Source organism: Danaus plexippus, chromosome 6, assembly GCF_018135715.1.
Source record: "Danaus plexippus chromosome 6, MEX_DaPlex, whole genome shotgun sequence".
NCBI lineage: Eukaryota > Metazoa > Arthropoda > Insecta > Lepidoptera > Nymphalidae > Danaus > Danaus plexippus.
The window spans coordinates 2,333,387-2,405,475 of NC_083540.1; the positions used below are offsets into that span (position 1 = coordinate 2,333,387).

The 72,089-nt window shown below is 32.5% G+C and overlaps 1 protein-coding gene across 1 annotated transcript; it reads left to right on the forward strand.

The window, feature by feature from the left end:
* The first annotated feature begins 14,623 nt into the window (after positions 1-14,623).
* Positions 14,624-42,525, forward strand: LOC116779057 (tyrosine-protein kinase Dnt-like). The gene is made up of 13 exons (XM_061529575.1): positions 14,624-14,844; positions 26,564-26,691; positions 27,948-28,054; positions 28,377-28,507; positions 31,629-31,815; positions 33,255-33,382; positions 34,119-34,258; positions 37,181-37,358; positions 37,429-37,621; positions 38,821-38,964; positions 39,326-39,485; positions 39,626-39,762; positions 40,127-42,525. The coding sequence occupies exons 1-13, from the start codon at positions 14,736-14,738 to the stop codon at positions 40,236-40,238; spliced, it is 1,854 nt and encodes a 617-aa protein (XP_061385559.1). The 5' UTR covers positions 14,624-14,735; the 3' UTR covers positions 40,239-42,525.
* The last annotated feature ends 29,564 nt before the right edge of the window (positions 42,526-72,089 follow it).

The following is a 72,089-nucleotide window of genomic DNA, read 5'->3' on the forward strand; positions in this document are numbered from 1 at the left end:
GATATTTTGTTGTTAGCGTTTTATAAAATTTAAAAAGAGTCTCCGAAAAGCTCATTAAAAGGAGGTTTTAACCTTGGCTATAAAATTAAATGCACCACCGCATTTAGAAGCTAATCTCGTTCAAGACATTAAAACGAGGAATTAAAAATACTGGAATAACATGTAAAGTTTCGTTTTAGAAGAAATAAAAATAAATAAATGCTTTATTCTAATTTCATTTTCATAAATCTTTATATCTTTATGTAAAAAAAATATATAATAATCAGCGTCCGCAATAAATGAAGCTATTTATAAAATACATAAAATAGTCTTTAAATTATATTTAGTATAAATAAATAAATAAATATAGTCATATTCATATGTTGTGATATAACGTCTCTTCAAGTATTATTTATAAATACAGATACTAGCGATTACTTATTCATAAAACGTAAAGTTAAATCCCCTGGGAATCCAGTTAGCGGTACTGAGTTGAGGAGATTTATGCATTTTAAATTACACATGATACATACATCCGGTTCTAAGAAGGCGATACGACAACGATACGATATTAACTTAAACATACTATGAATACAAAAACTTACACCCTAAAGAAAATATATGTTTTTTATTTAAAGTGTATCATTAACCAAACCAAAGGAAAAAAAAATATGGATATCATTTACAAATATTCGATTTTAATTTATGCCGTTTTAAATATTATTAAATTGAATATATATATATTTTAATTCAATCATAACAAACGCTTATATCTTGTTAACCACAGACCACAGAACCAATAATCTAATAAAGCCACTTGCAATAACCAGATGCGGATCTTGATTGATGAGTTCGTGAGACGGATGCTGCGTCCACCCGACCTCCGACTCGGACTTCATCTAACAGGTAGGGAAATAGGAAATCTCCATAGTTGAGTGATTGTGTCTACATCTAGTACTCAACAAGCTTCATCACATGTGAGTAAATTGGTTAAGGAATTGATTTAACGTTCTGAAATTTGAACATAATGTAATTTCATGAGTAGTTTTTTTTTAAATTTTCAACTTGTTGTCTCTCATATGTATACATAATATTGTATTTATATAGAATTTCAATTCATAATACATTTAGTATTAAAAAGGAGAAGATTATAGCTGTATGGTGATATAAATTTTTTATATATTAAATAGTTTCTCCCACGAATATATCCTTATATATAATTTTGGACTTAAATAAAATGTAACTTTCAAGATAAAAGACTTTTAGAAATTTCAATTTAAATATAATTATTTCCTGTAAAAGGGGAAAATAATTACAAAAGAAAAAGTAGAGGTGTATTTACACAGGAAAAGTGATTTCGCTTTAGTAAAAGGTGAGGGTATAAAGATACACCCCTTGTTCTGTAGCATGCTGAGGATGTACGAAAGAGAGTTATGGATGTGCATCTTATAAATTAATCAAATGTATTGTTTTTAATAAACTATACTTTTAAATTACTGATAAACATCATCGCAATATTATAGCTATTATCACAAATAAATATAAAACGGTTATAAAAAATGAAACTAATATTTTTCGGATATACTACGCGGATTTTATTATTTAAAACAACTACATAATCCCGACGTTTCGGTTACTTTTCAGCAACCGTGATCACGGGCAGACGAGGTGTTAAACGTCGGGATTATGTAGTTTTTTAAAATAATAAAATTCGCGTAGTATATCCGAAAAATATTATTATAGTTTCATTTAAATGAATAAAACTCGCGAAAATCTTAGATCTCATTACCGGTTATAATAGTCTAAAACACATAAGCTAAGAACTAATTTCATTTTAAAATACTAGAAACTGTATCACGCGTATGTTACATACGTGTTAAATTATATTTATTTAATGTTATATGCTTTTTAAATATATATAATCGTCATGTCCTTATTTTGTTCTCATTGAGGACCGGTAACGCAGCGAGAATGACAGTTTGATTCAGTTAGCTCCCATTACAAAGTATAACAAGCTATCGAGGAAGGGATCGTTTTTAACAGAAATATTATCACCCTCAATAATAAATATAGTATAACGTTTTAAAAATGCTTAATACTCTGATTCTTTACAATACATCGTGCAAAAATATAATAAATGTGGATACTTGATACAATTTAGATATTTTACAGTTAATGAAATAATGATTATCGACTTATTAAATTTTTTGATAAAATTTGATCCAAATGGATGTAAAAAATATGTGCATATAGTCATAGCAAAGTCCTAAATTAATTTCCAAATCTACATGTTTAAATCACGTGGACATGGTAACCATTGCTTGTTCAAGTTTTTGTACAGGTCTCCCGCTAAGTTTTCCACGATTGTAAGGTTTCCTCTAACAAGTCATTCCCACTGTTAAGCCTACCTCGTTATCCCTTTTATGTTCTTCTTTGGTATAGCACCAATTAAAATAGGTGAAGAACACTGTTCTGGTATCCCAAGCAAATGACATTTTTACATGATTTAAGTATTCTGCTTCCTATATTTCGATTTTGAGATCCATCATATGTAATTTTTCAAATGAAAGAGTGAAATAAATTAAAAAAAAAGCAAAATTTATTTTTTCTGTATGTAAAAAAAAACTTCCGAATAAAAACAAATTTAAAGCATATTTCACCAGTAAAAACCAACCATGAATATAACGGTGCCATTGAAAAATTAAATAGAATTATTTATAAAAAGAATTAACAAATTGAATAAAACTAAGAAGGAATCGTACTTGTACTGTTTTGTATAAGTAACGGGAAAGCAACTTTATTATTTATACGGAGTATATAGCACGCTTGGGAATCTCTTTAAAGGTGAACGATAAATTAAGAGAACAAACAATCTTAGAGAGCATTTCAATTACGTAAGAAACTAATAAATAAATCTATGTATATGGTTATACGAAGAGCCATTGGATTTTATTATGTATGTAAGTATGGAGAAGGTTATGCTAGAGTGAGTCACACCGCACGCGGTTTTGCAATTTCGCCGAACAGTCCGCTCTGTCCGCAGGCGACGAAACCTCGGCACTTATTACGTGTACCATTCTTGCTATTGATTTATATTAATTGATACCTATCAATGTGTGATATCATCAAATTTGTTTATGTTCGAATTCATTTTTACTTACCTCACCTGTTTTGATAATCAGTAATCGATATTTTATTAATTAATAATAATATTGGACCACAAGACCGTTTGATGATACATTACCGACTGTATATGAATGACTTTAACTTATTTATTATTTATGAAAGGCAATGAATGTATATATAATTAAACTTCCAACTAGACTGTCCGCAGTATGGATCGTCGGAATCCGTCGGGCGTGAAATCCTTTGGCTTAAATCGCTTTACGCTTAAGCGATGCCTCATCACGCCGCGTACCCTTTATTTGTTGCGTCTTTTTGACACTTTACACTAATTTTATTTATTTGATTTCTATTTTGGAAATTAAATGTACAAAACAACACTTCTTGTCCAACGATACATATAGTTAAGGTATTAAAGTAGTTGTATAAAAAGTTTCATCTAATAGGAGCATTTATTGGACTGGTTTGTGAATATTAATGGTTTTAAACGCAATTAATTAAGACGACATACAGTTATAATGAGCTACGTTAAAGTATGCCGGTTAGATACTCACGAGGAAACATAACGTTAAGTAATTACAAGGAGTTAAGAGTTCCCCAACTTACAGAGAACATTATGGGCACTTAGTGAAGGCTGTGAAAGTATATGAAGAGTTTTAAGTGAGCTTAATTAAAGATTTCAAAACACAATTTACTTAGAAATAGTACGAGATCAAGTTTATTTTGCTACAAAAATAATATAGTTTAAAATATATTGAGATTTTAAACAATATGAAGCTTGTTAGAATCATTGTAAAATAATTTTATACTCCAATCTAGTTTCTTTATTCAATTTATCATAAAAAAGATATACTTCCATTTCGAAATAATTCACTGCAAAAAATTCTTGTATGAATCGACAACAATATGAAAGACAAAAGAATTGTGAAACATTTTTTTTTTATCATTAATTCTTTGCGTAACTAATATTACTGAGCGTCATCTACTTCATAAGCTTCTTATAGTGTTTTGCTGAGTATCAAAATGTATCTCATAAGCTATTCTCCATAATACAAGCGATGAAGTAGGTTCAATCGAGTAGTAAGTGCGATTCTTTATAACAGTAGATTGCCAAAGCTTATTTGTTATCATAAGAACTTCTCTCTAGGGATGAATATTTCAGAGTTGCGCAAACTTGTGCAAGTTGTGCAAGTGATGAATTAAAATAGAGCTTTCAAATCGAATTTCAGCTTGGAACCGAATATGAAATCTTTATACATAAAATTGTAAGAACTCAGTTATCTGGTTTGTATTTAAGATGTATTTATAGTATGGTATACTTTTTCATATACATTTCATACAGTTTGACAAAAAAATTTTTTAAAGAAAATAACTCAATCTTAACATTGTAAATAAATTTAACATTATGGTTCGAAGTTAGCGTGCTTGTAATCTTTGATTGAGAAGCTACCGAATTATTATTTTTACTTTATATACATTCTTGTTTGTTATATCCAGACTTCTGATAGGTGTACCGTAAATTATAATATAGAATTTCCTTCTAAAATATTGTACAGCTTTTCTACATTAAAGCCAAAATCAACGGATAAACTTATACGTGTGGGATGTCGACTGTAAACGACAGTTAACCGCAATCCACATTCGGAACGAGAGTGGCACCCAGCACCAACATGGCCGCGATGTGGTTACCTTCATATTAATTGTCTTTAATAAATTAAATAAAAACTTGCATTATAAAATAAATTATATGTTTTTTTATATTACGAACCAATATTTCTGGAACCAGAGGTAATTTTGTCGAAATGTTTGTACCAAATTCTGTCTTAATTCTGTTATTTAACATGATACAATATCCCATTTAGGCTTCAAAATAACTTTTCTAACAAATAAATAAAACTCAATGTCATTTAATATAAATTTATATGACACAAATAAATAAATCACATTGTGATTTGGTACAATTTTAGTTAATTTTAGATAATTAAGCAAATAAATAGGTCAACAAGACACTGACGTTGGACATGTTAAATAAAACGTTATGCATACTACACACGGCATTTGGGGACTTTTGCTTCTTATTATAATTATAACATCTTATAGGGCGAAGGTTATATTTCGCCCGAGCGGATATTTCAATTGGCGTTATTTGAATAGAGTTAACCCTCGCGGAACGATGATTGATTTCTGTTTGCACTGAGGGTAGATCGCAATTTAATATCTTATTGTTAATCGAGAAGCTTGTGTTGGCACAGAGTTTCTTGTTAATTATTATAAACGCCTACTCCTTTGTTTTGTTTGTATTATACAGGAAGTCAAGTGCTGATGCTTTGTTATAACAATTGTGTCGATACAAACACTATTTAAATATATAGTTGATGTATTTACGTTTTCCTTTCATTGTAACGATACTATTTTAAAGAGAATATTCTTATGTTTGATGATTGTCATCATAACTTCAGAATATATTTTATATAAAAATAAGGCCGATTTAATACCAATGGAAAAGATATACCCAAAAATAATTTAAATTGTTTGCGTTAACATAGTGACCGCAGAAGGGTCGTTCATTGTTTGTGATAACGAGACATACAATCAATACAGTTTTTAATTAAGAAACCAAATATTCTAAAAATTTTTTTACGAATTTTAACAATTATGTTTGAATGTCATTGTATAGTATTTCAAAGCACTCCAGTGCTTACATAAAAGTTTCTTATTCAGACCAACTCATGGGATTGGAAAATATTTTGCATGTGAATTAAATAATAGGAAGCAAAAAATAAATTTAATATATTTTTATATATTCAATATTGAAATATGTCTGTATGTAAAGGAAATAGTCACATTAATGTAATTGCGATGCAAGGAAAGTTTGCCCATTAGAGTATTATTGATGGGTTTTAAATTGCATGGTGCCCTTGGGAGGCCGTGACAGTCATGGGGTGGTTTATATTTTAGATTCTCATACCTCACTACGTTTAGGATTATTCGGATGAACGGACATAACGTAATGGTCATAATTGGTGGGGACGAAAAGCTAATACATAGGTGTCCGTATTTTTGTTACAGATATATAATATATAATATTAATTACGTCATAAAAAAAATACCTCGTTTATGTATTCATATTTTTTAAGACTTGCATTCTAGACATATTTTAATAAAAGACAATTATAAAAATAAAATTAGTCACCTCAACAAAATATTTTTCATCAAATTCAATGGTTTACATAAAGCTTCAACGGGATAATTTCACTAAATCCACTCTCTCATATTAAAACAGGCTTCCTGCTCCACCTGGGTCGTGTCATCGGGTTGAAACAGTGCCAAGTCCGCAATCACAACTGTATGTAGGCCAAGAGGCTGCGGTGGTTTTATTGCGCTAAATATCTATTTAGTAATAACATTTAGTGCGTCAATCTCAATGGCTTTATGAAACGAAATAGAAAAATGAATGAATTTTTCTGCAAGGAAGAAAGGGTTGTTTTCATTGATATAAAGATAATGTAAAGATTAAAGGAAGCATTTTCTTGCTTTTTATTAACGTAGTAAGTCTTGTAAAATGTATGTGACAAGTAACGTATAGCCAGTTTCGATCAGAGCATTTCATTCATAATATTGAAACATTCCATTCCTCCTGGTGTTTGTAACGACTTTTTTCCAATATTTGCCAACAAACCTGTCTCCGCGATCAAACATATTCGGGGAAATATTTGCTTGTCGTTCGACATTCTTGTGTCGTGTTGGACTGAGTCACAAGCGTTAGTTAGATGCCATGAACGAAAATAAAACTGTATCCTAAAGTAAATTATACAAGAGGCTTCAGAATAACGCGTACGTTTAAAAAGGAAAACATACGTAATTTCTGGTCGAAATTTATAGCATATCAATTAAATTAACACAAGTATAAATTTTCTATTACATCTAAAATTAATTGGATTAAATTCTATATCTGGCTTAAACTACTTATAAATATCAAAATTTCCTGAAACTTTTGGTTTACCCCAATAGGATGAGAGCCGTGTGTTGAGAATGTTTTCACTTTTCTACATCGTTGAACCGAATACCATGAATACATACGGGAAACTTTAAAAGTAGGAATCATCTGAGGCGACTGCACTTTAAAATTTTAACATCTCCGACCATCTTGTGACTTTGCGTCTAGGAAATACAAATGATATACATATTTCTTTCTGTTTATTTAATGTGCATTGATATTGAATGTGAGAATGTAAAAATATTGTTTAAATATTTTCTTAAAAAAATTCCTGAAATGGATTTAAAATTAATATTTATTTTTGAATCATTCAAGTAAACTGTAAATAACGATTATTTTTTCAAACAAGCCACGTATGACATAAGTGTTTAGCGAGTATTAAAAAAAAAAAACAATAATTGTTGGTTGTTTTGATTTAATCAGTACACAGTTTATTAGGTTAAACATAAAAAAAATAATAATTTACGACACAGTTGTTAAACTCGGACTAACAGGACCTTTGGTTTAAATCGTAATACAGGAAGTGCCACGTAAAGCCTAATTTACAGCTCCATTAACTACAATACTACTGTAAAGGACCACAATGTTGAGCCATCGAGTTCTTGGAGACGCATTAATGTGAATTGCACAGCAGCAATCACTACTAAATGGCCAGTAATGCCACATGTAAGACCATTGTTATCATCCAACGAATATATAATAATGCCATTATAATTATATGCAACCTTTATAAGTATAAATTCAATTTTAGATTCGAACATTGTACTTACAATAATTTTTGCTTACAAACTTACCTTCCAAGTAAGAAAGTTTAAGCACTCGTAAGTCACAAGACTATGTTTTGAACTGCGCTGAAGTAGCGCACTAGTAATTATAAAGTTATTATAATTCCTTTACTTGCATAGCTACTTGCACTTAGAGAAAATTGTACCGAAGTTTCATGTTGCAGTTTAAACGTTACGGTGTTTAAAAGCAAGCTAAATATTCATCAGCCAGTATCGTCTTGTAACCATAGATATCTTAATATTCAACCGAATAGGCAAATACAAATATCCTTCTATATGAACTCCGGCGTATTATCTACACGGCACAGATACAGGCGCCGGTTTGAGTTTTCACATTGTATGCGCAATTCTCCAATCTTATAAAGTCAACGGGTTCTTTAAACTTCGTCGCAGTGATAACACTTGAGTGCAATGGTCTTGAGTTGACTTCTATTAGATTAGAACGGGAACGGAAGTCGCAAAAACTTGGAGGTAGTTAAAGAGATGCAGTGCTGAGTTTTCTTATCGCCCGGCTGACTTGCTCAATGTGATGTGATGATAAATTTAATTTATATTTAGAAGATAGGATGAGTTTTGAGCACTATTGTCATACGGTAAGGCTTCATTTTATAGAACATCATAATTAATTGTTATGTTTATATTTTCCTGCTAAATGTATAAACGAGAAAATTGTTCCTGTGATTTTGTGCAAAAATCTCCCGAACTTATTTAGGTAAAATTTTGTGTTGCGCTATTAGTATATTATCAACTATTACTATTATTTATATTGGATTAACAGCGATTTCAATCACACGAACAAAAGCACGAGTGGAATATAGTTTTGGTATAGATCCTGACTAAAATATTTATCTTGAAATTTAGCTAGAAATAAATATATATCACAGAATAACAAATAAGTATAGGATCAAATAAATTGATAAATTTTGGAATTATAACTAGTCAAACGTAGATATTTTTTTCATCTAATACTAAAACATCCATCATAATATTATTTTGACGTCTATTAATAACCTATAATCTTATTATTGCTACTGAAAGTCTTTAGATCAATATTTTTTTTTTAGTGGCTCATGAAAAAAGTTCTTATACAAACATATATATAAAAATAGGTGCCATTGATATGTTTACATCAAAAACATTGGTATAAACCTATTATATCTTCTTCGTTGGCCAAATAAAAATAAAATAATTACATTCTAAAGACAAAGAACAGTAATTGAAACGTATTATATTTTGTATAATTTTATAAGGTTTAAGTAATTCACAGTCTATGGATATTGCGAACGTAATGAAAACATGATTGTTATTTCTAAAGGTTTTATAGAACCGAATAACGTGTTCACCAAACACTTTAAGCTTATCACGTCCTGCTACGATATGCAGCTATAAACATTATAAATATACACACACATTTATATATATATGTAAATTTTGTTTCTTTGTCTATCGAACAAAAAAAAACTATATGTGCAATCAGTCAATACCTTCTATTTCATTGTCATAAATCTCTACATCATAAGATGTCAACGTTATAATAAATTTAAAACCTCGAGTAAAGAATATTACAAAATTATAATTTACTTAAAATATTTTTTTTTCTTCAGATGTCATGGAACGTGAAATTGCTATTGTTACTAATTTCTAAAAGTACATTACTATGGCTGTTAAACTGATTAAAAAAAATAATCTTTAAGATTGTCACTGAAATATGTGAATGCCAGTAAATATGACGAAAAGGAAATGGTGTAAAGTAAAGGGTTTATGAGTGTAAGCCATGCCAGTGACCATTGGTTATTTGCATGACAGTCAACCGTTTGATCAGAACATTGGTTTATTCTACAAAGTTAAAGCGTTTTATAAAAATATCACACTGAAAATGAAACGGCTGGATTTGACACAAGATATTTGAATATTGTCTAGCTCATTGTGTCATGTATGATTTAAGATCTTATTTTAAACTTTTTCGCTTGTATATATATTTCAAAGGCTATAAGTTATTGAGGACAGTTGAAAATCTTTACATGTCTATTGGTACTGAAATTACAGATAATTTGTGATTCTTATCTACTATTTTGTACTTCTTATATATAATTACGCAAACTCTGAAATGTTATCCACTTCAATAAATTATATTTTGTACCACAGTGTAGAGGCAATATTAACTATAGTTTCTAGGTTTATGACTTTATAATGACGCGCTAAGCAGTGAAATATGCGGGGGAATGTGTAGCATGATTAAATTTAATACTTGTACTTTATTATAAAAACTATAATTTATTCTTCATATCTACTACTCACGTATTTATAAGCAAATAAAGCGCTTTACTTTGTGGTAATTATAATTTACATTTTAATTTTATATAGAAACGAAATAGGGTTGCAGATTATTATTATCGATTAGCCTAAAATATATTTTATTGGTTAATATTCAATAATCTTTCGCTGTTATTCGATCTTCTGATTTTATAAAGCTAAAATCTGATTTCAATTCTTTACAAAGTCATGAACTAAATATATCAAGTAATTAAATTACATATTTTAAAGCTAACATAGTCGTATTTCATTTTAAACGAGCATCCTAAATAAATATTATTCAAAGCGACTAATCTGTTTTCTGGACCATTAAACAATTAATCAGCTCCACAAGTTCACAAGTATTCTTTTGTAGACGCACATGATTATACGTTAACAAAATTAAATCAAAATTGGATTCCAATTAAACTCCCCGAATTTAGGGGGGCACGTCACTCCCAGCCAGCGGTTACCAAATACCGATTGCATTTTGCGGGAAAGCGTCTAAAACGGAATATTGAATGAGTTTATAATGATTTGCATCTAGTTAATGTATACTCTTAGTTCGTCGCTTAGCATTTTATACACAAAGGCGCTCGGAAACTAAAACTTTCGAATATTCCAGATCCGCTTAAGCGAGACACTAAATTGTTGTTCCCTAACGTAGGCACGTTGTTATACAAGGACTTATTAATATGCATGAGAAAATAAATGTCATTGAGTTTACTTAAAATGTAAAGGTATACTTAGTTTAATAAGTGATCGAGGAAATAACATCTTAACCCTATAAATGTAAGGCACTCGAACATTTTTACATATTCTTACCTTTTAAGAAATTAGTATAAATATCGAGAGTTCCATGGTTAGGCATACGGATATCCTTTTATTTGGTCGGGTAATTCTATCCCAACGAAAGTGGCTGGCAACAAGAGATTTAGGGTTTTAACCGTCAATATTTACATGGGCTCGATATGAGATAATGTGTTTGGATTGCAATTCCTCATGGATATTATATATTGCTTCATAAAACACTATGTTCATATTTGTTATACGAATCCATATAATATCGTAATAACTTATCACCGTAATACATAAAATATACTTCACACATAAATAAATATCATTTACAAGCTAAGTAAGAAAATATATATTATAAATAAGCACTCTCAACGATTTCGTCGAAATATTTATTGTATGAGAGCTTATACAATTTTAAAGCATTTAGATACTTCAAAACAATAATGAGCTTGTCTTGTATTACTTAAAGCATAATTTATGTTCAAGCAAACTACCTATAAAAACATTTTCGATACACCATTTGTTTAAAATAAACACGTTGCGGCGAGTGAAGCCATTAACGTATTTCTAATTTAAGCAATCAATTACACTTATGATCCGAAAGTAAATTTTTATGAATCAATACCGCTAAAGAATGGTGATTTTCACACGAAAATTTTTTCAATTAATTTAAAATTAGAATTATGTCTTAATATACTAATAACTATTAATGAATTATTCAGGGTTGTTTAAATAATGGAGTGAAATAAAAATAATAATAAAAATCTCAAAAAAAAATGACATACAAAATTATAATATATAAAATCCGTTAAGACACTATATTCATGAAAATTAATAAAGTCGATCGATTTCTAAAGTGGTTGAAACGACATCTGCATATAAATCGGTCCAGCAGATATTATCATAAAGATTTCGATTCCCGTCGAATGTTATGAGCCACTTTGTTCGGAATAAGAAATCAATATAAACCACGCTAAGTAAAATAACCTGAATCATACTAGTATATAATTCAGGAAATATTGCGATTTGAAAACTAAATATTGATAGGTGATTTATCATAAAATTTAAGCTTGTCATTCGAGGAGTCATTAAATAACAATCATGTAGATGTTAATTGTACGGTTTTCTCAACATATTCTTATAGCTTCCTATAAAACTATCAAAGTATTGAATCCATTTCTCAGAAAGCAAGAAACGATTACGTCTGATGATGGAAAATTAATCGCTTCCGACCAGAAACAAGATAAATATTTAAACATAACAATAAATAAGCTTTTATTACAGCAACCAGCTGCGAAATAGTAACTAGCCCGATATTGTTCGGTTTGTTATAACAAATTGCACAGTGCGGTTTCTTTTTGCAATTTATGAATTTCACAATAACAGGAAAGTATTTGCATCTGTGCAATCTATGCAACTTTCTCTCTCTTATTTCTTCCTTATTCTATGGTAATTGGTGGTTAAGTTTCGCTTAAATCTTATAAAAAATGTACAATTATTATTTTTTAAAAGGTAAACAATAATAATTATTTTTTTTCAAGCCGAAGCAGTCAAGCGCGAAACTCTGGCCTCACACTTCATTATTCAATAGACGTTGCTTTTGCGGAATAAAAAAAAAGTATATAAGCAAGCGGAAAGTTTGCGACGACGTGTACACTCCACGCCCGTGTGAGTTTCTACAATTTTCCGTCAGAGCGCGCTCTGAAGCGTAGGTGCATCCGAGGCGAATGCATAATGCAAAATATGGCAGTAATTATATTTATGAGGTACTTGAATTCAACATGAATTTCAGGGAGCATCGGTGTAGTGCATTTGAAAGTAAGTATTACATTAATTGGTGGTTAAATACAAAATGTTTGATGGATACATGCTCTGGGTGGCTTGCGAAAATCTAAAAACGTATCTTAATTAATTTCTATCCTTCAACACAAAAAAAATCGCTGAATGCTGTCTTGAAAAACAAAATCGTTTGTCATGAGCAACAAACGTATGGAAAATTATTATTTAGTTTTTTTGAGTAATCTATATAATGAGATGGCGAATTCTGATTAATCAAGTTCATCCATCAGTGCCACTGCTTGATTATTTATACATTCGCCACGAACTGGTAATCTCGAGTTAAATAACTTGTTTGATGTATCGGGGAATATGTTCTTTTGAACTTCAGTTTCCTAAGGATTACATGCAATATTTGCTATAAATGCCATATTTTTTATGTTTTTCATCATCTATTATCTATCATATGTTGCACCAGTTCTCCAAGTCTTACTATATTACAATAAATGTATTTCATTTTATTTCCTATGTCCATGAAGGTATCGTGTATGAATCATAACTCTATAATAAACATTTAGAAGTTTTAGTATTAAAGAGCCACAATCATATATGTACGTAACATTACAAAATATTTTGACTATTTAAAATATCTAGATATAATATCCTTGCTTTTAAAATCATTGTAGTTGTTAAGTGGCAGAAATATTTTTATTAATAAGAAAACAAAAATTCGTTTTGACTATCGTTTTTTTAATATAACTTCAAACAAAACAAAAAAAAATATCTCAAATTTAAAAGAGACACATTACGTATAGAAAATGTATCTGTCACTTATTTTATAAGTTCTTTACTTTGTATCGTTGTTTAAAGGAGAAAATAATTTAATTAGCAAAGCGCGAATGGGCCTAATGCAAAACGGAAACACCATTCCCTTGAGACAAACTCAATTAATTCCTTTAGAACTCTCCGTCAGAGCCTTACAGTTTTTAACACATTTTCGCTCCAATTGAAAGGTCTCAATATAAGACTGATTTGTAGAAATGAATAAAATTAAAATTGTATAACACTCATTAAGCGACCGTTGATTGTGGAAATATTTATATATTATTTATTTTATTATGGATGGTATGATGTTTGTGAGTAATAAAAGGGATTTAAATTAAATAGTTAGTTTCTACAAGCTACGGATGTACATCGTTCAGAAACTGCAACGTAATTGTATCTAATTGAAGTGGGTTTAATTATGCAGGAGACTATCTACTTTCGTCTTCGCATTTTTCATTTGAAACAAATACAGAACACTACGTTAATAAATTGCACTAAGTATATGTTTGAGAGATGAACTTAAAGTCTCCTAAAATTATGTTCCATTCAAATTACAGGAAAAAATTAAAGTCTTCTCGACCGAAAAATTGAATATTTCAGTCGTTAATATGAAATATTGTGGTGATCAGAGCGGGGTCTATTGTATATAGTGTTAGTTTTGAGGGCTGGGTTAAGTGTGCGCATGTCAGAGAGTAACTTGTTGGCTGGCGTTTCACGGCGACGGCAGTGCGGCGCGGTCGGACGCCTGGCGCGTTACTCGACGCGTTCAGGATATCATTACGATACGTTTTGCCGCGAGGTTATCTTCAGCGTCGAATATATCTTTTAAAATTTATAATTCAATGATGAGTTCTTTTTAGTTCCACGATTGTTTCATGTTGATAGTCAATGCGTTTGCCAATTTTATTTTCTTCAAAATTTCTTTCATATAATATGTATATTTTTTTACTGAAATAGTTTGAACTTAAAATATAATAAAGTATATATTTTTTTGTTTCATTATAATTGTTTATTATTGTGATTAAGTCATGTGTTAGCAGAGGTATATTTGAAGGGATTTTATATAAAAATAATAACAATATGGAAACGACATAACTTTTGAGTCGATGTCAGTGTGAACATGTTTTTAAAGGTGAAATTGAAACAGTGAATCATCAGCAATGGCTTCCAAAAGGTTGATTTTCGCTTGGGCGGTGTGGCTCGCGTTGCCCCTGGCAACGGGCCATCTTAACGTGCTTATCAGCCAGGCTGAAGTTATGAAACTCTTAGGTAAGTGCTACATTTTAAACTTTATATCTCATTTTAAATGTTTACTTTATTAGCTTTTTACTTAAGCATATAATATTATAACTTGAATAAAAAAAGATACTTTTATTATAATTAATTATGTTAGTCGTGTTTCGTATCATTTTTATGAAGTAGATAAAAATAATACAAATTACTACTAATCCGCACATGAAAATAAAAATAAGAACAAAAAAGTAGAATGGTAAGCGACCTATATATATATTATATATATATATATGTACATTATAAATTTATTAATTCTAACATTTCTTTTTGTTTTTTTTGCATGCTATTTAAATGAATAATAAAATTAAAAATCATCAACACATAAGCAATAGGTGCAATCCCCCAACAAAATACATATTTGAGAAGTAATTTCTGAAATGACAAGAGTTATTTTTGTAGATAAGGAAAACGTAAATACAACATGGACATTTTGCTATAACGAATAAATGATTAAATATTAAATAAATATATATGAGATTTAAATAAATTCTTACAAGATTAACACATATGCTTTCACTTGAACCATCAGCTTCAAGTGATTGTGAATTTTTTCAAAGTATTTCACATAATCATCCAAACTGTTATGGGAGTTCAAATTATATTTTTCCCACTTTTTCAATAAATTATATTGTACATAGGCTTTTATTATTTTTTCATTTTTTTTAACTTAACTCATATTATAGTAACATGTTTTATGCATTTTTCAAACGTTATTTTCCTAACATCATTTATTTGAAACTAGCTCAAGCGTATTTCTCTATAATATTCCTTTGCTGACTGTGTTTCTATTTAAAATAATTATCCATACTGGAAAATGAATTACCTAATTAAAAAGGCTCTTATTCAAACAACCGGTATTTAATATTATAATAAAGTTTTAAAGGTATTCCTTTGTTATCATAAATAATTTTATAACAACAGAATATGATTTATAATAGTTCCTAATGCCTTATACATTTTCTATAATTCTGTATTTTTTTTGTTTCTACGAATACCAACAATTCTTCCTACTTGAATTCTAAGAAATTCTTTAAACAATCCTAAGGTACGGCATTCGACGGATTCTTAAATACACATTTAGAAAATATCGTTTTAATTATAGCTGTCATATATTTACTTATTAGTGACATGCTGTAAGTCATTAAATTATTAAGATATTATAGACATAAAAGTTAAAGCTAAATATATGAGAATAATATTCCATTGAATCAATTTCCAGCTCTGTATAAGCTCTTATTCAATAAACTAACTGTTTTTTGTTGTCCGAGTGAAGTATGGTAACAATTCGGTCGTGTCTATCTCTGACAGTATCAAAACACGTCCGATACAAAGACTTGACGTGTCGGTATCGACGTCATCCCCCGAATTCGGAGATCAAAAAATGTAATTATCTACCCCCGATCTACCCTCAAACATTTATATTTGTTCTACAAATTCTACGTATTTCCTATACGCAATTGGACGCGTTTCCATTTACACGAGGCTGAGCTGATATAAAATGTTGCTGTTTATTGTTTTCTACATGTAAATATAAAAAAAAGAAATGTAAATATTTAAGTCTATTAATAAAATGCAGTCGATGAACAGTCCAACTCAATTTTTTTTTACGTAATAAGTTCTTTAATTCATTCAATAAACATTTACTATTGCTTACTTCTAAAAAAAATTTGTTTGAACACAACTTAAATACATAGAAATCGTGGAACAGTGAAAACAATTTTAGTGCGTACTAGTAGTTTTATTACTTTAGGGACCCGCGACATTCGCATTGGGATCTTATTAGAGATAAAAGAAACTAGCTCCCGCAATGCATACGGCGGCCATACATAAGCACTACTTGTTGCAATTAAAATAGTACAACCATTATAAATAATAAATTATAGAAAATATCTGTATCGAGAAGCATAGTGAAGAAAATATTACAAATGAGAAAAACCCTTACAAAAATAAGGTATTATGATTCAAAGAATTTATAAAACTCACAAGTTAAAAGCAATAATTTAAAATATTTACAATTACGTGATTACTCGTAAAGGGTTTTCTAATTTTCATTCTATAAATCATTCACAGTGACAAATGACAATTGTATGTGTCAAAATAATAGAGTACAGTGACATCTGTCACGCGTGGATTAATGACAAGTCAAACATCAATTTAGAAACAGTCTTATCGCCAGCCGCCAGCGTGGGGTTGCATACGGGAATTGTTCTTTTGTTTGTGCATCCAATTCTCGCTGAATAAGTCTGAGAGATAAGGAGCAATATACATATTACAGCGCTATCTCTATTGTTTGAAAATTATTCTATGTACTAATATCAACTTTATTCAATAAAATGGGAATTGCAAAACATTTAACGGAAAACGTAGTCGTATAAAAGCGATAATGTGACAATTAACGCAAGTCATACTGAATTCATTTACTTTATGGCAGTGTCACATTGCATTAAGTGACGTATTTGCTGTAGTCATTAATTGAATAGAATTCTATGTTAGGAAACGCCCTATTAGGGCATTTCTCAGCAGGAAATAGACCACTTGTTGCGGGTAACTGTAATGACGCGTATACTAAGTTTCCTGTGGAGAAAGTCGTATTAAGAGAAGTTCATAAAACTGACGCCTACTGAATGTGGCTATTTGAAGTCTTTAGTGAATTATAAACAAAATTTTATTATAAATACAGCTTGAATTTAAGTTTAGCGATATTAGCAATAAGATGACTTAAACCTCAGTAACAATATGTCACAAATAAATTATCTTAATAACACGTACTTTATTTATAAACAGACAACACTTAAAATGACTGTTGACAATTTAGTACGTATTTCGTTTCTTTTTAATTGGACTGGCTGACATTTTGAAGTGTATATGAACGTTCATCACGTATGTATGATGGAGTGGGTGTACGATACAGATTGGTGGGGCTAACTTTATTTGTCCTGTGATTTGTAAGTCTCATATTTTGACAGTCGACTGATTTATAAGTAAAGTCTGATCCAACATCTGCTAATACCCCCAGAGAGCTTCGTTTATTGAGCTTGAATACTACTGAAATTTATGTAGATTTAATGTTATGTATGAATGTTGAATGAAGATGATGATGAATTTAATCGTAATAATGTTTGAAGGGAAACTTATTCTTACAAATACCACTACAGTATTTTTTGTTTCAAATATATATTTTATATAGAAATGATATAACATATCATTTTGATCTTTTATTCATATAGAATTTATAATATTCAAATATTAACAACTGTTTTATGTTACTCCTGGCCTTTGTTTATAAATTGCATTCGTAATCCGTCACCTCACAGGTTGACTGATATATTGAATCAATATATTGGATATAACCTCGATGCCTTAATTAAACGAAACCAATTCATGAGAACAAAAGGAGATGAAATAATGATAAATATGTAATTTTTATAGAAGTTTTGTGTCATAACATTAATGGTTATTTTTGTAAGATTATATTATGAGGTTTTTATTTTGATTAATTTGTGCCATCTTATCACTTAATATGCATTAGAGTAATGTGCTACAGAACATACATCACAAAGAGGAAATAATATCTCCCAATGGCCCTCGAAACAAAAATCATACGAGTCTAAATAGATACGTGAAATATATGCATTTATTGAGCTTATCATTTTTGGAGCGAATTTACCTTCCCATGGGGTGTCGTTTAATATGATATTACGAGCTATCAGTGAGTCTGACCGTTTTTCAGAACAGAGAATATGTTTATTTATGTAAAAAGGGTGCCCTTGTTAATAGGTATATAAAGTTTTTTGTTCGAATTTTGCACTAATTATCTACTTTGTGGCATATTTCCTAGGCTTTTCGGTATTAATAAGGTTTGTAATACACCGTTTGATTACTATACGTCTGTTTCATCATGATCAATTGAGTATTGATATGCGTCCCCTAAAAACGAATTTTGAATTGATGTTTAATAAATTTTATAATATCTGGATACAACTGATTACCAACTCGATTTAAGTACATAGCACAATGCGAACTATCTCCACCCACACGTGTCGGGATTTACTTCTATTTTAGCTAGGATGCCGGATCTATGCTATGAACTATTGGCATTGATCTAAAAGCCCTCCGGCATTTACAGTTGTTCGAAGCATTCTTTTTACAATGGTAAATTATCCGTTGAGAATTGTTAATATATTGTGAATGAAAGTGGGTTTATCATTTAGAACTCATTCTTTTAGAGCGATTTTAAAGCACATCGCTGAAGATTTTTATTGTTCAACATACTTTAACAGATATTTTTCTTATATTATATCCAAGAGGTGGACGATATTCTCGTACGCCCTACCATTATTACGAATATAATAACAAACAATTGAAATTCATTCAAAATACGTTAAGTATAAACATAAGATTTTAATATTTAATTGTCGTTGCAGTGAATTCATTGATATTTCATTCATTTTCATAAGTCTCGGATTATTTCGAGCATATATTTAACTACGGTTCCAGTAAACAGAATATTATTTGCTCAAACTCCAGGATTATTTCGCTAACAATCGAATAAATTACTTTTACGTTAAAAAAAAAAAAAAACATTATTTCTCCATGACCACTTGTTGCGATGCACGAACAAATCCACTCAACCCTCGGATAACGTTATTGTTATCCCTAAAGTTACGATCTTTTATTAGCAAATTAGCGTGGACTCGAATATCAATAACTCGTAATATCGGAAAAAGATTAATACAAACTTGGCTTTGGCAAATGTCGAGGTCGAAGACAAGCTTGTTTATTTACTGTCGGATGCCAATACGGGTAAAAGGAAGCGGATGGCAAATATGATACAGCTTGTATCTCGTGAATACAAAATAAAAGGAGAAAATAATACAACTTAAGCACGTGTATTCTTGAGTTATATACTTAGGTTGTAAAAAGTTGGAAAATTGTAAGCTTTTATAACTCATCCGTAGCGTAAACGATTTAACTTCTTTTACGTATATTCACTGCACCCTTTAGGTTATCTTAACTTGTGGCTGGTGAAGTGTTTTTGCTTGGTAATAAGATGTTAAATTCAGTCGCACCGGTTAGCAATAACGGATTATCTTCCAAATATAAACTATTCAATAATATAGCAAAGGAGAATTGTATCATGTCTTTGTTTATTTTGAATCGAATAAAACGGATTTAGATAAAATAAGTCTATTTTGTAGTCTATCCGAATAAAGTTAAAAAATATTATTTTGGGAATCGAAATGTCTTATTGAATATCAAGCCAATTCCGGATTATTCCTTCTTTTATCAGTCTAATATATTATAGAATGAAATGTATAAGAAATCTGAATTTGCATAAGTAATCTTTTGTTTCAATAAAAATATTTTTTAAGAAATTCAAATGAAGCATTTTCAACGTAAGTGTTTTTTCCCGTATAGAACGTTCATTGTTTGAAATTTCAAATTGCTTGTTTAATTTATATACATACCATATTTCAATAAATTAAAAAAAAAAAACAGAGAAATTTTCATTTTCTTCTAACAAAAGTACATGTAATCACTCCCATTAAAGAGTTCTTAAGGAACAGTTTAAGCGATTCAACATTAAATTCAGTTACACGACAACAATTGTAACATGGCGGTTTCTAATAATGTTTTTGCTCGGTCACAAGATTTGACTAATGGGTGTTGTCGGGCACACTCCGCACTTCCCACGGACTTTGTGAGGAAGTAATTTAATTTACTATAATACGCGCTTTAACCACAGTTTTAATTCTAATATCATGTTAATATTTATGAGATTTCTTAATATTTATGACATTTCTATTCAATAACACATTCATAAAAATTATAATTTTTACAAATGTATTTCAGAATATAAAATGAATATAATTCACAAAAATATTCATAAAATTTTAAAGTCGGAAATAAAAATTTTTGTTTTATTGTTAAAATAAATTTAAAACTATAACGTTTTCATTTGAGAGCACTTTATGTTTCGGCCTGTGAATTGGTAGCAGTTCCTCTCTGAAAGGATTTGGATGGTTGGTATTAGTGTCTAAGCGGATCCAAGACATTTCCAAAGCTCTATAAAACTTGTATTCATTATTATTTTAGGAATTCCATCAAAATTTTCAAAAAGTACTGGGTCGATATATAACCGATTGATCTTTTATACCTTTAATCTAGAATATTTATTAAAACACCTCTTAACACAATTTTTAAGTTGTTAATTATTTATAGCAATTTTAATCACACATTTATTTTCAGCAAATTAATCTGGCTTGGACGTATAATACGAAAAGGCTTGAAACTTTTTTACAAGCATTTTAGAGTTTTTAATGAGGTTGTCCCTTATTGTAGGTTCCAGAAAACAATCATAGCTCATTGATTCCACAATATATCTATCGCTTCCATCTTTTCAAGGATAAAACATTAAATATAATGTTTTTTGTTACATAGACTGCAATTAAATCGTTATCCGCCGTATGGCTCACAAAAAAAAATCATCATATTAAAAAAATGTAATTACTTAAAAAAATTGCTGTAACAACTTCCTGGAAAACGTCGAGTCATTTAAGAAATTAAAAGAAAGCGTTAAAACTCCGCTATGAATTTCATGGCTGCTGGCGTTTTTGGCTTGCGTAACATGTAAATATTAATATGTCAGTATATACGTAACAAAGCTATACATAGTAGATTAGCTTGCATACATTAGCTTTCCAAGTTATCACAATGCAATACGTGGTCTATATTCTAGAATATTTATGAAAGGAATAAATGTATTTTGATCTATTTAGTGTTTTGTATAAACGCAATATTATCATTCAATATTTTTTTCATTTACCACATTTTTAATTGTTTTTTTTTTTATGATATGTATATTCATGCTTCAGTCTTTAACAGTAATGCTATCAGTATTTGATTTTTTTCTATAGAAATTTATATATTAATTATTGAAGAAAGATATTGTTAGAAATTTTTATACCCAAGAAAATATTTTTGAGCCAACGTAGTCAGGTCATCCAAATGACTATTCTCTATTGACACCCTTAAAATAACAGACGTATAACATCGGCGTGCATTTGTTAAGTTATTTAATTTTATTTATACGTTGTAACAGTATCCTGGTAATGATTTCATATTATAAATAAGCTTTTGGAAGTTATATAAAAAATGGATATGATAATTTTGATTCTGGAAAATATTTAAATGCGATAAATTTTGAAGCTGATGCTGTCAGGATGTTTGGTCTGGAGTTTATTAAAAATACAACCTGGGGGATTATTTTTTATTTAAAAATAATTCTATGCAGACAACATTTTTTTTGTAATTCCCGACTCACAGAAGTCACCGTAGGCTGTTCCCGTGCCTTTCTGTTATAAATTTACTTACCTTGCAAAATAATTAATCACTCGTTGTGCATTTTAAGAAATTTCAGCATATTCGTTAATCAAAATCATGGAAATTACGTACATTTTCACAATAATTTTTATTGTAATGTTAGTTAATGATATTTTAAGAACATTAATCTTTAATAAATACATGATGTAAGTCAATTATAAATAATAAATTTCATTTATAAATGTACTACAATAAAATTAGCACTATCAAAAAAAAAAAAAAAAGACTTAAACATTTTACAAGCAATTTCTTCATAATAATACTACAACTTTCTTTGAAAACAATATCTCTTTAGTACATAAATATAGAACCGGCAGTAATTTTTAATTAGAGACGAAAATAAAGGATTTATCTCCGAAAATGAGGCAAAGGATAAATTGAAATTTATTATGACGATAACGGAGATCCGAAGACGGTGTAAATTTTGTAAGACATTTACTTCCAACATTATTTAAAACTTCGTTACGTTTTATATAACTTTTAGGGTACTAGACTTTTCAGCCGGTTTCACTCTTTTTAATTTCGATTGAAATCGAACATTTTCGAGGTTATTAATTGTTATAACATTAATAATTTAAAATGTTACATGTAGATTGTATTATTTAATTCGCAAAACAAGAAGGGACCGAAGCTTGATGATGCCGGAACTGTGTAATAAAATAATAAACGCAAATGAAAAACTATGTAAGTTTGTTTGGAAATTTTTATTTTTATTTTGTCTTTTTATAAAAATTCTCATATCTGTCTAGGTTACATAAACCATAAAATACTTTTTATCTTCAAAAGGGAGTGTATCCTATAATGAGATTATCACGTACAAAAGCCGCAAGCATTTGCGTGTAAACGAACAGTGAAACAATAAATACTCGGTTATCGCCATTTTAATAAATGTCCCTGAAATTCTGTGTTTATAAACTAGAAGGGCAATAAATGCTTATCTAAGAATAAGTGCATTAAGACAATGTATGATGTCTACAACTCAGTTAAATGAAAATCCTCTTCGAGTACTTGAATTTTTAAATGCATATTGTTTTTATATTTTTTCAGAATGTTGTTCACAAGAGATATGCTATTTTTATAAGGTTTACTTCCGGATGACTACAACTATTTATCTTCTTAAATTCTCCTTTGTTGTGCATGTGACACTTGTTACAGAAAAATATAACTGTTAATGAATTTGTACAAAATCTAAAAATATTATGTATATCACGCCAAGCCAGTAAGTACTAAAATATATGTTTTTTTTTACATTATCTATATAAAAATAGGTAAATATATAAAATGCTATTTTTGAATATAATTATCGGACTATTTAACAAACAAACTAAGATGGGGAAATAAATTTATTAGTTACTGAAGTTCCAGATATAAAAATAAAGTTATATTAATTTTAAAATAATGTCTCAAATACAACACAATGTAGGTACGTATATACTTACTCGGTCAAAACTTATATTTGACAATTGGCCTATATTATATAAATCAATGAAATTTAAACATTAAAAACCAAAATTAAGATATCAATTCTGTTATTAAACATACTTTAATTATGTGTACAAAATTAAGCAGACTAATATAATATATTACTATAATCAGATGTTATTTAACTACAGCGGTTGTACTGTCCTCAGTAAAATGATCCAAATTACAAGCTCAATGGTACCGTATTATTCGTAATTACGTGAAATGGCTCATTACATTGAAACCGGAGTGCGTGTCGGTCCGTGTATTAATGGACACTTTAGTATCAGGTCTTCAAATGTGTCCGGGATTACTAATTCCAGCGTAAAAGGAATTTAATGGGATTCGTCAGTGAAACATGAAATAGAAGACATTTTTATAGAGTTGAGAGTACCAGAGATTATAGATAACGGTATTCGGTTTGCCGTTATATTCAAAACAATATATGAGTAGCTTTAAATCACAATATGTATAGAACTTATTTAAAAATCGTAATAATATGTGGCTGTAGTGTTTGTATTACTTTTTTTGTATTACATTTGAAGCATATAACTTATAATTTCTATGATTAAGACTAATAAAATTTTGTTTAAACTAACGTATGGAATTTGGCACCACTTATACTCCCACGAGAAAAGGTTTTAATGAACAGTATGAATGCTTAATTTTAAGAAAATCCCAGACGACAATTAGACGTAAAAAAACTTGAACTATGAAGTCCAAGAAGCCGAGTAATAACTACGTCAAAAGTATCAGAAAACTGAAAGGACTAAACATCGTGACGAATGAGAAAATAAAGACATTTTCAATACCATTGCCATGAACAGTAATATAATTTCATGAGCCTTTTTTATTCATGAGTTAAATATATGAAGCATATATCACACAGTAGACGTATTCTTAAATTAACATAAAATAAATACATTTCATAATAGTAACGTATATGCGTAGTTCGTTACAAAGGAAACATGTAAAACACCATCACCTTCCCCGTCATCAGTTAAAAAATGATTACAAAACTGGAAACGAGGGTAACTATAGTGAGGGTCTCATTAACAAGTTTCTAGATTGAATCTTGTAACGAGCTTCACATTCGCGCCTCCATAACAAAGGCGTCGCCCCGGGGATGCTCGGCTTCATCGTTAGTACGTTTCCATAATTAGGACGGGATTCACTCATAGGATAATATATAACAATGTTATTGTTTTTAATAAGATACATGAACTCGCTGGATGCTTTGAGTGTTTTGTTTTTAGATCCTTTGTATTTAATCGAAGAGAATAAATTTCTCTTTATGTGTTCTTAGTAATAATAATTGAAAATCTCCTAGTCAAACAGACGAGTATAGAAGAGCAAACAAATAACAGTGGCAAAGTAGCACGTCTGGGGTGTCCGACTATATTGTCTAAAGGCACGGCGGACTGGGGTGCTAAAATAGGGCTGCGTTTATATTTCATCAACAATTACATTTTTACTCTACAACATTTGATAACTTACATATATTCCCATATATTTTTTCACAATAACTTTTTATATCAACTATATATAGTATAGTATATTATAGCATTAAATTTTAATATTTATATCAGTTCTTTGTCACTCAAATTAATATGAAAGTGGTGTCTTCAGTATTCAATATAAAATAACATTATTTGGAAAGATACAACCCTAATAGGTGTATGTATATTCAAAGTAGGGGTAGTAATTCATCAATTGTGCAAAGTGCCACTTCATATTCAGTCCGTTTGACAGTCGCGTCCGCTTTACTGCCTCAAAATGAATCTGATTGGTTTATACTTATATATTTTTTTATATTTTTCAACCCAACCAACATTCGTATATTCCAAGCTATATAACTTTGAGTGTCTCTTGAAAAATATGGACTGTAAACGGATTTGTTATCGTTGAATCCGGGATTTGGTTACACACTCGACTAATATGTAGAGCTTTTACTTTTTTTCTACATTTAATTTTTTTTATGCAATTAATTTATATAACGTTTTATTTTAAAAAGTTTTAGAGCGCATATCAATTATACATATGTACATACATACTCAATAGCTGAAACAACTTAGCGGGTATGTAAAGAAACAAAAAAATAAATAAGTACTGAACTCAACTGTAAGAAAGGATCACTTTTGAAATTAAAAAGAAAGAACTTACAAAAAACATTAGGACGATTGAATTATTTATTTGCAACTCACGTAGTAATTTCGTTGCACAAAAATGCGAAGCACAAATTTGTAGCGTTGCCCTTTTTTGCTTAGCAAATGGACTTAGTTGGATAATTTGACGCACTACGCCCCACGGGAATTGAACTACCATCTGGGGAGACAAGTGCCATTTGTTCGCTGCATCCGTTCATCTGTAACTTAAAAAAGCCTAACTATAAGAAGAAATATCATCCTTATTCACTTTCCTATTAGGTTTAATATAGGAAAACAGAAATTATCTATCGAAAAAATTAGAATAACAAGATTTATAGAGTAAGTATATCTCGAACAGTGATGATAAGTATAGTATATTCATCTAAGTAAGGCAGTAAATATACAAGGAATAATAAAAAAGTTGAGTCATAAAACTATGAATCCGCCTTTAAATGAAAAATATATTATCACATTTTTTATATATTCTCGAATTTAAATAAAATATCTTATTGCTTTTTACATAATATCAATGACATTTCACATACCTAAATTTTCACTCATGCTCTTTATGAGTGTTTTTCTTTTTTGTGATAGCGAATCATTTTAGAACAAGGTAATTGAGCAATTCGGCTTGGGCGTTTTTTTTTAAATTATTTAAGATTTACCAATATTTAAAGGAGTCTAACCGTATTGTTTTGTTTTAGGTTTGGACGCGGAACTTTACTACGTTCGTGAAGGTGTCGTGAACACGTATGCTACTGGTTTTATAGTACCCGTGCCCGCTCACATCACCGACTTGGAGTTTATGTGGCAGGCTCTGGGACGGAAACCGGTAAATGTTATGTTAATGTTATATTTTTTGCATGTCTTATTCGAAATCGATGCAATAGTAAAAGTTATAAAGCGAACAATCGTTTGAACCTAAGCGTAATGTCTACGTATTGTTTATGAGGAAAGTCGACTTAATCTCGAGGTTATATTTAAATTATTTACATGGTTGTCTTTTCGAGCAGCTAAAATATAACTAAATCCTGAATGGAGAATACCTTAAAGCGGTTTTGTCTTTACCTCTCGAAAGTATGAAGAATTCTTCATATATTGTAAAAACAAAACAAAATGTGCAATACAAGAAAGCAATTCGAGGAACTTGGTTTTATTCTAACGCCTTCTTGGATTGGCATATATTTAAATATTTCTTTATGTGGATATCCAAAGATTATATTTGTCTTTCAAATGTAATAAAATCAAAAAGTGTAAACTTAATCACTCTATCTACTGAGATTTATAATAAGTTTGGTTCACTTAAACTTAGAAGTAGTGAGTGGCAGTTTAACATTTTTAAGTTCAATTAACTTAAACACGAAAACAACTCTTTTTTCTCTTTCGTTTTTCCCGGTTGAGTTTTAAAAAAGTGTTATTTAGATAAAGAGAAGAGTAGAATTTTCTTATTTGACGGCTGAATTATTTGAGAATGACTTGTCTACATTTTATTTCTTCAGATGATAGATCCTTTTATTTGCATTTCTTTATATCAGATAAAGTTTTAAAAGTATGCTACTTATACAGTAAGGTTTTTATATTATTCTACTAGCAACTTGCATCCATATTTTCATTAGTTTCATTGCATGAGTTGATGTAATTACAAATGACAAGATTATAAAGAGACTCTGTACTAACAAGAACAAGAAATTAAGGACGTGAAGGCTAAACTATAAAATTCTGAACATTTCTCGTTGCTAAATGCTCAGTCACGTTGGAGATTATTCTTGTTGGATAATTCTGTGCACTCTCTCTACGTGATATGTATCCGTTCTTTCTCCCTCGCATTTCATATTGTTTGGTTAAATGAGTAGAGTCATATTTAACTCGATTACATACTTATATGCAATAAAAGGTTATCAATGTCTGATATTCAGAAACATAATTTTTAACGTAATTTTATTTTACGAATGACATAACTTTTATATACCACTAATACTGCCTTTGTCAGTTTTTGTTTGTTTTTTATAGTTTATTGAATTGTACATTAAGATAATCAAATTACAATAGTAATATACACTAGTGTGTTATTAATGCATTGTTTGTCAGCTGCCGTACGTGATAAGTATAGACTACGAGAGTCGGGGCGCCATGTTGCCGCCGCAAGTCAATATATCGGAGCGGGGGTACGTGCCCACCACGTTACAGACTTTTAGGTAAGTTGGCAAGGTCACGTTAACCTTGAATAAGTTTCCTTCCTATTTATTCTTTAAGAAAAATTCGATACAGTTGTGTGAAGAAAAATATACTCTTTCTTATTATGTGTCTGTGAAAACAATTATACTATGTTTTATACAGATATATTTTGTTATTTTAACAAATATTTTTAACAAATATATTTAGTTAATTTTTGTTAGTTTATTTATATTAGCGACTTAAATTAAAGAGTGGAAGTGAGCATAATATTTTTTAACTATACATATGTATGTGGTTATCTCATAGCTAACTGAATTTGACTTGCTAATGTTATTCAACCAGGGTCCGTTTGCCGTGCACTGGTTCAAGGAGTGCCGAAATCCTTGTGACCATGCAAGTAAATATTTCAGCACCGGATCGTGCACACAAAGATGTACGGCTGGTGTTTAAGAGAAACAAAATTTGTTTGAAAGGTGAGTTTAAGTTCTGATATACAATAAAATATCTGTATAACCCTCACGGTCTAAAATAGTAATTAAATAAAGTAGGTAAATACTTACTAACGCCATCAATCATAGTATGCCTTGTCCGCGCCTTTAATACTCTAAAAAATTAGTAGTCATTAATTTTGCCTTTATCCTAAAGCTATATAAAACAAATAATGTTTTTATTGCAACATTTAAATAAAACACTCGTAGTTCATTAAAAATAGTAACATTCATAAAGTTCTTTGATATATTGCTGAACTTGCCACATCCCCCAAGCTCTTTATAACGACCAATAGATATACTAAGAGCACATAAAGCAATATAAAACCGAAGTTTTCCAAGCACATTCTATGGCTATAATAATAACTATAAATTTTCTAACTCTGCCTCAAGTGGGGTGGCGTCTATCATAGTGTGTTTATTCAGATGAGCTTGTACTGTTCTGTTAAAATTATTACACAAAGTTTCAGAGCAAAAAAAATTAAGCGAAATAAACAAAATCTTGGTTAATCGCAATTTGGTATAACGAAAGCGATTTCCGTGGTAAATCCTGCTTTACACCGTGTCATATCTAAGTGACGTTATCAGATATCGTTCGTGATTTACTTTGCATATTTCCCGATACATATTTTAATACCAGCAGAGCGTACAATTTCAGATAACCGTTCGACGTTTTGACATCATATTTTACATAACAAAACTTCTTATTTGTATTCTATTATAAATATATAATTATTCTGTTATAGTGATTTAGTTTCGTTGTCAGAAGTAACATTATAGTATTAATGAACAAACATTACGAATACTATTTACTGTAAAGCAATTTATGAATAAAATACATCCAATTACACTGTTTGAAGCTACAAACGTTTTCGCAGGCCCCGTTTGATTCTTTCACAGATGAGTAAATACAAGTTTACTCACTCAACAAATCACTCCCTCGCATTCTTTATTAGCATGCAGACGATTCGGTAGACGCAACAGGATATTTTGCTAGGGATGAAGACGTATTAAGGGGCGGCACTCCACTCCCCTCTTTAATGTGTTTACAAGGAAGTATCGATTGTTCTATTGTAATTTTATTTGACTTGGAAATTTTGTTTCAGCGTCAAATTTATTGTACGTTTTATCAAATTTACGATTCAGTAATTAATATAAGATTGAAATTATTGGAATGTTGTACTGTAATTATTTTGTTGTTTCTAATTTTAGTTTGAAATTTGCCTATTAATACCGGATTGAAAAATTAATTAACTTTTCTTTATAATTTGGATATTTTTTTTATATTCAGATGTTGATGTTTTTTAAGGAATTAACATAAATTTTTTGAAAGGATTTAGTAGTATTTATTGTAGGGGGACTATTAAAAAATAGGCACTATTGTCTTAACTGTTGGAGCAAAGTAACCACTAACTGTAATAGAACCAAATTATTATCAAAGAGTATTGTAGTCATTTGAGAATTCATATCAGAACTTATATAATATGTTCTGTTCCTACATTTTAATTACGCTTTTAACTTTGTGGTGAAAATCTGTTAACTACTTTAGTTTAGTAACGAGAAATTCGATGTTGAAAGAGTTCGTATTTAACACGTTTATGACAATTGCAAATTGTTTTGGCATTAAAATACTTTTTTGTAGAATTTTATATCAGGCAGGTTAGAAATATAGGTGTAAGTTTGTATGTGTTTACAAATTAGTAATGATTTGTATAAAAAAAATCTTTATATTAGAATGATACTGTTTGAATAATGCATCAGTTTTGTCCATCTTTAAAATGAATCAACTTCATAGTAAACAAATAGCTTCGCGTGTTACTATGGGATAATATCTAGTTTTAAACATCAAAAAGTTATGAAAAGACAAATTTATGAAACCAATATAAATTTAAAAGCAATTCGTTTATGACAACAGCCTTTGTTATTTTTTTCAATTGTCGTGTAACATTTCATAAGGTTTCTAACAGAAGAATTTATTATAATTTTATTAAATCTCCCTTTTTTAGGAACGCTTTATTAAAACCTGGTTGCACGTCGATTCTCCCTATTCTTAAAAGTTTTTCTATTATCCCTAATATTTCATTTAGCGGGTTTCCCTTAATATAAGGGAACGAATGGGAACAAATGGGAACGCTTCTCCGTTAAGCGTTGATTTTCAGCGTGAAATTAATAATGTATTATACTGGTTATAATTATGAGCCTGTGTGTGCGGTTGGAAGTTAATTAATAATTATGACGTATTGTATATTATATATACATTTACGTGATATATATTTTTTTTAATTTCTTCATAACAAAGTTACGTTTTAAGAAATTTTGTATGCAAGTATGGGATACAACGTTGCTGATCCGCCTTTTTTTCATTAGTTGCAGCAGAAATAAAGATTTAAAATTTATTCTATCAGTCTATTTGAAATCCTATGAGAAAGTATTTAAACAAATTATATCGTATCTCAATAATAAAATATTGTATGCAATGGGAGTTGGAAATATTATTTTGCTCTCCTTAATTGTTTTATATGTTCATAATATTAATTTATTGCGTCTAAATGGGAGACGCTTTCCCGACAACTTTTTATACACTTGGTTAATTCTATATTTTAATATGTATTACATTCCGTGGTAACCACTTAAGAGTACCAATTATTTTATCTCTAATTTACCTTATAGTTAGGTCATTTACTTAACCAAAATTTATGAGCACAAAAGGGAGGATTTGAACGTGGTAATAAATTTATCTGCTAGATCGTCTCGCTGAGAACCGTGCCTTAAACTTTGAAAATTTAAAAATTAACTATATCTGAAGGTTAAACATAGACTTTGTGTGTACTGTTTACAGATATTATCGACTTCATATACTTTTAACTACCACAAAATATGATAATGGCAATTTAAAATATGATTTCAATTGTGTTTTTTTTTTATTTATAAGGTATTTATTATATCAATTTATTTACCAAGCCTTGCCATAACGAAAAAATTCTCAAACAAATTAAAAGATTTTAAAGAATTTTATTACAACTGTAATGATAAATACTGTCATACATTTGATCTAGAAATAATCTTCTCTTTTGGAACAGACATTAAAGTCCTTATAATTATTTAGGTTTATCAACGATCATACAGCACAATGATACAGCTCGATTGGCTGGTGACGCGAGCAGCACTTCCGGTGGAGTACTTTTTGCTGCAGGTGGATGTGCCGCTGCTGCACTAGCACTCCTGGCAGGAGTAGCAGCAGCTGGCACATTATACCGGAGAGGCAATAAAGCTCGACATCACGACTCTATACAGTGAGTAGTAGCAATCATTGATTAATTTATCAAGCGGTGGTCCTGTAAATGGCAACGTGTTACAACCAACAACTTGTCTCCTTAAAATAAACGTTATACGTTAATTATTTAAGTCTAAGTGAAATATACTTATATTAGGGAACTTCTTTATTTGAAATAATGGTCTTCGAATAAAATACGTGTTTTAATTCATTAAATCAGTTAAGTTATTTGATAAAAAAAAAATCTTTTATGTGATAGTGTTCACTCTACCAAAAATTTTTTGTCATTCTTTAGTAACAGTCCTTATATATGTATGTACATGTCTTTATTTGAATATAAGATCTTAAAATTCTTTTTGTGTTTATAAAAGGTGTATATAATATAAAGTTTTAAATCTATTAATGTTCTTAAATATAAAAAAAAAACTTTGTCAGAAAAATGAGGAATTAATGAGTTTTCAAGTTTAGTTATTTGCTTCTGGAACTTTTATAAATTTTTCGTCAAATGTTTTATAAGTTCATTTAAAAATGAGAATCTATAATTTTTTTTAGGATTTCAAGAATATTTTTATTATTTTCGATAACCGATACATTTCGATACACCCAATAATTAATGTAATATATAGTATACTGTCGATACCAATACAGAATATTTAAAATAAATGTTTCAGTTATTTTTATAGCGTAGTACGATCACTTTAAAGTATTAAAAATAAAAAACAGTTTGATCATTAAAACATATTGGTAGATGCACCCCTCTGATGGATGATAGCAAAGGCTCTATCGATAGACAATAATTATAGAGTGACATTTAATTGCGCCCCACTTTGGTGTTTACAATGACTAATGGTTCGATATATTCGCTTACGGACGGCCGAGATAAGAATTGTTCCAACTTTTATTTGTTCAGGAAGAAAATGCTTCAATAAACTATTTGTATTCCGAAACTATATGAAAAAGAAACAAATCAATAACTATAAGAAAGCCTTAAGCCAAACACCAATAACACTTTATTCTTTTTCTGTGATTTCTTTAATTACAAATCAATTCGTTTAATTTCTTTAACAATACCGTCCGCAAACCTTAGTGGTCTGCCATTGAAATTTTATACTGTAGCCTTGAAAGGTTTCTCGTATCGTTTGCACTTATTTTCTTTTTTCCTTAGTATTCGATAAACACGAGCATAACGATACTAACAAATCTAAAAATCTTTAATTACCCTATCATTAAGTAATTCAAACAAACAGCATTGCATTTAAATAATTAGTCGATAATTATTAATTCATTTATTTATATCACGGCTCGAAAGTGAGTTTGTAAATATTTGATTGTAATTTTTACCAACCAACTACTGAACCGTTATTTATGTTTCATAAATATCATTAGGAGCAGCAAAATGTTTATATTTAGAAAAAATATTGCGTAATAGTAGATGTTAATCAATCGCTTTCCACCTAGCACATCATATACCACAGCGGCTTATGGGAGTCATCAGAACGTGTTGCTTCGTCTGGACACGCTGGGCAGGCCGCCTAGCTCTACCGGCTCTTACGCTACCATCGCCAGCCTTCATAAGTTTCCTTTCGGTGAGTCACCTTCCTTATCCTTTTCATAATCACTCCTTGTAATTCGACATTATGGGAAAAAAAATTCTCATTTTGGAAATATAAATTAAAAAAAAACTTCGAATATAAAGATTTATATACATATATCGTTAATATTATTAATAATAAATTATGTACATATAAAATATTTTGCCGCCATCCAACAACACTACAAATACTCCTACTCAAAATTATCAGTGTTAAAGCCTTTGATATCAATATTACAATTTCCACACAATACATTTTGCCAATGTATTGATGTAAAATTTTTGTATTAACCTTTTCATTGCTTTCAGCAGACGATTCTTCATAGTATAGAGAAAACAATTTCAATAAGATAATTAATTTTCATTCGTCTGCATCTCTTTTGTCCCATTTCATCTGATAGGTTTTAAAGTGTCTAATGATTTTTATTGAAATTCATGATATTGATGTATAAAGCTGTCGTTACTTTAATAAATAAATTAATTAAGTCTTATATTTCTTTATTATATTTACGTAATTGAATAAAATTTTTATGATGATTAGTGAAACAAATCTTTTTTAGAATTCAAAAAGAATTACTTTGTACAGTTTATTGATACTTTTTTCCTCTTTCACATTAGCTTCTGACTATGAAATTAATTTTTTCAAATTGTTGAGACGCATTTTGAAATAATGAAGCCAAAACGCTAATGTGAAAGCACTAACTGTTTATGTTTAAATTGTATACGTTTAGATTTAGAAAATCACTGTCAAACAGGCAGTCGAAGATCGCCTTCACCGTATGCAACGACACACATCGGTGAGCACATCTACGCGAAGCCGGAATCCCGTGTGTCGTATTATGCTGCTTCAAACCTTACCCATGTGTCACAGGTAATCTATACAATAATCATAGATAATATCGTCTTGCCTTGCGATTTAGAAATTTCTTCAGAATATATTGTTAGAAAATTGTTTTAACCTTGAATAATTTTGTTTCCATGGCAGACAATTAAGAATATGATGTAGGATGTGGGTAACTCTCAAAATGTTTAGAATTGGCCTGTTAGGAACATTGTTAATGAATATATATTTTTTTAATAACAAGTTTAAAACTCTTTGGTAACCTTATATAGTACATTGCATTCATTTGTTTTTGTGAATTGGTGGCAAATCTAAAACTCTCGTTACAACTGAAAATGTACCTAACGCGAGAAAACAAAGCTACGATAGGCTGCGATTAGCATTTGTTAATGAAGCTACATCTGGTGCCACTATTTAAAATTGCTTTAACGAGTTGAAACGTGGATGTAGTAATCTCAACGATGATTTGTGTGAGGGACGTCCTTTAACAGCGACTACTGAAGATAACATTAGTGCTGTGCGACGCATGATATCTGCTGATAGGTCACTATTTAACATTTAGACGTCAAGAAGCTTTGAACCCAATGGATTCCCCATACTTTAACCGACGACTAGAAACACTTTCGCATGGACTCGTGTCATCAAATGTTAGATAAGTTCAACGGTGGTGATAGAAATACTGTATTTGACATCGTTACACGTGATGAAAAACTGGATATATTGCCACGAACACGAAATCAAAAGATTATCAGCTCAGTGACTTTTCCTTTCGAGGATCGGCAAACTAAGGTAAAGAAAGGAAGAAGTCTAGGAAAAAAGATGATTGCCTCATTCTTTGGTAAGAAAGATCATTTCGCGACAGTGATGCTAGAAGATGGAAGGACAGTTACTGCAGGATGGTATGTCAATAGCTGTTTGTCTGTTATCTTGGAAAAAATTCGACAGCAGCGCCCTCGAAGCAGCATCCTCCTTCACCACGACAATGCTTCAGTACACACCGCAAAATGCACTGTTGAATATTTTACTGTGTCAGGTGTCGAGATAATGAGTCATCAGCCATACCGTTGTGACCTGGCGCCCTGAATATTTATTTATTCCCAAGATTTAAAGATAAAATTCAAGTTATTCGCTTTACGAGCCCTGAACATGTGGTAAAAGCGTACGAAAATGCCCTAGAAGAGATCACTAAGGAAGAATGGGCTCACTGCTTTTCTGAGCGATTCCATCGAATGCGACGATGTGTAAAGAGGAACGGAGATTATTTCGAAAAACAATAAAAATATTGGCAACTTTCTACATTAAGCCGTTTTTCATTTTCTAAAAATTTTCAGTGTTACCCAGGTATATGCATGTTTCTAATGTAACGATGCTAATAAGAATATAAACATTACGTTTAACATAAAATCAAATCATATAAATATATAGGATTTGCACAAACAAATAAACTGCAAATGGAATAGAGGTAAAACAATAAATCTCCAAAACCCTAATTAATATCCACAAACGTAATTCTCCGACCTCAAAATATACCGACCACAATCACCTACATTACTCGACTCTTGTTATAAATGAGTGTTTCTAGCCACTCCTCATTATTTCATTCATTATGTCATTTCTTTTTCACAATAAAAATTACTGGATTTATCTTGATTTTGATAAAAACGCTTTTATACACCTAATTATATGAGAAAAAACTTTTTTCAAAAAACAATCTCCAGTTGTAGAGAACTCATTAAGGAAGTTTTTCTTTGGTTGAAGTTGAACTAGACAGAACGTTTATCCTTTATCTCATTAAGGATTTAATTTTAACTCAGGCCTCATCAGGTGACGAGAATATAATGCAATTAGTGAGTTCGGGATTAAGGTTTAACAGGAATTATAAACTTAAACCAAAGTAAAAACATGTTTTAAATGATATTTTTTTTTTAATTTGACTTAGGAGTGAAAATTGGAAATATAGTTACTACAAATTTTATTTCCTCTAAGCTTTTTCTTAATTCATTCTTTATCGTTGAATTTTCGTAACTAATTATCCGTTAAATGAACGTTAAATAAATCGATATTTATAATTCAATTCACATATTCAAATATAGGGAAATATAAAGCAGTATTTCCTTAAAATCGAATGTTCAAGACTTTTCGCGTTTCTTTTTTACATTCGAACATCTTTCAATATTATGCTTGGCAGGGAGAGACGTTTCTAATTTGTTACCCCATTTGTTCATAAAGTTATCGTACTCTTGAAAGGTTTTATTGGGAAATATGAATTATTGTCCTGCAGACGAACCACTTTATAATCACGAACGAACGAAAATAAAGAAGAGTAATTATCTAGCCGACCAGATGCTTGTAACGTTGTTGATAAGTTTACAAAAATAGATTATTTGTTTCTCTATTCTTTATTTTATTATATGTACCTCGATTACTTAATATCAATGTTTTATTTTATTTAAAATTTTAAATTATATAAGGTAACTATTAGCACTTTATTATGAAGTTATTACTTCTTTGTTGTCCAAGCATAAACTAGTAGAATAAATGTTACGATTTTAGTATAAATTGTAATTAATGTTATAGAATGAAAATTCTAAGTGTACAAGCGCCAACGAATCTCCGATTTAGGGATTCACGTCTGATATATGGCACTTAAGAAGTGGTACACCTTAATGAGATCTAAGATTTTCGCGAGTTTTATTCATTTAAATGAAACTAATATTTTTCGGATAAACTACGCGGATGTCTGCCCTTGATCACGGTTGCTGAAAAGTAACCGAAACGTCGGGATTATGTAGTTTTTTAAATAATAAAAATCCGCGTAGTTTATCCGAAAAATATTATTTTCATTTAAGTGGTACACCTTACTTGCACCAATGATTTTCATTTTATATTATTTAAGTTCAATGGAAGATTTTAATTTTATATAGTTAAAGATAATTTTTTCATTATTACTAGCAAACCATAGCGAAGGATCGCATTACGGAACCAGCTGATCAACTGCGTTATCTGACCACCCCTCGATCCAACATCCGCCTTGAAATATTGGTCCAAGAAGGTACCTTCGGCAGAGTTTATAAAGGGGTGTTCAAAAGAGGTGATACCTATGAGGAAGTGCTCGTGAAAACTGTGTCTGGTAAGTATTGAAAGCTTAATTTAAATATTTAGAATATTCAATTGTTGTAAATATTCTGTTTGTATCAAAGATGCGGCTTCAGCGATGCAAGCAGCTTTACTGCTAGCGGAGGGTCTTAGATTATGTGGTTTGGTGCATTCTAATGTGTTGACCCCGATGGCTGCTTGCGCGGAAGAAGCCAGGAAGCCCCTCCTTGTATATTGCTGCGTGTCGCACTCTTCTAATCTGAAAAGGCGAGTGTTACAATTACAGCAGAAAGACCTGTATTAATTTAATAACTGAAATAATAGTCCATGCTTCGTTATTGTCTTATTTGACGAATCACAAATTATTTTTATAATTTCTGATTAGTTAAGTCAAAACAAGCAATTATTAACTTAGGAAAATTAAAAAACAAATCAATAATAGATATTAATTCAATTCATTTCCATATGAAATTTTTTCTAATCAAAAAATGTCTAGATTTGCTTTCGGATCATGCTTGAATTATGATATTAATCTTTATGGCAACAATTGTAACCGAACCGCAGACCAAAACAACAACCAAATTTAATTAATGTGTTCCCATTGTTGTGAACATAAAACTTCAAGAATGATTTTATAATTAAATATATAGCAGCAGAGCAGATAATAATTTGCATATCATTATAAAATTCTAAATTTAAATAAATCATGTCTGGTAAGTATTGAAACAATAAGTAGGAATTAGGAACAATAATTTGGAAGTAGGGCTTTCCGAACACTCACACATGAATAGTTTTTGCACACACACATGTAAATATTTCCTGCATACAACACGAGATTTGTAGATCATCCTTGAGATTATTTGAATGGAATATATGCACTGAGTAGTTGTGCTTATGGCCGCTTTGTCTGGAAAGCCGCTAGCATCGACCGATCGAAATGGATGTTGTGTTTAATTTATTTACATAATGATATGGATAAGTGAATTTAATTTGACCAGCATTTGATGGTAAATAACGTTTTTTCTAGAATGCAGTTTTTAGATCCTAGTTTTTTTTGTCATCGTTCTAAGGAACTTTAGAAAGAAAATTAAAAGGTACTCCTTTGGTATAAAGTTTCCAACAATAAAAGAAACATGACGATCAGCTTATAAAGGACGAAGTTATATGAGAAAACACATAAAAAATATACTTTGAAATTGCCAAACCTACTCCGCTTTGAACTCGCTTAACAAAACAAAACAAGATAATTGTAAACAACTTTACATTTTATATCAATGTCATAATGTATGAATTTAAAATATCATTTACTACACACACTTTATATATCAAACCCATTCATATTTTACAGATTGTAATAAATAGATTACATATTGCTATATTATATATAAAACATTTAAATTTAGAATTTCATGATGATATGCAAATTATTTTCGTTTAGACAATCGGTATTGATAAAATGGAAAAAAATATATTATAAGTGCCTCGTACTGTAATAGGTTCCTTACATCCTGTCGTCTCGGGCACCAAGCCGCGCCCGCGACTCGTGAGCTAGTCGATCTCGGAGCACAGATCGCCTGCGGGTTAGCTTACTTACACGTGCAACGAGTCATCCACACAGATGTTGCTACCAGGAATTGCATGTAAATATAGTTTTATGTTTGTTTTCTTTTACTTAGGATGAAACCCAGCTAATAAATTGTTGTTCAGTTTTTGATTCTTTGTATTTCGATTAAGATTATATGTTTTATTTTTATTTAAAGATAGAAGGCTCACTTAAAAGTATCGAGAGTAAACTATTCACATATCGTACCCATTTGTATTGATAAATATGTTTGTTAGTTTGAGATTTTCATTTCATTACTTTATTAAAACAGTGTGAAGTTTTACGATCAAAAAAATACAATTGCAATTATAGGCGGACGTGAAAAATTGACAACTATCTCAAATTTTAAACATATATAACATAAAATAATATCACCCTTAAATATTCTTCCTACATAGAGTGGATGAAAAGTTGAGACTCAGGATTACAGACAACGGGCTGTCCCGGGATTTGTTCCCGGATGATTATCACTGTCTTGGGGACAATGAAAATAGACCGGTTAAATGGATGGCGCCAGAGTCTCTTTTGCAAGGACAGTGCACGACCTCGTCTGATGTGGTAAGATCTTATTGAGGCTAATGATATTTTTGACTTATTTACTGAAATTAAAAAAAAAAAATTACAAGGCTGTATTGTAATAATGAATGACTGTTTGCCATTTGAAAACTTTAAACTTACTGAAAACACTTCGAATGCAGTGGTCATTGGGAATAACACTATGGGAATTAGCAACGCTTGGAGCGGCTCCTTTATCAGAATTAGACGCAGCCGATGTTGGGGCCTTTCTTAACGGAGGCTATAGACCTTCCCAACCCCATAATTGTCCCGATGAATTGTGAGTATTCTAACTAGCATCAATAACACCAGTTACTTGGGACTTGTTTTACAGTTAAATATAGTACGTTTTACATTTTAATCTAAAGTGACGTTTCGATTACTTTGAATGACATGCGCTTATTGTTCTCGTGAATATTTTTTTCCGGAAAATTCAAAATATCAGCTTCAATTATAAAACACTACTCGTATTTTTTTTTTCATTTTTATGTCTATAATGATAAGAAAGTCACAAAAAAATATAACATAGAACTTAATTTGGTTTCTTGTCAAAATATTTCAGTTCATCTCTTTGAATAAAAGATGTGGTTTTGTTTTTTTAATAACAATGAACCTAGTATTCATACACAAATATGTTAAACTAGGTATGGCTTAATGTCATGGTGCTGGACAACTTCTCCTTCAGCTCGCCCCACCGCTCCACAACTTTTGGCCGCCCTACACGACTTTCGACAAGCACTCAGTACTTATATCTAACATGTCTCTACAACTTTTACAATTCATTTCTTATCTTCCCCGCACAGGCAAATCTTCTCATTGCTTTCTTCTTTGTTTATCTAATTTAGAAGATACCGATGTGCCTACCAAATATTTTTACAATTATTTATTTTAACAAAAATATTCATACCTCAAATATCAAAGGATAATTTACATGAATCGATATTATTTATAATTATTTAAATAAAAAATACATGAAGTCCGATCGGATCCAAGGATACAGACTGTATATTTTTTAAAATAAAAGTGATATGGTAATTGTAAGTAGATTAATATATAATTTCCTATGTAGTGATATGTGTTTATGTAAACAACTTAGATAGAACTGATGATGGATTCTTAGAATTCGTAAACATGAAATACAAAACGGATCGTATTATAAGGATATCGATATTATTTGATTATTCTGTACTGTCAAATAATCAATATTTAGTTCATAAACATTCAATTTGGAAATTATTAATTCTAAAAATCTATATGTAATACGTAAGTGTATATAATACAACGTACATACGTCAGTATATTAATCTTATTGTACGAATAATAAGTCGATGCGAAACGGAATTAATTTTTATGGAAGACTTAGTGTTTTGTATTAGTAAATTTAAATATTCGATGGTAAGATATTTTTAAGATAGGTTAGAGTTCCTGAGGACATTCAAGTCCGTCCAGGCCTGCTAAAGGATCAACACCAAAACAGTAGTGAGTAGTGGTATTACTGCGGAATGACTTCCAGGGATTATTCATATTGAAATCAAGACAATGTAAAAAACCGATAAAATATATTGGCTGTAAAATAATTCACATATCCAGTTTAATTTAAAGTGAAAACGAACGTGTAAAAAAAACAACAATTAAATTCCAAGAAAATAATCTCTAGAGGCCGGAATAAGCGTAATCCGCGAACAAGAAGTAATTGTCTATTAACCACAATTTATAAATCTATATTTATGTAATCCTAATGTATGATAATGTAAATATTTGTCACCTGTTTTATATAACACTTTTACCGGCTTCCACAAAGCGCTAGCGGGTGCGGCTGTCAAAGTGACAGCGAAGTTTCAAAAAAATGTTACGTCACCGCGTCCATGTCGTTCCGCGCTCGTTGGTCGCGTTTAAAAACGGTAAGTATAAAAAATCGTGGTAGTTTCAATCGATTTCGAATTTATGGTTATAGATGTTATCATCGTCGTTTTTCATAGATAATGTCTACGAGTAACGTGCTTATTTCCGTTTAGCCTTTTAATGTGTTTAATTATTTTGATGCTCTTTTCCTCTACAAGAGTAAGTGATCCTGCTTTTTATTACTAGCGCATTTTAATAACATTCTTATAAAACATGTTGTCGGGACAGTTGCAATAGTGTGAAAATGTAACAAGTTATTTATCAACAAGGTTCTCAGTAATACTTTACAACGCATTTTTATTATTGTTAATTTATTCGTATACAATTGGTTACAAAGATAAATGCAAGATATTGTTTAAAGGTTTTTATGTATTTATTATATCAAGTAAACGCGTTATGGATCATACAGGGTGTTTAACTCTAGGCATTTCGAGCGATTAGACTTTTAATTGCAATTATTTCGCGCATTAGCATTAAGGTTGATGTTTTGTAATCTGTACATCGCTGTTTGTATTTTCATGTCTATTATATACAGTATGAGGGGTCTTACTACAAATCAAGTTGCCAAAGAACACGCCTAGTAGAATTTAGACAGTGAATCTTATTTCTCAATTAAAATGGGTGATTTTGGTCCTTTTGTAGTAAGACGGTGAAAATATTTTTTAGGATATGCAATAGATCGCTAGAAGCGCTATCTAAATATATGTCCTATTTTGTATAACAATTATGAAATAACCAAAGAACTACGTAGAACTTTTTGATCTTAATAGGTAATAAGTAAAACTCAATTTATATGTGACTAGTTATAAAATTGCACGGTAAAGGAATCCGATGGTAGTGTTTACAAGAAATATCTTTTAAAATACTCATAATATGTTAATATATTTTATTCTGTTTATTCGGATTGGGGAATAAAGCGCAAAATAAATAAATTTATTCATACGTATATATGTTTGTACATAGTTTTTTCTATATCAATCGATTTGTTTCACTTTGTACTGTACTGTAACATCTATTATATTTAAAAAACGAATGATCTGAAGTCGCATTTGTATTACTATCAATTAAAGTTAAATGTTTAAAATATAAAGTAATTGTCATAGTAGAAATAATCCCGTTACTAGTAATATATACTTCTGGTTTCGTTATGATGTTTGACTGACCTCTTGTATTGAATCCGTATTCATTATGCTGGTTGTGGAATTTCAAATTGAACTACTAATACCAGCAGTAATTAGTTAGCCACTTACATAATAATGTGAGCAAAAGATCACAATATGAAATGAAAATTTAGTTTTATAAAAAAAATAATCGTATTCAAACAAACGTCAGTAAAATATGGAAATGAACGTATTTTTTCTATAACATCTTTTCGTCATCACTACTAGCTTAAAGTGGTTTTTAATCTTAGTATTTTATATGTCCAAAATTATAAGATTATTGCTATTATGGTGTAACTATTTAAATTATGTATGCGCTATTTGCTACCTATGGTAATATTAATGATTCAAGTAATTCGACATGTATCTCCTTTACCCCAAGTTCTTGTTAGTGAGAACAGTTATTATATTTTTGTATTATTACCGTATTATTTTATAATTATAAAATTGTTTCGTAACTTAGTAGATGTTATATTATATTGGCATTTAATATAAACCATTTTCAATATACCGAGAGAATGTTTTAACGAAATTTCGTCGAATATTAAGGTCTGATTATAATCGTATAATTGGCCGGTATTAATATTTGATAAAGTCGTGTTTTGATGTATTGAACGAGTGATTTACTGTCGTATAAAAGACATCGAGTGCCAGATGAATGTGATTGTATGTTAAATGTTGTGTCTGAATATTGATAACCAGTAAGTGGATGTACGCAATATTGCTTTTGTGAATAATAAGAAAAGATGTTATTTTACAATATATTTGATGTTTCATTTACGTAACCCTTATTTTATATTGAACCTTGAACCTTATTTATATTGAATTATAAATAAAAAATGTTGAAATGAGTTTGTTCTACCATTTAAATTGGTGTTGAACTTCGTGAAAATTTCGTCAATAGCGCAAGTGAGCTGAATGATTTTTGAACAAGAAAAACATATTGAATAGAGATAAATTCTTCTGTTGCACTTTGTAATATTATTAAAAATATTAATAGCATTTTGATTTATTATTTGGCAAAAGAAATTCATAGACATTAAATAAAGACACATACAACAAGTTCATGTATGTACAATAAGTTTGATAACTAGTGCTTAAAAAATGTATACAAAACCTACCTGACATTTCCGTCTTTATATATTTGTATTCTTAACTGAGATAAATGTTTCTATTAGGTTGCTTTCGTTAAAAACAATATTTGATTTATCAGAATATGAATAAGATCCTTCATAAAAGTTTGTTGCAATAATAATGTTATAAGTTTTGAGTATTTAACCTCAATACGAACACTTGCTGTAGACCCTCTATATAAATTGCACCGCATTTTCACTGATGACGAGCGAGGCCGTCATGTTTAATATATTATCAAATATAATAAAAACATTCCTGCGAAAGATTTTTAAATAACTTTCAGTTTTATTGCGAAAATACACTCCAAAAAAAAACTCCTGAAATAGGGCTGATTCGCCGTTCTCTAACTATTTTGATTTTGTTTGAAAACCTATGAATTTTTAGTGTCGCTAGTTTTTTTAGTTTTCTAAAGTAAATTATAATGGTATACGTCTGGAATACTCGTTAAAATTCACTTTACGTGATACTAGAAAAAACAATGCCATTTTTACTTTGGTTAGATAAAACTTTGATGCCGGTAAAGTTCGTCAACCTCCGCAATTGACTGAGCCTTGCTATTTCCTTTGCTTAGTGGAACTTTAAAATTTTCAATATATTTTCCTGCGTCGACGCTAGAAAAATTGCAATTTCTTTGTGTACAAACAGCCCGCGGGAGGCCGCGCGACAAAGTGGCAATATTCTATCTCAGCGGGGCTCCTCAAACAAGAGGGACACGAGGGGGATAGAAGTATATTGATGCCCTTAAGCGGAAATGAGATAGCACGGAGTTATTAATTGGAGAGAATTGACGAACTTCGACCGGAACCATGTTTTTGACAAATTTCGCTTTGATACGGCGATTACTTTCACCTCGACGCTTCGAGGGTCAACTTTTAAGTGACTTAAGATAAATAATGTCTCAGATGACTTATTTATAAAAAGTGATATCGTTTACAGGATAAAAAAATATGAGACCTTTTATATTTAGTATGATTATGTAGTATGTAGATTTTATGTAGATTTAGGTAAAGATATTACTAAGAAAAATGATATTTATGATATTTACGATCACACATTTTAATAAACTATGACTTTTTGATATACTTCGCGCATTAATCTATTATTTTATAGTTCAGCCCACGTTTCGGGTACTATACAGCAATGATCATCACAGGCAGACGAGATGAGACGAGAACGTTTGTTGCTGTCATATAAAATTTATTAAACAATTTTGATGAAACTTTCCAATAACGTAGGCTAGACATTAAAATAAGCTATAATTTATCCCTTCATTCTGTTTTTTGTTTACTGAGACACATCATAATAGTTTCATGTTTACTATATGTTACGTGAGGTGACGTCATTGTCTATTATTATATTAAGTACTAATCATTTAATTCTCTCTAAACACAACACAAGAGATAAAACGGACAAAAACTAAGTAGTAACATAGTTCTAAAAATTCAATACTGGGACATCTATGTTTAAAATTGCTTATTACTGAGAGGCAAATCATCCAAAACTTTAACAATTAATTATTGTGTTTTTGTAACACAAAAAAAACAATATGTAAAAGCAACTCAAAAATTATAAATAGAAGCTATTTTATTGGAAATATGTAGGTAATTATGTAAAATTTTATGTGACATTTGGTTTTTCCTGGTTTTGAACATAAATTAAAGACATCATAAAACAGCACAGCAGCAGTACAAAATAAGACTGCCGACGAAGATATTATTCCAAAGCCATTCAGTTGATTTCTATTTTATACAAGCTTGGTGTGGCAAATCAAGATCAACGTTGACCATAATAAATTCGAGTAGCTTCTTTTATATACGTGGCTGAGTTTTTCTTATGGGTGCACGCGGTTATGTTTGAATCTTATAACAATAAATACAAGTAAATAACAATAAATACAAGTAAGTACGGGCGAAATCACAACCATTAAACGTCTGAACGAAAACAAATTTAGGTCTTAAATTTTTATATTTAAACAAAGGCAATAACTAATGAAAAACTCGTCATGCGTAAAAATGGATTCAGACAAGAGTGGTGATATGAAAATTTGGAAACAACTAAATAAAACTCTCGTCGCCCTTTCCCGTCCAATTTGTACGTAATTGAATTAAATTGATATAGACAATGCTATTTTTCACTGTGACGTTCAGCGGCTCAGTTAATCTGATTATTTTGATTGGTCTGCTTTTAAAATGAACCCTTTTCATTTTGATGTCAGCTTTTCGTTTAATAAACTATAAACATATAGAGCATATGTTTATATTTATGAGTGTATGGAAGCACTTCAAATCATTTGTGTAACTTGAATGTCATTGTTCGGTTAGAATTAAACTGATGCCATACCAATTTCAATGTCATATAACTGTTGCTGAATAAAATTAAATAAAATAACAAAGCATTTTCATCTAAAAGTACGTACTGTTACGAGGTGTAATGAAATCAGAAAGTCATTAACTTTACACCTGCGGCCATAGTAACTTTCTTACTACATATTGCATTATATTGCTGCGTATAAAACTCTGTCGTCAAAATATTTCCCAGTTTCCTGTGGTTGCGTTTGTAGTAAAGCCATTTATGATACCATTGCTTTATTGACTGAAGAGTGGACGGAATCCACATAAACGGGTTAGTAGACTCTCAAATGTATACAATGTTTGCTTACTTGTGAATAACTATGAAACAAAACACATTTAAGTTTACAAAATCTTGGCGTTGCTTGATGACAACCAAATTTACTTAATAGCACTTTATTTATAATAGTTGCAGCTATAAATAAGTTTTGTTTGGTTTTTCTCATGGTTATCATTATCAGCACTAGACCAAATTTAAATGGGAGCAAACGATAAACACCAGCTTTCAAATAAAAAAAAATCATTGAAATAGCTTCATCCAGTCGGAAGTTATTAGGTAACAAACAAAAAAAAACAGACGAGTTTGTAACATCCTTCTTTTTGGATGTCGGTTAAATTGAGCCGAACCATAACCGCAAGTGCCTTATATTTCATATTCCCATCCTATTATTGCCACGGGTCTGTGATTTACAACTCTTCATTACTGACCACCAATCACGACCCTGTGAACTCTTCAGGTTTATACCAAGTTTATAACGGACTTTTGTCGTTCCCGAAGAAAAGATTTAAAAAAAATGTGTTACACGACAGGTAGACTATAATTTATAAAGTCATCTGAGAGATTTTTCTTTTTTTCTGCTTATAATTTGACCACCACACCACCACCACCATTGATGAAAAATCGGACCTTAAACAATATCCACTGGCTTGCAAAAGGATATACTGAGAAAAGCTGATTATATTTTACGTTTAATTGTTATTATTAAAGCGACATTCATTGTTGAAGTTCTAACAATAATTCATTACTGCGTTCGTCAAGTTTAAAACACAAGTTGGAAACTTCTGCGGAGTTACAATTAAAACATTGAGCTTCGTCGTTACGTCTGTTTGTTTATTTGTATTTTGTTGTATTATCTTGAATAAAGGAACACGGAAGATAATTAACAGTATTTCCCTATTCATTCGTAAAAGTTTTATGGAAGGTAACAATTAAAATCGAATTACATAAAGTTGCAAATAATAAGGATCTTAGACATGATTTTGCCCATTTTTTACCAGACCATTATGGATTTATATTTAAGGCTAAATTTTAGGTGACTTTTTTTTTATTAAAGTGAAAGGTAACTTTGACGCCCTGAAAACTCGAATTCACCAATAAAAAAGGTCACTGGCCCGATGGCAAGTAGTAATATTTATGGGCACATCTTAGTGCGAGCCCATCAATCCCATTTTAGATCTAATGGCGGGCCACCAAACATTTGTCACCATGACACGATATTAGACTGTGAGATGTACTGCGACTCCTATTGCGCCTGGAAGAGGTTGTTATTTTCTTCTCACAAAAATAATATTTTGCTCAACAATATAAATAAAATATAACAAAAACTTAATAAATAATTCCATTACAGTTATAAAACAGAACTTATTAAAAATTTATATATTAATGACCAGTTCCTGCCCATGACCTTGTCTGCGAGGTGTTTGAAGTCGGGTTCAGAGTAAAATAAATAAAATTTTATTAAACAATATATAAGATAATCAACCGAAAACCAAGATCTAAACTGTATTTGTGTAGTATTGTGATGACTGTATCGTACCTTTACCACTAGTAGACATCATCGAAGTGTACACAATTCAGTGATCTTACGATATATTATAGGGCATATGTATTTTTGATGTCTAACTAAAGTATCGCCAAAGTCAGCTCAGCAGTCACAATCAAACGTTGTCACTTATAATATAAGCGGAATAGTGGTTTATAAATATAAATATGAAACAATAAATCAACAAACTCAATACATTACCTCATTTTAACTAAAACTCAAACCCGCACTGTACGCTGCGCTGAATTTATGGACAAACAGAGCGTGCAATGTGCATTTTACGATAGTAGCGGTATCGGGCGTGTAGCGTCGATTGTTAAATTTATGACGCGATCCGGTCACGGTAAAAAACTACCTGCGCAAATAATGTTTGTGATGCTCGATAAAGCCTTTAGCTTTGTAACCGCTAGGTTAGACCAAATGCAATATTGTTGAATTTTTCAAATATATTTATTCGTTTTAAGAGTTTAAATTTATTTGTTATTTATATGATATTTGGAAATATATTTTATAAATCGTAAGTTCTTATAGGCCTGTTGGAAGTTTTATGTATTTTCAGAGTATAATATATAACAAACATACAAGAAAAAAAAATGTTATTATAAAATGAATGACTGTTTTATTACTTGTCTGATCATTTAGTAACGAAATATATTTACTGTCAGTGGAAATCATTTGAATAGACTGTTACGAAGAAAAGTATCGATGCGTAACCAGGGTGTTGTAATATGCCAAGAAACAAGGGGCTTTAAGTGGTTTCAGCGAGGGGACACTAGAAATGCTTCGAGACAGCTTAAATAACAAAAAGTATTAATGCGCTGTTAACAGTAAGGTACGGTTATTACATTAGATTTTTCTTTTAAAGCTAAATAGTTTATGAGTTGAAGAATACAATATGTTTAACATTTAGAGACGTCAACAAATAATTATTTAGACAGAATATTCTCGTGTTTAGTGGCCCGTCAACAAGATTTGTTAAAGGCTCCGCGATCAAAGGTTGCTAGGTCACCAAACATTTGAGAACAATCACTCCAAGTTCTCATATTGCGCTATGTATGCAATATTCATTTTGAATACGTCCATCATCTATCATTGCAATTTCTTTGCATTTTTATTTGAGATTTCGTGACTTGATACATAGGTACAACGTAAATAACTAGATAGTGTTTTTAAGGCAGAAATGTAACGTTTGGCGAAAATTATAATAGAAAAACTTCTGATACACTAAACCAGAGAGTTGTTTTTATGATTTCAATAAGAATTGTTTATAGAAATGATTGGATGTTATAATAAGTTCAAAACTTCTTACAAAACTGCTAAGACCAAAAACAACTTTAAAACAGCAATACAAATTAGATCGAGTTTCCTAACAATAGTTTTGTTTACGAGTTCTCAGCTAATGTTTAATTGAATTCTCGTAGGGGTTGGGTGAAAACTGATGTATATTTACATTTGCGTTTTAGGACAGTGAAATCTCCCCAATTCGATTATCACTTTCTTACTAGCCCCTGGGGGATTAAACTTTGAACTGTTACGTGATTTTTGATTCTGGACAGGAATATATTACCATTAAGAGGGTTTTGCTGTAATGAACACATTAACACTATTAGTTCTGTTGGAAATGGCTTTCACTCGGTTAAAACTTTTAGTCTATAGCGCTGAGATGTTTTGATTGATAATTATTATGTTTCTTGGACTTATAAGCATTAACATTAAAAACTATTTGTCTGGTTCCAGGTAAGTCTCTGAAAGATTATGAATAATTTATTTATTAGGATCATTCATTAAATTTTTTGTATAAAATTATGATAGAATAGAACTCAATTTAATAATATACACCATATTATTTTTATTAAATCAACATTGAATTATAGAGTTTATTTGAAAGTAGCTGTTGCCTGCGGCTTTGCTCACATTTTAAACGTCCGCTAATTACATTCATGTCAAAACAAGGAAATCTGTTTCAGAGATAAGCCGGAACAAACAGACAGACAAACCAAAATACAAAAAAAAAAAACTCAAATTTTTTATGTGGTTATGATATAATAATATTATAATTGTGTTTTGTAAATAGGTGGTAGTTTGAAACAAAAAAATCTTTTTTATACTAGTATTAAGTGTGGACTGAAATTCACAAGATTACTATCAAAACTATCTTTTTAAAAAAACCACGTATAAATATATTTTACATGATGTATCCTATTATAATTATTTTAGCCTGTATTAGATGAGAAATAAATAGAAATATATCTAAGAAGGATTTAAAAATGAACGACAAATAAAAGTAAGGAAAAGTGTAAGCATATAGGCGTAGTATATAATAATTTGCAGTTTGTTTTTGTATTCGGTTCACTTCAGTGGTAGTGGTATCATCTTACGGAACTTCTATTTGAAGTTGCCTTTATTGCTGCGTTTTGATTAAATAGTGCTGAAGCTGTAATTAGCCCCTGTTGTTGCTCTATTTCACTTTTCATCTCAAATCAACATATTATACATATGTTGAATTGGTATATATTGATTTTATACATCTGTCTAATTTATAATTCTAAAACTATTAGCTTAATAATATATTCCTTTAACATTAACATTAATTTCAATCAAAATTAACAATAACTCTTTATAGCAAAAGTAAACGCAAAATCTAAAGCAAATATGGACAAATATTATAACCCAAGTTTACCAAATAGTACACGTTCAATAAGTTAGCAACACAATAAATTATGCAAAGCCATAATGACTTTGTTTCCCAACTATTAACGTCTTAGCGTAGGAAATAACATGTAAATTGTGTCGTGATCGAGAATCAAGACGCTCTCAATGATGGATAAAACCGGTTTAAACCAGTTTGAGCCGCTCTAAATCCGGATTACACCGCATCGAAGTAGAGACGTTTATTTATTATGTAAATACGCGACAAATTAAATCCAATGGGCGTTTCATTTGATAAACGGGTAGCCTGTAATAAATTACTGTTTGTTCATGTAGTCAGTATTTTTTACTCAAATGTTTAATAAAAATTATTGCTCATAAATAAAAATATCACATTCATTTCTCGATATCAAGAAAGTATCTTAGTTTTTAAATATTAACTTTTTAAAAGCTTTTATGAAGTACTTTCCTAATGAATTTTTCTTTGAATAACTTAATAACTTTGTTATTTTGTTATTAATATAAATATATATATATTTCTTTAAAATTGTGTCAGAAACAACCACACAAACATTTAATTTATTATATATCTGTACTAGTAAATGTGATTTGAAAAATAGGGAAACAAGGTCGTACGTAAATAGCTTTAAACTATTAAATATTCTAATCTATAACTAGTTAAAAGCCTTGTTTATTATAGCCTATTTGGCCTTTATCAAAATATGTTTTAAAGGACTTTACTTCATTTACTCCATGTTCAAGCTGGAGGCTGTTTGGCACTCAAACGAGACGATTCCTTAACGACATTTTCATATTTTTCTATTTTCTTTAAGAAAAAATAAACAAGGTAAGTAATACCGATCATGAAATTGATACATTTTCATTATTCCTAGGAGTTGATTTTCTCATTTCATATTTATATTGCAATTTCATAGAGTTTGCTTGTCGTAACGTTTTGCGATAGAAGTAAAGCGCCTTCAAGGCTTTTACTCCCCGGAATAGTCAATTATAAAGTTGATGGAGTGGATATCAAAAGCCCTATCATGTTTTAATATCAATAGCAAACTTAGTGCCTGGCGAAATAAAATGAAATTGTAGATTGAAAAATGAATCAGAATTTTAAGAAATAAATTTTAATAACTTATTGAAACATTATTAAAAAGAAAAATCTGTATATGTGCATATATTTAATAATTATGATATATACATATATTTCCGATTATTAAATAATATTTTTAACATAAGTATTGGATATAAGTAAATCACCAACCCGTCTTGAGCAAGTGTGGTGATTAATGCTCTAACCTTCTCTATGTGAGAAGAGGCCTTTGCTCAGCAGTGGGCTCTTATAGGCTGATGATGATGATGATGATTGGATATAAGTATGACGTAAGTATTTAGAGTAAACGGCACCGTGAATTATGCAGAAAAAACCTTTTGAGAAACAGCCGCGATTGAAAAATATATTGGACTCTAAAACTTCTAGTTTGCAGCAGAATGTAGGATGAAATATATTAATATACTTGGTGATTCCGAATCGTAGCATACTTAAAAAAAAAATCGGACCTATTAGTCCAGGTCGAGAGAGTATGCCGGTTTTCGCTACTTTCGTTGTTTTTCGGTGCTTTCGTTGTTGATTTGTGGTTGTTGGTTCGTTTTGAGATGGGTGATAGGGAGTATGATGGTGGGGGGGGTGCCCGGGGGGGGATTCCGGGTAAGTCGATGGAGGATAGTTGTGGTGCGGATGACTCGATGTCATCGCGTCCAGAGTCAGCGTTAGGAGCAAAACGACTCTTTTCGGAGGTGTCTGGCTCCGACACCGAGACTGGGGGCGGTGTTATCCGAAAATCGGATCCGGTGGGAAGGCGAGGCCGCGTTCGTACGCTGGGTAAAGCCAAGAAATTCCTGCGGGAACGGGAGGAAGAGGAGTTAGAGGCCGTGTTTGACTCCTGCTTGGAAAGGAGCCTCGGGAGGGAGAGGGACGGGGTAAGAGCGAAGAAGAGGGAGGTCCCTCTAGAACTGGAGACTATGGGGGCGGAGGCCATCGTCGTTGAGGCAGAAAAGAGCCTCAACCTAATTAAGGATCTGGTCGGGAAGAGTTCAAACCTCAAAGGGGGGTACTCGTCCAAGATCATGAAGGCCTCGGCCTTCTTGAGGGAGGTGTTGGACGTGCTTGTTACGCGCACGGAGGCGGAAGAGACCCGCCGTCTCAGAGCTGACATTGGTCGGCTCCAGAGAGAGAACGCGGGTCTCAAGGAGGAGGTGCGCGCACACCGCCTCCAATTTGAGGAAATGAGGAAGGAGAGGACGGCAGTGGCTAAGGCGGCTTCAGACGGGCTGGTCGGTCATGATCAGCTCCAGATGCTGGAGGCCAACATCGCCAGGTTGGTTGGCAACCTGGTCGATGGGCGGCTTTCTGCGCTGGAGTCCCGGCTCATGAGGGAAGAGTTCACCCGCCCCCCTCTGGCGGGTGACAATTCGGCCGTCGCCTTAGCCGCCAAGAGGGCGATCCGCCAGGCAGCCCTTTCGAGAGGGGTGAAGTCATCGGCCCCTTTACCGGCTTCATCGGCGCCGGAGTTAATATCGGAGGATGAGTTCCCTTCCCTCCCTGCGCCTTCCAAAGGGAAAGGCAAGGGGACTAATGGAGGTAAGGAAGTGGCATGGACCGCGTTCGGTCCATCGACGTCGGGCGGAGGGACCGGGAAAAAGGGACCGGGTAAAGTGGGGAACGGGGCCAATGCGGCGGAGTGGACGGAGGTGGTCCGCCGTAAGGCCCCCAAGAAGAAGACGGAAGTGGTGCCGGTGCCCAAGACGCCGGCACCACAACAAAAGAAGGCGGGCCCTAAGGAAGGCCCTAAGAAAGTGACGCTCCCGCGCTCACAGGCCGTAATGCTCAAGTTACGGCCTGAGGCAGCGGCCAAGGGAGCGTCATATTTGTCGGTCCTTCTGAGGGCCGAAAAGGAGGTGGATAGGAAGGAGCTGGGCATAGGGCCCCTAAAAATCCGGGCAACGGCAACGGGGGCCCGCATCATTGAGGTGCCTGGCTCCACCAGTGCGGACAAGGCTGACGCCTTGGCCGCGAGGTTGAAATCCGCACTGGCAGGGGAGGTGGAGGTGTCGAGGCCTGTGAAATTCACGGACGTGAGGGTCACGGGCCTCAACGACGCAACGACCGCGGACCGGCTAGTAGCCGCTGTCGCGCAAGAGGGGAGCTGCACCGAGGCCCAGGTCAGGCTGCGCAACGTGCGATCTGGGCCTCGCGGCACAGGCTCTGCCCTGCTGGAGGTACCGGCTGCAGCGGCCAAAAAGCTGCTGCAGTTGGGTAATATATCGGTGGGGTGGAGCCAGGTGCGGCTCTCATACATGGAGGCACGACCCAAGCACTGCTTCAAGTGCTTGGGAATGGGGCACGTTGCGGCCGCGTGCCCCAGCCCAAAAGACCGCAGTGGTCTGTGCTACCGCTGTGGCAAGGAGGGCCACAGGTCCGCCCAGTGCTCCGCGTCACCACGCTGCGCTGTGTGCGCGGACGCGGACGCGAGCAAGCCGGCGAACCATGTGATGGGGGGTCATTCGTGCCGCCCCCCATCCACCCGTGGGAAACTTCCGGCCCAGCCAACAAGGGCTGGGGTTTCGAGGCAGGCGTCAGGAGCTGAGATGTCCGAGTAATGGCCGGACATCTCAGGTTCCTGCAGGCCAACGGCAACCACTCCGCCGGGGCTCAGGATCTCTTCCTGCAGTCCATGGTGGAGTGGGCCGTTGACGTGGCGGTCATGTCGGAGCCGTACTGTGTCCCTGCCCAACCTCATTGGGCGGGAGACATGGACGGTTCCGTCGTGATCGTCACGCGGCCGGGCGCGGTGCCCCCCCTCGCAGTCAAAGCGAGGGGCCACGGGTATGTGGCTGCGGTTCGCGGGGAGATTGCCATAGTCGGGGTATATTTCTCCCCGAACCGCGACCTGCCGGCCTTCGAGAGATTTCTCGACTCTCTCGGGCCGATAGTAGGGCAGTTAGCGCCTCTCCAGGTGGTTGTGATGGGGGACCTCAACGCCAAGTCCACGGCGTGGGGAAACCCCCTCACAACACCCAGAGGAAGGGAACTGGAGGAATGGGCGCTAACTGCCGGGCTGTCCCTACTCAACACGGGGACAGTCCAGACGTGCGTGCGACGGTTGGGAGGTTCAGTGGTGGACGTCTCGTTCGCCACTCCGACCTTCGCACGCAGAGTGGAGGGATGGAGGGTTGAGGCAGGAGTGGAGACGCTTTCGGACCACCGCTACATACGGTTCGAAGTGTCTGCTTCTCCTGCCGGTCGCCGGAGTCCAGCGTCGAATTCCTCGTCGCCCCGGGAGAGAAGTAGGTTCCCGCGTTGGGCGCTGTCAAAGCTCAACCGAGAACTTGCTGAAGAAGCGGCCGTTGTCGGCCGCTGGAGCCTCCCGGAGAGTGCGGAGTTGGGGGTGGATGAAGGGGCTAGTCGCTTTGGAGACGTTCTCCAAAACGTCTGCAGAGCGGCGATGCCCCCCGTAGGGCGTCCCCCCCTCGGGGAGCGGTGTACTGGTGGTCGGACAACATCTCCGACCTCCGGGTCGCCTGCAACGGGGCCAGGAGGGCATACACCCGGAGCAGGCGTCGCCGCCCCCAGGACGAGGAGCGAGATGGCCGGCTGTACAGGATCTACGTGGCGAAAAAGTTGATCCTGCAGCAGGCCATCTGCCGGGCCAAGGAGGCAGCCTGGCTGGAGCTGGTGGAGGGTCTCGACCGAGACCCTTGGGGCCGACCATACAAGCGGGCGCGGAATAAAATCTGCGCCCAGTTGGCCCCCATCACGGAGGTGCTCCAGCCGGCTGCTCTGAGGGGGATCGTCGGGGAACTCTTCCCCGACGCTCCTGCGGGATTCACTCCCCCCAGAATGGCCCGGCCGACGCTGGAAGAGGGCGACCGCGTTCCACCGCCCGTCACGGAGTCTGAAATGGAGGCGATTCTGGCTCGCCTCCAGAGTAAGAAGAGCGCACCGGGTCCGGACGGGGTGCACGGGAGAGTTCTCGCTCTCTCCCTGGTGCACCTCGGGGGAGCCCTCAGGGAGCTGTTCGACCTCTGTCTGAGGTCCGGGCAGTTCCCGAGGGCCTGGAAGGAAGGCCGGCTTTGCCTACTCCCAAAAGGCAGCCGGCCACCGGACTCGGCTTCGGCGGTGCGACCGGTGGTTGTGCTGAACGAGGCGGGGAAGGCCCTGGAGAAGATAATGGCCACCCGTCTCGTTCGGCATCTGGAGGAAGGCTCGGGCCCGGGACTGTCAGAGTCCCAGTTCGGGTTCCGAGCCCGCCGGTCGACCGTGGATGCCCTCAAACGCCTGAGGGTGGTGACGGAACAGGCGGAACGCAGAGGAGAGGTAGTGTTGGCGGTGTCGTTGGACATCGCCAACGCCTTCAACAGCCTCCCACACAGCGCGATACAGGTGGCACTCGAGTACTTCGGAGTGCCCCTGTATCTGAGGAGGCTGATAGGCGACTACCTCTCCCAGAGGAGGGTGGCAGTCGAGAACCGGAGGGGGTTCATAGAGTGGTGGACAGTCGAAAACGGCGTTCCACAGGGTTCGGTCTTGGGACCTGTCCTGTGGAATGTTGGATACGACTGGGTCCTGCGGAGTCGCCTCCTCCCCGGGATGGGTGTCATTTGCTATGCAGATGACACCCTCGTCTTATCCCGGGGACGGAGCTACAAGGAGGCGGCGCGGCTGGCCGAGATCGGAACTGACCTCGTGATCAGCCGCATAGAGAGGTTGGGGCTTCGGGTCAGAATCGACAAAACCGAAGCCCTCCTCTTCCGCGGGACTGGGCGGAAAGGACCCCCGCCGGGTGCCACCCTCCTCATAGGAGGAGGGAGGGTCAGGGTGAGCCCGACCATGAAATACCTGGGGCTCACCCTTGACGGAGGGTGGACCTTCGTGCCCCATTTCAGGGAGTTGGGGCCGAAGGTCATGAGGATGGCAGGTGCTCTGGGAAAATTCCTCCCGAACCTCGGAGGACCCAGCGCAGCTTGCAGGCGGCTATACTCTGGGGTCTGTCGGAGTATAGCCACGTACGGTGCTCCCGTTTGGGCTGATCGCCCGATGAGCCGCGGGGTCAAGGCCCTACTGCGCTCGGCGCAAAGGGCACCCGCGGTGAGGGTGGTTAGGGGGTATCGTACGGTCTCCTGGGCCGCAGCGACGACTCTTGCCGGCGATCCGCCTTGGGATCTTGTGGCGTCGGTTCTCGCCGAGGTGTTCTCCTACGTCTCGGGTAGGAGGGCTCTCGGAGAGAACCCTTCATCAGAAGAGATCCGGGCGGTTCGCCGGCAGGGGGAGTCACGTCTTATGCGGGAGTGGGAGGAGGACCTGGCGGGGCAGCCGTACGGTAAACGTACAACGGCAGCGCTCCGTCCGGTCCTAGAGCGTTGGATGAGGCGGAAACGCAAACCTCTCACTTTCCGTCTGACGCAGGTCTTCACCGGGCACGGGTGCTTTGGTGATTACTTGTGTCGGACGGCCAGGAGAGAGCCGGGAAGAGGCTGTCATGAGTGCGGCGCTGCGGTGGACTCGGCCCAGCACACCCTCGAGGTGTGCCCGAGATGGGCTGCGCAGCGCCAAGATCTTGTGGCGGCTCTCGGCGGAGTGGACTTGTCGCTTTCGAGTATCGCGGAGAAGATGCTCGAGAGTGACAGGTCCTGGCTGGCGGTGTCTTCCTTCTGTGAGACGGTCATGTCCACGAAGGAGGCATCTGAGCGGGAAAGGGAGGATGCGGCTGATGCACCCTCCCTCCGCAGACGACGGACGGGGGTGCGCCGGAGGCGATATTTGCAATTCCTCCAATAGCGCCCCTGCACTCCGGGCTGGGGTCGGGCTGGTAACCCGGCCCCTGTGAAAGCCCGGCGTCGTCGGGGCGATCCTAATTGCCGGGATCGCCCCCTTTGTCCGAGGGAGTAAGTCCGGTCTTTGCCAGGACCGGCCAGTCGCTGGTGTGCCCTGTTGCTGACAGATCCGGGGTGCACCAACATAGCGGCCGATGGCTTTCGCAGTGGTTTTAGTGAGTAGGGGCCTGCCCAGGCCGAGTCTCACACATCCTCTCCGGTCCCACCAAGGCCGGTTAGACGGCTCGTAAAAAGGGTTTCCCTGCGTCATCAAAAAAAAAAAAAAAAAAAAAAAAAAAGGTCGAGAGAGTATATTTTACACAGACAAAAAATATATAATCGTGCCTAAAACATTTTGCTTATAAATAGAAGTTATATGTATGTATATAATGCATATACGTAGAATACAATAAACAAACGTCATATCCATTTATTATTCAACATGAATTTTTAAAGATATGTCTGTATTTAGATTTCCAAAAATGGACTTCACATAGAACAAAACTACGTAATATCGTTTCAATTACGTGTATAGACTACACACCTCCAGAGTCCTTTCTGTCCAATTAGGATTAGAGGTGCTGTCCCACAGCAAGCTGGGTAATGAATAAAAAAATAATTTAAATCCATCAAGTTTATGATTGATCATTTACGTACTGTTGACACCGAAATGTTCACCACAAAATTAACTATTAACGCTTTCTTTAAATAAGATATAAATTTCTTCCAAGTTTCTTATATGCAACTGAGTTTTTATGCAGATGGACCCAATAAACCAAATTGAAGAACGAAAAATGTCTAAAGATGTTATTTTACTGATAACAGTCATTGTTATTACTTATTACTGATTTAAATGGATGCTATATCCTCTTGCAGTGACGACCCACCTCTAATGGGATCCGATCAAGGGAATAATACTGCGCATTAGTGGGCGGCTTTTTGAAAGGTGTCCGTGATTGGTTTTTAATTATTTATCGGAAGCTGCGCTCCAGCTTTGTTGATGGCGATATAATTTAATGTTTTGTTAAAACAGTTCCTATACTATATGGCAAAACTATTTGTGTTTCACAATATAATAGCACGTGAGTGAGGACGCTATGCTACAAAAAATAAATGCGTGGACCTCTGTCCATGGACATTGGAAACTGAGCCAGAGTTTTGCTTAGCTTTAAAGAGGGAAAAAATTATAAAATTTTTCTTAAAAGTCAATCATATAAGTTCGGGAAATTTGCAGGTCCATGGTTTAGATGAAAGTTCTGTCGAATTAATTGTGGTGGGAGATTAGGGTTTTTCAGTTGGTACATTTATTCAATTGGGGCGCCCCTTTAAAAAAAACTTAAAAGTAAACGGAGTCAAACTTGAGCTTTATACAGTTTCAGATAGTGGTTCGCAGACAGGAACAGTTATGATCTGTAGAGTACACTAAACTTCGAAGGTTAGGTTAAACTTAACCCTTAAATTACCGCGGAACTCAACTCTTCTTCAATATGATGATACTAAGGATTCGTAACTTCCCGCATCAATACTGCATAATTATAGTTGCATTTTTATATCATAATTATAGTTGCATTTTTATATGCGGTGCTGCAGTTTAGTCACCATAATTTTATAAGCATTCATTATGAAGTTTTCTATCAACTTATTTCCGAGGTTAAAGAGGACAAAGTCGGGTGTAAAATTTTAAAAGTTTCCAAAAAACATGTAAAAATTCATTTTTGACAATAATTTCTCTAAAAGAAATGTGAATCAGTCATCACTCGTAGATAAAAGACGTCCCATTGAAGTGTTCCCTTCAATAGTTTTATTCATTTCAGTAGATTTCACGGGTGATCGGGTCGCAAATTGCGCTGGCCCGTAATCGATTGTGCTGCCATCTGTTGGCAAAATAATGACTCCGTCTGGTATGCTCCTCTTTATTCGAAGATAGTGTAACAAAACACATTAGATTGTTCTATTCGTTCCTAAAAAGTGTTTGGCAAATTACTCTGTGTTGTAAAAAATTTGTTTCACACAATAAATAAAACATCTCTTTAGAAAGATGAGAAAAATATTTTATGTTATCTTCTTTAAATTAAGTATGTTTTAATGCCTCTCATTTATTATCGGTTACCCCAAAAGCTCTGATAATTAAACTATTTATCTGCAAGACACTCTCTAAGCAAACATCCCTCCCATTCATCCCAACTCCTGTGAAAATAACGTGAAAATGTTATCGATTGCAATTCGCTAAATTGATGCCATTAAAAACCTAAGCAAATAATTGTAAGGTAATTAATTTTACTGGATCCTTTGTCTTGAAAGTTAACAATAAAATGAATTTAATATAACAGAATGGATGTTCTATTTAATTGAAGTTGGAGTTCTTAACAATTATTTATTTATCTTCTAATACATTATTTATTTTATTTAATTATCATACACGGGTATCACAAAAAAAATATAAAAAAAATGATTTTAAGTTTTATGTAAAATTATATGGTATAAAATTTTGAAAAGCGAAACAAGAAAATAATCACAATAAAATTATAAACAGGTTGTTTGTATAACTAGGAATACTTGTAAAAATCAATCAATACTTTATATTTGATAGGTATATCGAATATTATTGAATATAATAATTAGTGATAATGACGTACGATTTTATCAATGGATCACTACACATGACCTATTATATGTTCCATTTGTATGAAACAAAAATCTGCTCTCATAATAAAATGAAAATGAAATAATTTATCAGTTACTATGATTTTGTTGATAACATTGATATAAAACAGTGGTAGATTCACTATTTTGGATTAAATTTTTAATGAAGGAGTTGTTTTTTCTAGTTGAGATTCTTTTTATTTCAAGTATGAAAAGTAACCTCCGATAGACACTAGTAATTAATTGATCTTCAAAACATTGTGTACCACAATATTGTGCGGAATGGAATGTTGGTATCATTACAAAAACCTAAGCAAAGTTATGAATAATAACTAGTTTAAAACAATCTAAAACTAATTTAAATGAAGTTGTTTCGCGTCCTGCTATTCCCACGGGCGGAATATAAATGATACATTTTCGTATAATAAAATTTATATTTAACTGAACAAGCTTTATGGAAAGCAGGAATAAGGAACTGATAAACGATTGACTTCGTAATAAATATATTTTTTTTGCGCCAATGCTTCATTACTATAATTTATATATAACATAAATTAGATAAACTTGTTTGTTTTACACTTATTTAGCTGTCAGTGATTGGTAGAATTATTTTGACAACAGAACTTTGATCGTCACTGGAATGATCAAATCAGGAAATGAGTTAATTAAACATCAATTTCGCAATTTGTGACAACGATCACAACGAACGGAAATTGCGAACATTTGTAAGATCAAAGACGTCGAAAATATTGAGTAACATAGAATATTCGTTATGATTTACAACAATTATGTTTGTTTTATATTTATTTTGGTCAATATACATTTTATATCCAAAATTGTACTTTAATTTTAGATAAAACAATCGTTGCGAAATTTAAATTCTTAACCGTAATAAAACAAGAGATGAGACAGTTAAATGATAATAAAAAAATATTAATATTTATAAAGCAGGAGTACTAAGAAATAAAAAAATATTTTACATCATAATATTCTCATTAACAAAAAAAAAGTAACCTAGTAACTTTAGCAATACAGAAACGTTTAAGGTCATCGAACTGTAAGCCCCCTTTGGATATTCAACAAACGGCGACGAAGCATTGTAATTAGTGATAATCAGAAGAATTTTACAGCCTCTTTTACAATTTTAACGAGAAAAAGTTTGTCAACGATTTTGGCGAGAACAGAGTGATTACGGCTCCCTTTTATTTTTTTGCAATTATCGTAGACTTTCCAGTTTGGATCTTGAGTATAGTTTGTTGGAATTCATTTAATCATCAAACGATTCTTTTGATTACTCATTTAATTAAAACTTGTTTAGATGTTCTTATATTGTAAGATATTTTTGAATTTCATAAATTTTCTAATGATTTTTTTGTCTTAGTAGCCAAGTCATTACAAAAGTATGTCTATGGTCTGACAAGGTAATATAATTTTAACGATTTTTAAGTATAACGAACGAAGAAAATACAAAAGCTATCTTAAGTTCACCGCAACAGGTAATTTCAAGAGGGAAACACATTTTATTCAACATTAAATTGTCATTAAGTGAGAGCTGGACTTATTCAAGTAATCATTTAATTAGACCGACTTAGTGGCACTTTAGTTTGATAGAGATTTATAAAATAGCTTAGGCTTTAGTAAATAAGAACATTTACGTTTATTATTTGTTTTGAAAATGAAAAGTATATAATGGAATAAATCTTTTGTTTATAACCTAAGACCATGCAAAATTAATACTAATTTTACTATTGTATTAAACTTGTTAAAAAAAAATACGTCTTCTAATTAATTGAAATCTGAAAAATATGAAATGTACGTCTCAGTGTGCTCTTGCTCATAAATTATACGACGGTAAAAAAATCTTCTAACTATAAAATTTAAAAGAAAAATCTTAGTAAAAGCAACTTGTAAGTTCTGTAAAAATACTTTGCGTGACTTTATTTCCAGGGAGTGTTTTCTACCTTCTCCTGTTTCTCTTCTAATAAGGAAGGAAAATCGAATCCAGTTCAAACAGAGGAATAAAAAATAAAACATTTCACATATATTTGATTACAAAAGGAAAAAATCTTCAGTATTGAATCTGATCTTTCTTATAATAAATTCATTTTAGTGCTGACATTATACAACTGATGTTTTCAATAGGACTATTCGTAAATTTGTTATCATATAAATGCATTAATAATGAATATTTTTTATTGCATACAACGAGATGCATAAGGAGTTTCATACAGTAGTTATCAGAAGTAAATATTATGCAACTGTACCGACACTGGGGTGCGAAACTGATGAATCATGATGACCCTTTAAACCCTCCCGTGGGAGCTTCTGTTTGCAGATATTTGATATTGAGCTAACGACATAACAGCGGCTTCCAAACGCTTGTTTATTTATTTTTAATATTTTATGAAAGTAATGATAATTAAAATTTCAAACAAATTATAAATTTTTTTTTCTTATAATAATTTAAAAAAAATATTCACCACTTAACCATAAAACTGTATTTTAGGAATATTACGCATATTTATATATGCGTGTGTTTTTTTTAACATATGTGTTCCATGTTATTATTTCATTGAATATATATTTATAAATAACTGTTAATATATACATATGTATACAATATTTGATCAAACTCAATACTTTCTTTAATACTGTGTTCACTTCTAACTCCAAAGTATACGTGTATGTACGTATGTTGTGTAATCCACTTAACGTGTTCGCCCGAGGCTAGTGTGAAATGCCGTCGGAATTATCTGTAGGTATGGAAATTATCGGGACGTTAGCTTAATTACCAGCTAATTTGATTATTTATGTCAATATAAATCACGTTGTTATCTGTGCTGGTTATCGTTCTAAATAATAGTATAATATTTAACATTGCATCTAGTGTTCTGGCGAAGGCAATTTATTCCTACGTTCTAGATTCAAAAAAGCACACGTCAAATCTACCAACAATTAAAACCTTTAGTTTTTCTCTTCGGTGCTGCACTACCTGCTACATGTACGTTTTAGCCGTGTTTTCGTTGTCCCTTTACAACGAGCTAACGAATTGCTTTGTTCGAAGTAAATCAAAATTACACGAGTTCGTCTAAATTTGTTTTTGAAAGTGCAATTAAAACCTAATTCAAACAATGTTCGGGTATATTTTATCTATGGCATTTATAACTTATGGTTCTAAATTTAACAAATGGCTTTAAATAGACGAATAGGTATAATTATGGAACTGATATGTTCTAATTTTTTTATATTCTATGAGGGTTCGATTCAAGTAAACCTCCAAAAGTATGAATAAAACTAATAAAATTTATTATTGGTATAGAATAATTTGACTAAGATGACATTAATGATTCAAAGTTAAAACATAACGGGGACCTACTACGGCAATAAATCTAAGTTTTATCGAGAGTGCTTAGAAAACACATTTTATACGAGTGCTGGCTAAGTGGCTATCTTAGACCTCGGGAAGAGTGCTGTTGTGGACTCACGGTAATGATATTTACTTAGATACTATCGTTACAGCTTAAAACAGCATTTAACCAAGAATATTTGCAGGCCAGTGTAGATCTTACATGAAGAAGTTAGGATTCAAAATCCTTTGAAGTAAAACAGATAGGTCATCCCATTTTACGTTATACTTCAAGATTTCTTGTAGGAAACTCCACAATTTAGTTGTTTGAAATTCATTCTGACGCGGACGTCCGAACTTTGGTGTGGAACTAAATAAAAGTTGATGCCTTGGATTGGCGCTGACGCTGTAATATATTACCTTCAAATAATCCTTGCATAACTTCATCATATTCTTTACAGAATTAAACTTTTATGTAGCCTTTGGGCCTTAGAAATCATTGTGTTTATTCACAAGTTTATTCTTTGATTCAAATTAAATGACTGTTGCCAATATACAAAACAAACTTTTTAATGTCATTATCTATATCAAAAATGATTTCTAAGATTTTCACTTATCCCTTCACATTTTTTAATACCACTACTTTTCCAAATTAATCTGGTATATTGGTTTTCATTTATATCCTTTGGAAATCAATTAAAATTAAAAAATTTAAATGCTCTAATAAGAGGTAAAATATTTTTTGTTGTAATATTTTTGTAGTAAATTTTATTCAGAATAATTCACAACATAAAGAAAAAATTTATTTAATGCTCATAATTAAGTGAATTTCATAACGGTTTTTTAAATTAAATCTTCTAACAGCAGACGGCACGACTGTTTGATATACCTATATTAATATTACTTACTTATATTGTCACTCTTATAAATACATAAGTATGTAGAAAATGAATGAATATATTTGGAAAAACTGTATCAACCAACAAATATATTAATTTAATCAATAATGTTTTATGTAATGTAACAATTACTGGTCAAGTAAATTAACGGACAGTTGGTCATAGCGGAACTAATACAGGCTTTTCCACCGCGTGCTTCGTTAGGCCCTTTGTAATAATTATAGTAAATCAAAAATAACTGTAAAAAATTAATCAAATACAAGATATTATTCAATTATATTATAATAATTTGTAACTGGAAAAATTAAATAATTATAAACATGTACCAAACTATGATATCTCTTAATTTTCTTCAAAAGCTTCACATTTTAACGTCTCATTCCAGATTTGAGAAATATTATTTATATTATCTTATCTGGCATTTAACACTCTAATAACTAATTCATCCTCATATTAATTTCAAGTTAACGGTGAAATTATACTATTTAATATTAACTTTATACTTTAATATAATTATTTTAATTTTCAGTAGGTACAATAATTCAAAAGTTGCTATGATTTGTAACTGTCATACAAGATCAGGTTTAAGAGCATTTTCATTATCCTTACATTGAAGTTTGAGACAAGTTGTAATTAATTTAATTTGTTTATAAACAATTCTCTAAATTTATGCTAATGCTGATAACGGGTTTCTAGTCTTTTCTATTTTTTAGGTCCATTATATTTCATAAAAAATTTATATAATATAAATATAAATTCAATTTTTACATTTTCACTTCATGAACGCACTGATATTTCAAAAGATTACTATTTCTGAGAAATCTCTTTGTCATATTTCAAAGACTAAACATTTTTTATTACAACGGTGAATTGCATAAGTTAAATTGGTTCATAACATCAAAGCCAAACAGAATTGCATATTTTTAAATCGTTTTTTAAACACATGAGAGCTCTCGTATATAAAGTACACACATGGCACTTAAAATTTTTCGCATCCCAAATGCTAATGTCGGTTGAACCTTTTTACAAGTTGCAAACTTTGTGGAACCTTTGAAAACTGTTTTTGATGCTTGTTTTCTTTAAAATTACTTTCAGTGCCAACATTCTAAAAAACAATATAAACAAACAATTATACCTCTTATATCATTATTTATCTTTGTATGTTAATAAGTAATTAGTAATTCATTGGGAAAGAATAAGATGGTTCCATCAATTTTTTTTTGTTTAAGATACCCAAATTAATAATAATTATTATGTTATATATGCAAGTACGTTTACATATATAAGTAACACAGTTTTTTCCATTGTTAGACCATAGAGTTATTTGTTATTTCCCACTTTCGCATTCTTATTGTTCAGGGAAAACATAGTAAGCGCTACAATGCAATTGCATCATTAATCTAAAAACGATACAATCTCTTGTCAAATTTGAAGTGTAATTGGAGATCCGAATACATAACATAGTTTTTACTTCTACTCTACGCAGCGTTCAAACTTAATGAAACATAACTAAGCGGCGGCGTTGTCAATTTGAATAGAGTACTGGGCATTAGATCAGTATAGAGCATTTGGCACACTGAAGAAAGCTTGTTTAACACTGGACGGCGATAGACTTTTGATGATAGTTAAACACTATAAAACTATTCTCAACCTAACTATATTTGGAGCTGGTTGTAGCTAGACAGCCATGAAATGTAGATTTTTATTTAAAAGTGTTTTATATCACAATCGCTACTTGAATAAACTTAATTTAGACTATTAAGTCCATTGGTCCACTATAAACTTTTTCTATTTTATCAAAAAGTTATTAGTTATGTTCTAAATATTCTAATCATACTTTAATAAGAAACAATACTTTTTTTATATCTTTAACTTAAGCCGTAGTTAACTCACGATTCAGGTTGCTTGATATTGCTTTAGATTTTAGAAGTAAAATTTCCATCTAACATATATGATTAAGACACATATCAAATATTAATTTTATACTTCATCGTATACCCAAAATTATTAAAGACAAAAAAAAAAAACAAATATTACGCAATAATGGCTTGTTATATAATTTATAACGAATGTCCTTTTAACGGAATATTGAATATTGGAACGGTCTCTTTGAAATCCTTTTGAGTGTGAAATTCGAGTTTAACTTGGAAATTTAAATACAAAAGTACGATGATGAGCTGCTGTCGAATATTGAAAAATATTAATATCTGCTAATTAATTCTCTATGATTACGGAATATTAATTTGTTTTTGGAAACCGATAATGGCGGGCGACTGTTTAATAAATCGATTCGTCTTTTACTAAATATGGGAAATTAAAATTTCATAAATATTTTTTGGTATAATATTTCCTTCATAGCACAACATTAAATCAAGCCAATTTCATGTGTTCAATATATCAAAACTACAAGCACTTTAAAATCTAATAATTAACTACATTTGTTTGTTCCTCATGATATCTAATAAAAATGAGCTTTTTTCTATTTTTATAAGAAAATTTAATAAGAGCATATAAAAAATCTAAATACCTATGAAATTTTGCAATATTTTTTATTTATTAAAATGATATATGAAAGGTTTTATAATGTGTATTTTAAACCGCAAATTATAAAATAAGTGTTGTTGGTACAGGCTACCAAATTTCACCTACACTATTAACTTCAAGGATTGTAAAAAGACAACAGTTTTCAATAGCAGTAATGAATTTACCGTTCCATCCATAAACTGTTGGATGGACTTAAGAATTCATAATATGGCTTGATATCCTCAAAGCGTCGCCCGAGGGAGCATTTCTCATTTATTAAAAACGGAAAACCAATGTCCTAGCACCCTGATTGTAATCTTGACAACGCTTCAGGCTATCGATTAAGATCTAAAGGGAGACAAAGCTATTGCCAATTCATAAATGCATCCATTGTTTTTTTTTTCTTATCCGTTTCTTATTTATATAATATTATCTCTAAAAATATGTGATAAAATTTAAGCTATTTACACTTACAGTAAGTTTCATTTCAGGGTATTCCGAGCTGTTAATATATTGTAAATTATATAAATTAAAATTATAACAAAAGAAGATTAAGACGTGTATTTTTTATATAGTAATTAAAAATATAATTAAATTCTTTTATTTTTTGAAATGTCTGTCTTAAGATATGTTTATTCTAAGACCAATCTTACTTTTAAAGCCTCCTACAAAATATCAACGAATTTTTATGGCACGGGTTTTTTGTATCCTAAGAGACAATTTTGTTTGGTAAATGTTTAGATTTTATAGATAATAATTAATTGAATAACGTCTTTTAGTGATTTTTTTAAACAATTGTGTTTTTTGTTACTGATTGAAAACATTCAACACTGAACACAGAATACTGAAGACAGTAAATTTTTTTGATTAGTGAACTGCAGTTAGTTATTAGGACAGTTGTATATTACTATTTATTATATATTGACTACCGGTGCTTTTAGTCTAATGTAGCCTAGTTTATAAAAAATACTGGCCGTTTTTATATTTATATTCTTAAAAATATTAAATATTCTGTATTTAACACATAATCGTATTGACATAGATATATGGATCATCATATCATCATTCATCAGCCTATCGGAGCTCACTGCTGAGCAAAAGCCTCTTCTTACATGGAGAAGGTTAGAGCAATAATCATCACGCTTGCTCAAGACGGGTTGGCGATTTCAATCTTATAATTTGAAATTATTAGACCAGGTTTTCTTACGATGTTTTCCTTCACCGTCCGTCAGTGGCGTCTAAACACTCTTAGAAAGTACACATGACTCGGAAAAGATAACATTGTTACTTGCACGGTTTCAAAGCCGCGCCATTACGTATGAGAGACGGGCCTCTAACCTCCAGGCCGCCACGATATATGGATGAAATACTTTAACGATAAAGTTTCTGTTTGAATATTTTTTTATAAGGGAGTTAAAAGTTTTCTTGGATACACCACAGCATCACTCCGTGACCTAGTCTTAGGATTATCAGACAAGGTAACCATCGTAACTTATTCCCCGCTATATATTTAGAATTTTCAAAAGAGCGAGTAACATGTCAAATTACGTTTCCAATTATCCTACAAATAAGGTACGAAAGATCCCAGGACTAAACAGCGTAACCAATTGGGAGCTCATCCGTGTTTGTGAAAGTGCTTCCTTATTTCAAAATTCCCAACTATCGGTTCTCGACACATCATATATAATATCTGTTAACACAAATGTGACTTGAATATTAACTGCAAAGTTATATGTTAGTGTTGTTAAAAACTGTAAAATTAAACAAGCGTGCCGCGATTGTAATCCTGCTTACTTTTCTAATTTTGGAAGTATTTTTTCGCTAAGCAAACATCACAGTTCTAATTGAGTGATGGGTGTTATGGTGTCTTACTATTTTTTGCAGAAATCCATGAATGATGTTTTTCCTTTTATTTAATTTATAAAGTTTTGTATATCACTTTTGAGACTAATGCGTCTAAAAATCAAATTATATGAGAAAAATACAGAGCTTAATATAATTCATGTTTATGTAAATATATACAGGAGGAGTGTCATTTATTTCCTAAATATGTTAAGTTATTAGCGATCGAGGACAAATGGTACATCAATGTAGAGGTACAGGAAGTCGGTTCCCTGCTGCGCTTTGAAACTAAAAACCGGAAATTGCGTCGTCTTCCTCAATGCCTAGATGGCTGGAACGTCTTCATTAGTGGCATAAATTAAAATGCCTTCAGAGACAATGGGTTTTCTTTGCGTTATATTGCTTACAAAGTAACGAGGTAATTTTGTGAGCGTGTTTTTGTTTATGAGGTTTTTATTAGAAAACTCATAAAGTTCTGTTCTTAAAGTTGTCTGGTCTTTTCATTTAACCATGGATAATGTTTGTAGATAAAATACATAACACAAATATGCATCAATTATATTTATTAAATTGTAATAATATTTTATCTGCGGTATGTTAGCAAAAATATCTTTTTAATCTATTCTATACAGTTCCCATTCAAAAGTCAGTAAAGCAATTATACTTTATTGCTATTAAGCTATTGAAATTGTCATTGCAATTTTAAAGTTATTGTCAAACATTTATTTCCTCTATGATCATTGTGGTGGAAATTTATTTGAATATATATTTATTTATCTTACCCACTGAGCGTGTATATAATTTTATATCTTCAATCAGTTGATTGATTCTATTAAGACCTTTTAAATTAAATTTACGATCATCATGTTTAACCATGATGTCATAGGCATCCTCCTGTAATTATATCTTCTACTTATAACTCATCATAATATGTGCCAGCTTCTAAAACCCTTTTTTTATTGGCAACCAAGTATAACACGCGTTACAAGCAAATTACTATCTATCTCACAACGTAATAGTAAAACCATAAAAATACATAATAATTTCGTCATATGTTTTTGAATGCATTAGAGATACGGTTTTAATTTTAAAATTGACATTATAAAATGGAAGGCGGACTACAAAAGCGTTTTAGACAATGACGCATCTGTCAGAGAACATTTCCAGGAACGTTGAGTGAGTAATAACATTACTTTTGTTGTCTTAATGTAAACAAACCACGAGCTGGGGCCGGTTTGAACAGCTTCAGGATTTCATTTAGTTTTACGGATTGTTATTAAAATTCTGCTAGTGGAAAATTTTACGCTGAAAGGATTTGAGTAACCGCTCTAACGAAAAACTGATGAAAGAAAAATTAATTAATTAAAACCTCACTAGTCTTAAGTATTTTAACCGACCACAGGAAATTTGTAAGGAAAAATATTATAAAGTTAAATAAATATACGTGTTACCTTCTGTAAGTGTTTTCGGGTAACTAAACTAACATTGCAATCAGACACGTAAATAAGTGTATAAATAACGTTTAAACAATTTTTTTTCCAATTTTTTTATTTCGTTAACAAGCAAACAACGTGATATCAACTTAGGTACACCAAACAATTAAATCGTGTTAAAATTGTAAAGTCTGAATAAAAGACAACCAAACCTAGGCGTAAAACTTCTAGGAATGTAAATTACTTGAGGTGCTGGCAGCCGGCAGGTCACGTTCAACTTTTATTAGTTCCTCGCTTGACCGACTAATGTTTAATAAATGTATTTTTAACATTTCAACGAGATTGTCTGTATTATTATCGCGTCTAAAGGCTAGACGCTTTTTCCTCGATTATTACGAATTTATAGACATTGATAAATATAAAATATTTTAATAGAAAACACTTATAAGCAGAGTCGCAGAAGAAATTACGTTATACAAGTAAATATTATTCCTCACGTACTCACTTCTTTTATTCAACTTGTATTTCCATGATGACCAAAGGTAATTTCGTTACATTTGTAGCTGTAGTCCGTGCACTGCGACATTTGGTCCGCGTGGGTTTATTGCATTACTTTGAAATGCAATATTGTGTTCTCTAAACGAATGAAAATGAAACAGGCGAAGCAAAGCTTTATTAAACTTTAATAGAGCTCTGTCTTATCCTTCCTGTTAATATTTTACTTTTTAAAGTTCCTTTTTTAAGTATTTTATTACTAGATGTTCTTTATAAAGTCAAAAATTGTTTGAACAACAATATAATTACTGCATATGAGGGTAGTCGCAGATCAAACGGGTCCAGGCTACCCCGCCCACGCACACTCGTTGTAATTTAAACTGAATTAAAATGTAAATGTATTCCTGAATGAAGATAATGTATTCAATTAATTGCTGACAGATTACATGAGACATTTAATTTAAATTCTAACTGTGTATTTGTTATCTTATACTAATGTTGTTTTAATCACAAAGCCAAAAAAAAAAGCGTTTTCTTAACATATTTTTAAACAACACTTGTACATCTTAATGTATTACTTATAATAGAATAGTAATTATGAACTATTATGAACTGGAATGTACGTATCACTAATACCAATTATATTCACAAATGTTACAAAGGACATTGATGGGGCAACATAATTATGTTTGCAATTAAATTCAAGTCATCTAAAACACTAAATTTCTTAATACAGTTCTGTAGTTTCCGATAGTCGTTAGTTACTGAAATCCGCAACTCAATTAAACTTTAAAAGCTCTTGATAGAGCCTTAATGAAAACAGTACAGGGAAATTTGTATTTATGGTAAAATATGATCTACCACTAAGATATACGTCCGAAATTCAATTAAGCTTGATTGAATTAAGGCGACAGTTATATAGAATTTCACTTTGTATTTAACGTCACAATATACAGACAAGTCTTAAAGGTACGTTGATTAAATATATACAGTATTAGAAGTGAATCGAATTGAATCAAATTTGTCCACTTCTCGTTAATTATGATTGTGCTTAAAAGTGTATTGTGATACTTACTACATATGACATTTACGTTTTAAGCTTTTAAATAGTTATAATAGCAATGTTTCAGTAAATAGATCACACATAACAAAAGAACCTATTTGTTTGAAATGTTTTTAAAAATTTAAAATAAAAAAATGTATCTGTTTGCGACACAGGTATATGTGATTTATATTTAAATAAAAGATTGGTTTTCTAAAGGAAAAAACAACAATTCAAAAATGGAACAACGAGGAGGAACAATCTTATTTTTTTATCAATCAAACAACTCGTAATGAATAACGTTCTGCAACTGAGGAAATATTAAGTTTTGGGAGTAGTTATTACCATTAGAATAACACTTCTAAATCCATTCAAATTCAGGACCTAATAGTGTTTTAAAACCTATCCCAAGTTTGTGTAAATCAAAGATCTCCATCTTAAAGCAATGACGATCTGAAGGTGAAACGTAATTGCAATTGTTTCGAAAAG

Coding starts and splice junctions, on each gene's coding strand:
- LOC116779057 (XM_061529575.1), top strand. CDS start 14,736: ATGGCTTCCAAAAGGTTGATTTTCGCTTGGGCGGTGTGGCTCGCGTTG. Junction 26,692..27,947: donor AGGCTCTGGGACGGAAACCG/GTAAATGTTATG, acceptor ATTGTTTGTCAG/CTGCCGTACGTGATAAGTAT. Junction 37,622..38,820: donor CAATTACAGCAGAAAGACCT/GTATTAATTTAA, acceptor GTACTGTAATAG/GTTCCTTACATCCTGTCGTC.